General features: G+C 43.3%; 1 protein-coding gene across 1 annotated transcript; it reads left to right on the forward strand.

Annotated features, from left to right (window-relative positions):
- The first annotated feature begins 19,220 nt into the window (after window positions 1-19,220).
- Window positions 19,221-55,103, forward strand: LOC119721731. Its single transcript, XM_038191698.1, has 3 exons — window positions 19,221-19,316; window positions 48,709-48,862; window positions 54,790-55,103. Exons 1-3 carry the CDS (start codon window positions 19,221-19,223, stop codon window positions 55,086-55,088), a joined length of 549 nt encoding a protein of 182 aa, XP_038047626.1. The 3' UTR covers window positions 55,089-55,103.
- Window positions 55,104-72,089: the final 16,986 nt, after the last annotated feature.

Genomic DNA, 72,089 nt, shown 5'->3' on the forward strand with positions numbered 1-72,089 from the left:
TATATTTTCATTATTCCGTTGGAATGTGAATGATTACAAGCATAAAAAAATGTTCTTCCATTCTTTTATTTATTAGTTATGGTTTATTAATTATCTTAATTAAGCGACAGTTTGCTTCAAATGATAGTTGCCATTACGTATACATACGGTACATGTATGTGTGTGTACAAATGCATGTATTCCAATCACACTCTGCTCATAAGGCATGAAGGTGTACAATCAGTTTCCAGTATTCTAATCTTGGTCCAGTGTAATATGGCTTGGTCATATTAGTTACCCGTGTTTGATGATCAGTGTGGAACGTAAACTGTTATGTTCTTTTTCATAAGAGTTTATTTTCTGATTTACATTAGGCCTATATTCATTCATAATTCTGTGTCCTTAAAACTGAAGAGAATGCACTGTACGATTACAATCTTTCCACATAAATAGCTTTGTATCATCATAAATCTCAGCAACTTACAGATTAGTTGGCTATTCTCCAGCCTTTGGCTCCAGTCCAAAAAGTTGTTGAGTTTGTATACCTCTGAACTAAATTTTCAAACTAGCTCTATTTTATCGTTTTCATCATTGAGACTTGCAATTTTCAAGTTTGGTCCGAAGTACACTTGAGCTTTCATGGAATGGAAAGCGTTCTTATAAATCTTTTGCTTTGTGAATTGTGAATCAATCACACACAAGGTACAGGACACAATTAGGCAAAATCAATCAATGAGCACATCTGGGTGCAAATAATTATGCAAATGAAAAACAATTGTCATTACAGGTATTTGCCTCCTCCATATACATGTACACTGTATATAGATGTAGATTTACGTATAGACCTACCGTGCCACCATGAAACAATGACACCCAAAGAATATAAATGGTAACTGGAACAACCAATAGATTTTCAGAAGAAAAAGCATAATGGAATACCAGAAACTGACCATTCACTTTCATGCCTTGTCAGTTAAAAGTGATACATGTAATACATACTTACACAGACATCAGCTTTAAATCATAATTGAAATCAAACTAACTTTATTAAGATAATTAATAAACCACGTATAATTAATAAATAAATCAAAGGAAGAGCGTTAATTATGCTTGCTAGTATCCATGTGCTGAAGTAGTGATGCAAAAAAAGAACAAAGTTCCTTTTTCTATAACTTTAATATAACAGAAAGCAAACTTTCTAAAAAGTGCTGAGTCGTCATTTTTGGAAATGGAATAAACTCCCCCTATTTTGTTGGGCAAAGGTTTTTTGATAGAACCTTTTCTAAAATGTGAGGTCTTATAATTGTCACTGTGTCAGACATCCTTTTATGCTATTCAGACTTTTGTCGAAATTTACAATAACTGCATTCCGTATTATACACCTTGTGACCTTTGACCTTGGCCTGACCTTGACCCAGGCCGCCAAAATTGGGCACCCCCCTCTAAAATGACTTCTTGGGACCTATACAGTAAGTGTACCAAATTTGGCGCTTTAATCCGGTGGGGCACGATGTTTTCCTTAAGCCACTGGACTATATATACAATCACATGCTGGGGGTTGTATGCAAGCTAGGCAAGGCAGCGTAAACGAGCAGCACAGAGCCTGATCTTGCACAGGAAATTTCTCTTTTTGCATTGCCAAAACACCTTCACGTGGCGATTTGTTTTATCCACTTCACCAGGCATTAAGAACATTCTGCCGAGTTGTAAGACAAGGACGATTAAAAATATAGTGAATTGCCTATAGTGAATTGCGCCCCCACTTGCCAAGTTAATGTGGTGTAATTCAACGATGACCATTTGCGAGTTGGGAACAATAGTTATCATACATGTACATGTAAATATCCTCACCATTTCTGGTATTCTTTTTGGCTGTTTTGGCAACTGGCCGAAAACAGCCTTTGTTTTCGTTAAAGTTTTTGGCTTTTTCGCAATTTGCGAAAAAGCCTTTATTTGTTCTGATTTTTTGTGGCTTTTTTGCAATTTAATAATAACCGTATTTATAAATTGCCTTTTCCAATGGATGCAAAGCGCTAGGGGAGGGTGCAACCAAATTACCAAAACCAAAATGTGATTGTCCAAAAAAGAGCATAAAAATACATGTCTAACAACAGAATCAAATACAAATTAGAAGGTACGATTGAACAGATGTGTTTTTAAGAGTCCCTTAAACTGCTCTACAGATGAAGCGCTCCGGACAGTAATGGGGAGAGAGTTCCAGCTAAGGGGACCAGCGATGGAGAATGCACGGTCTCCAAACTTTCTGGAGGATCGAGGTACCACAAGATTGGATTGTGATCGAAGACCTTCACGTTTGGGTTTGCTGAAATCGATTGTGTCCGAAATGTATGGTGGGGAAGTGTTGGATACAGTTTTGTACATGTTCAGCGCCATCTTAAAAGTGATCCGCTGGTTGACTGGAAGCCAATGGAGATCCAGGAGCAGAGGTGTGGCAGGGAAATACTTCGGCTTCATATGGATCAGTCGAGCAGCCTTGTTTTGGAGTTTTTGTAGACGGTTGAGATCGTGTTGCTTTAGTCCGCTGAGAAGAGAGTTGCAGTAGTCACGGCGTGAGAGTACCAGTGCAGGTGTCGTAGTCCAGGTATTTGCGGATCATTGTGATGTTGCGTATGTGATAGTTAATGGACCTGCACAGACCAGTGACATGTTGACTCATTGACATGGAGTTGTCAAAGGTTACTCCCAAGTTCCGAACAGATGAGATAGGATTGATGGTTGTGTTGCCTATCGTGAGGGTTAGTAGCTGAAGACGTTTGGAATGATATGGCGACGATGCTATGAAAAACTCTGTTTTGTTTTCATTCAGCATGAGTTTGTTTGCAAGCATCCAGGTTTGAACATCCTGAATGCAGTTGGATAGCCTAAACAAGCAGCACTCAGCATCACACGGAGTAGATTTGAATGTCATCAGCATTCATGTGGTAACTTACTCCATGCCGATGAAGGATGTCCCCAATAGGAGTAACGTACATGATGAAAGCACATGGACCGATAACAGATCCTTGAGGGACACCAAACTCAAGGTGATGGACATCGGAGTTGGCACCTGCAGCATGAACCCAATGTGTTCTTCCTGTGAAGTAGGACGAGAACCACTGAAGGGCTGTTCCAGTGATTCCAAATCGATCACGAAAGCGTTGCAGCATGATATCGTGGTCAAGAGTATCAAAAGCAGCAGAGAGGTCGAGCATTACTAAGAAAACAGCTCTGCTGTTGTCCATTGTACGGAGGATGTCATTGTGTACCCTGAGCAGAGCCGTCTCGGTGCTGTGACCAACTCTGTATGCTGACTGCAACGGATCCAGTAGCTTGTGATCGTCCAGGTACTGAGTGAGTTGGGAGCAGACTACTGTTTCAATGACTTTGGACAGGTAGCGGATGTTAGAAACTGGGCGATAATTCTTAAGATCCTCTTTATCCAGTGAAGGCTTTTTCAAGATTGGTGTTACTATTGCATCCCCCAGACTCTGGAAAGACACCTGATTGTAAGGATGCATTAACAAACTCAGTCAACTTGGGAAGAAAGGTCATAATGTGACGCTTGAGTAACGATGTGGGAATAGGATCCAGTTGGCACGATTTATTGGTAGATCGCTGAACTATCTTCAAGAGTTTTTCAGAAGTGACAGGATGAAAATCAGACAACTGGCAATCTGGAGACGGCGAGGTAACAGGCAGTTGCTCGTCGACATGGTGATCGGCAATAAACAAACGAATGTTCTTTACCTTCTCCGTAAAACCTTGACTAAATTGGTTGGCCAGCGCAGTTGGTGAGATTGAAACAGTAGGTACTTGTGGGATGCTGCCAATCAATTCATTGATGGTACGGAAGACGATTTTAGGATTTGTGTTAGTCAAGCATTCCTTGTAGAAACTGCATCTAACAGAAGCAAGAGTTTCAGAGACGGTGCACTTGGCCGCATCAAAGGCAAATTTGTCAGCGTTAGAGCTTGACTTACGCCATTTGCGTTCAGCTCGGCGACGCTCACGTCTTGCCTCATGTTATACCAAGCGTCTGTGGCGCTTGGTCTTAGAGCAGGATGACGTAGGTGCGTGTACGTCGAGAACTGTGATGATGGCATTATCAATATCGTTAAAGAATTTGTCAACAGTTCCATCATGATACACATGCTGAAGGTGATCGGACAGATCATTTGCAAATGTTGTGTGATCTATCTTGCCATAGTTGCGGGATGAAGATGAAGTGATAACCACTTTCGGTTTAGTGAGATTAACTTTACAAGAAACCACAGCGTGATCAAACATTTCGTTCATGTCGACCTTGTGATTGATCAATAATCCATCTTCATTGATTCTGGTCACCAGCCAGTCTAGAGTGTGTCCTTGTGCATGCGTAGGCTCAGTAACATGTTGTTTCAGTCCTGAAGCAGAGAGAATGGCAGACATCTGGGCGACATCCGGTTTCTCAGGACAGTCTGCATGGAGGTTGAAATCACCGAGCAGCAAAAGTTTCCCGGGCAAAACATTCAGGCAATCAACAAAGTTTTCGAAGTCAGCCAGGAATGTCGACGTTCTTAGTTGATTTTTACAGAGGGTGGTGGCCTGTATATAATGGGGAAGTGCAAACTGTGATTTACGTTGGACACGATTGCATACTCGAATGCGCTGGTTTCGAAATGAATATCAGAAATCAGTTTTAGGTTCAATTGAGTTTTGTATAGTATTCCAATGCCCCCATGCTTGTCGTCTGGTCGTGGGACATTGATAAATGTATAGCCAGGTAGAGTTATCTCATTCATCACCACATGATCATCTATGCTAAGCCAAGTCTCAGTAAGGACCATAATATCGATGGCATGGCTCAGCATGTAGTCGCATAGTCTTGTTGCAGATTGAGTGAGCGTTCCAATGGGCAACATGATGGTAAGTACACAGTGGATCCGCGATTGTGGTTAGTCTATCATTGTTGGGGACTAAATGAGACTCACGGTGGATATGACATCCACCTCGCCGACTTCTGCAGTGAAATACGCCCAAGGTCTTGAGATTATTGGTTACATCCAATGGAAGCCGTGTTGTTTTGTGCTTTAGTGCAAGTAGCTCGCTCTTTGTGTACTGTTTAGGGTTGAACTGGTTTTTCATTGTGAGTTGATCAGCAAAAACACTTCCATTCAGGATGCTTGAAGTAAAGACATTGTCATTGTAATCAGTTATTGTCACGCAATTGGTAGGACAGCCAGTGCAGTGGCTATAGCAAAGCCACATTAGCACAGCACTTACAGTTCGAAGACCAACATGAGTTGCAAACATCTTGGAAATACTCCTTGAAGACTCAAGTGCAGCAATTCAGAGTTTGGCCAGTATATTGACACCATAGTAGGTGGTGGATGATCTCAAGAAGGATGCCCAACCAAACTTGGAAATGGCACGAAAAAGGAAAATAAGGCAAACATTTTATAGCAAAATTCACGGAGTGGCAGCAGCTAGAACAGCGCACTCTATAATTTGCAAAAAAAACCTTCGTTTTTGTGCTGATTTTTTTTTATTTTTGGCTTTTTCGCAATTTGCGAAAAAGCCTTTCTTTTTGTTCTTTTTTTGGGAGGGCTTTTTCGCAAATTCCTTTCTTTTTGTTCTGATATTGCGAAAAAGCCTTTGTTTTTGTGCTGTTACAAATGATGGACTTTACCTTTAACAAATGACCCGCACATTAACACACTTTTCAGAAATTCCTTAAAAAACCTCATTGTGACGATATGAGAACGTCACATAAATGTACATCACTTTATACCACGCTTCAACGCAATGAATCAAACTTACAGTTCTCTAGAAATGGGATATTGAAATATGCACACTTTAACCCTAACTCCCTAGGCCTTTTTGCTAGGATGTAGCCTCAGTCCTGCAAAATCCTCCAATTGGTCTCATGGAAAAATAACATGTAGCCTCAATCCTGCAAATTCCTCCGTTATTTCTTGAATATGGTCCATGGAGGGGTGACCACTGCCTGAATCCTGCAAAATCCTCCGGCTATGACTGTCAATAGGCTGAGGCTGAGGCAGTGACATCCTGGAGCAGTGTGGAGGATGTCAAGTATAATCAAGGACTAAATTTATGCACGACTGAGCATAAACAACACAAGGTCCGGCCTATGGCCTTGAAACAGTGCGTACTCCGAAATCAGCAACGCACTTTTGCCATGTAACCTCAATCCTGCAAATTCCTCCAGTCTACTTCACTCTACTTACCTGTAGAGCAATACTACTTATGCATATTCCCCCTACCGGCAGGTATTTTCCGCTAAGAGTTATATACAATAGCGCCCTCTGGCGCCCTACCCATAATACCCCGCGGCATGCGTGCCTCGTGAGCGTCCTCTTTTCTCTTAGTGGCAGGTCGGGTAGGACGTGCGTTAAATAGCTCGCTGTTTGCCTCGTCATTTACTACCCTTTTTTGCGTTTAAGAGAAGTATTTAATAAAAAGAGTTGGTTATCATCAGTTTGTAGAGTTTCATCATCTTCTTGGTTTTATTTATTTCATAAATATGAACCGTTTGGGGAGGGCCGATCTGTCACAAACCGGGGAGAATTCCTCTCCCACGGGACGGACCGAGTTCTCGGGGGACTCTGCCGTTAACGCTACGACGTTACCGCGGCAGCAGTCTCTCGTTCGGCACCCTCAGCCACAGTCGGCTGGGGGAGTTGACAGTTCCGCCGATCAGTTAAGGGGACCTCGGTCACCTTCTCCGGTCAACTCAGGCGGAACACCCAGACTAAAGGCACACTCCGGCAAGGTTCCTCCAAAACATATCTCCTGTGCCGGAGCAAAGCCTAAGAAGGGCCGTCAGGGCAAGCGTGGCTCGGCAACGAGCGCCGCTGTGGCACCTGGCCCTCCCCCGATCACGGGGCAGCTCGAGGGGACTAGCCGTCACACTTCGGTGGGCTCTAGTCACCCATGTCCTCCCGACACAGTGCCGAACACCACTGGTTGTCGGGATGGGCTATTACACGGGCTACCGGTCCGTCCAGCGCTCACTCAGCCCACGGGGCCTGAGGCGCTGTCAGCCGGGTGCATTATAAGTGACGCGGAGCCGGTCGCCCGGGGGGATCCCGGACCGACGGCCCCCGGATGAGGGACTACTCATCATCGGATTTTTTCCGTTGTTTGGGGGTCCCGGTGTCCCAGGTGTCTTCCGATTTTTCCTCGGACACACCTCGGGGCCGTTCTTCTAAGAAAAAGAACAAGAAGAAGAAGGCTGCACGTCGATCGCGCCATTCTTCTTCGGGTTCTGACGACTCCTCTGACCGGTCCCGCCGGGGCAAACGCTCCCGGGGGGAGGACACAGTTTCTAGAGCAGATTTCCTACAGGCTTTTTAGTCGATTTCAGATACGCTATCGGCTATGTCTGCAGGCCGTCGGGCGGGCCCTATTGGGTCAATTCCCTCCTCGGGAAACGGGCAATTCACCCGCTCCCTCCGGGGGAGACACGGTCGGGCTTCATGTCGACCTTCTTCCTGGTACCCAAGAAGGAGACCGGCATGTGGCGCTTTCGCAAGACGTTTTCGCATGGATACGCTCAACATCAACGTCATCTGGTGCCGACCACTCCTTGGCTGGTACCGCACCTCCGTTGGTGGCTCGACAGTGCCGACCTCACGGAGGGGCGCGCGTTTCACAATCCCAAGCCGTCAGTGACCATCACGACAGACGCGTCACTTTTTGGCTGGGGGGCCACCCTCCACCCGCGCCAAGTAGCGGGTCGGTGGGGGCCCGAAGATTGCTCAAAGCACATAAACGTGCTGGAGATGTTGGCAGTCATCAATGCTCTCCAACGTTTTCAAGCATCAGTGACAAACCAGGTAGTCAACATTCGATGCGACAATGCCACAGTAGTGGCCTACATCAATCGACAAGGAGGCACGCAATCCGCCCAACTATGCGCGCTCACGTGGAATCTCTTCCATTGGTGTATGAGCCACAGAGTAACACTCTTGGCAAGTCATCTCCCAGGAGAGGAGAATGTCAGGGGGTGAGTCGTTCCGTCGGAATGGACGCTGTGTCCGCAGGTTGTCCAGTCACTTTTTCTTCTGATCGATCGGCCTCATGTCGACCTGTTTGCCTCTCGAAACAACCACCAGTTACCGGTATACTGCGCAAGATACAACGACCCTTGCATGTGGCAGACAGATGCACTGGCGATACGGTGGGACAGGCTACTTGCGTACGCTTTTCCCCCGTTCTCCCTCATACCTCGAATACTGACCAAAGTGGAACAGGAGGACTGCAAGATCCTCCTCATAGCTCCGTTTTGGCCACGCCAACCGTGGTTCCCGAGACTCACCAAGCTCTTGGTTCACCGCCCGGTGATTCTTCCGCAGAGGGCGTACATACTGTTCCAGCCCAGCTCGGGTTTTCTTCACCAGGCCCCGGAGGATCTCCACCTGACGTGCTGGGTATTATCACGCAATCCCTCCGCATGGCAGGCCTTTCTGAACGAGCTGCGGCCATTGCAGCCTGCAGCCGACGGGAATCTACCAGGAAAATTTATAACAGTAGATTACACCATTTTTACAAATGGTGTAGAGCCAGGTCTCTGCGTCCCTCCGATACTTCTATAGGAGAGGTTGCAGACTTCCTGGTAGGCCTCTTTGAAAGTGATTTTGCTACAGCCACAGTTAAAAATTATCGTTCGGCTATAGCGGCTATTCATGGAGGATTCTCTGACGGTTCCTCGGTGTCAGATAATCAGAGTCTTAGCCAACTTGTCAAGGGGATGTTTGTGTCGCGCCCCCCGACACATAGGCTATTACCATCGTGGGATCTCTTTGCCGTTTTATCAACCTTATCGAGACCCCCATTTGAACCAATGGGCAGCTCAACCTTGTTGCAGCTGTCGGTTAAAATGTCATTTCTATTAGCAGTGGCTACGTCTAGACGACATAGCGAGCTGCATTCGCTTACGGTGGAGACAGGTCATATCCGGTGGGAACCAGGGGGTGTACGCCTGGTTCCTAAAACAAGTTTTCTGACTAAAAATCAGTCGGAATCATTTTCACCTCCTGACATTTTTGTGCTGGACATCAAATCCTTTTCGTCTGTCTCTCGTTACAAACTTGATAGAACTAAAATGCTCCGAAGCGGCCATTCACAGCTGTTTATAACAACGACTCCACCATACCGACCAGCCTCGCGTGATACGATTTCCCGCTGGTTGGTTACGGCCATCAAATCAGCAGTAGACTCACCAACAACAGATTCCGTTGGGTCAGTCCATGCACATGAGGTCAGGGCGACTTCTACTTCCTGGGCCTTTTTTAAGGGTGTTTCTGTTAAAGATATCACACAGGCAGCGTGTTGGAAGACCCCCAACACCTTCACGGAGTGAAGGATGTCCTCCAGACGGAAGGCAGAGCCGGGAGAATGGTGCTGAAGGCGGCGAGCCGAGCATCATCGTGTCCACAGGATCCTCTCCTACCCGGGACTTCCCTAGAATAGGTGAGTCTCCTCATCCTGACTAATTACATTCATACATTACATTGTATTGGGTCAGTTAACATGTGAAGGTAATTAATATCCGTAACATGTAGATTTCTTGGTTTTTCCCCTGTCCGCCTTTGGACGGAACAGTTGGAGCCATCTGGGGTTACATTTCCATGTTTCGTGCCCCTGTGCAATAGCATCTCGCATGACCCACCTCCTTGACGGTGCTAGTCTATGCATAAGTAGTATTGCTCTACAGGTAAGTAGAGTGAAGTAGACCCCCCCCCCCCCCCCCACAGAAGTGTGGTTGGGGTCTACGAACGAATACTTACCTGTAGAGCATCCCTCCCCCCTACCCCACTCTTCTCGATGCCTTGGGTACTTTGTTGTATTCCGACTTAGCGCTCGAGAAAAGAGGACGCTCACGAGGCACGCATGCCGCGGGGTATTATGGGTAGGGCGCCAGAGGGCGCTATTGTATTTAACTCTTAGCGGAAAATACCTGCCGGTAGGGGGAATATGCATAAGTAGTATTGCTCTACAGGTAAGTATTCGTTCGTAGACCCAACCACACTTCTGTGGGGGGGGGGGGGGAATTTGCAAAAAGGATTTTGGAGGATTCAGGGCGGTTAGGGTTAATGAGATGACTTCACATGATGTATGATGACGTCACTCGTAGGCGCAGGAAATCACAGTGGTTTATTTACACAAGTTGGGTTTCATTGGAATTTCACTTTAGTACTGAACAAGGAGCGGCAAAAATAAAACATGTACAGGGTTAGAACAAAAAAAATGTCTCTGGATAGATCCTTGTCTCCAACAAAATCAGGGAGGGTTAATATTTTTTTCTCTTCGGCCAAAATATGGTCTAGACATTGCCTTTCTTTGTTACCACATTAAAAAACACTAGCAACATAATGTTTATTATGAATACCCTGGCAACAATGGGCCCCTGACAATGAAAGAAATAAAAGGAATAACAACACACAGTATTTATTAAATTTAATGACATTTATTGAAGTGCAAATATAAATCAAATTAGGTTTTGCCCTTCACCGACATATAAACACTGTGTTACCCCCCGAGAAAAAGTTGGAAAAATCACTCGGGTGGGACTCGAACCCACGACCTCCTGCTTTCTAGTGCAGACGTCTTACAACTGGACCATCGAGCTAACGCGATCAGATGGCTGGTTCGAATCTCATGTACATAGCAGCGGGTACCACATGACCTATTCATAATATGGAATTTTTTCGTCGGGGTGATTTAAGTCAAATTAGGTTTTGCCCTTCACCGACGTATAAACACTGTATACTCAGAAATATAGTTCAATAAATGTAGCTCCATTGAATTACTATACCCTCTTCTGTAATGTTCCTTTTATTTCTTGCATTATCCAGATCGAGGCCTATTGTCACCATGATGTTTGTACTTGCATACTGTTTTTTAAGCTGTTTCGGTATAGCAGCATTCAAACTCTGAATTGACGTCATCATGACGTCGTCATCTGATTTTTTATGAATTTTTCAAATTTTAATATTTTTTCAAATTTTGCAAAAATTATATAAAATACAGTTCGATCGACTTCAAACCTGGCACATACTTAAACAACCATCTAAAGATGTATGCCAGATCATGACGTTATCATGATGTCATCACGTGTCACATGACGTCATTCTAAAAGTGCATACTTTAAGGCCCTATATCTACAGAACCGGAGGTCTAATTGGGTTCAAACTTGGTATGCAAGTATTCCGGGACGTGTTATAGACAAAAATTGCAGTGATGTCACGATGACGTCATCATTTGATTTTGTATAAATTATGCAATTTTTGGACCTTTTACTCAAATCTCATCAATGGAACATGGAAATTTCAATGGAACATGTTTGTCAGGTGAAAGATAGATGCAGAAAATTTCATAAAATGTGTGACGTCATCATGACATCATCAAAAACGTGATTTTGTGATTCACATATGGGTATGTCCGATCGTTAAAAAACTTGGTGGGTATGTAGGTATATAATAAAAGCATTCAAAATCTGAAGTGACGTCATCATGACGTCATCGTCTGATTTTTTATGAATTTTTCAAATTTTAATATTTTCTTCACATTTTGCAAAAATTATATAAAATACGCTCCGATCGACGTCAGAGAACCAGATGTCCGATTGGGTTCAATGTCGGTATGCAGATATTCCAGGAAGTGTTATAGACAAAAATTGCAGTGACGTCACGATGACGTCATCATGTGATTTTATATGAATTATTCAATTTTTGGACCTTTTACTCATATCTCATCAATGGAACGTGGTTAATTCAAAATTCTTTTTTTGCAAAAGGTTTGCTAGGTCGTAGATAGATACAGACAATTTCAAAAAATGTGTGCCGTCATCATGACGTCATAAAAAATGTTGTTTTTTTTACATAGGATGAACACTTTTTCTATAGAATACGCATGTACATGTACATTTTTATTCGACCTGGATGAAACTCCTTTACGGCAGTCATTAATAAAACGGTTGAAACAGCTCAGTGTTTGTCCACAAACACATTTCTAGTTTCTCTTTTTTTCTCTATACTCGCTATAGTCAAGTTTCTGTTTTCAAGTTTGTGTTTTTATGTGCAAAACCGAGAAGTAGAGTTTCATGCTGGCATGATTGAATAAATAAATTGAAATTGAAATTGAAATGCTGCAGTGTGGTGAATGTTGGTGAATGTTGATAAGACGATCAGATGCAGTTTCAAGAGTCACGAGTATTACTTTGCAGTAACTAATATATTGATCAGCCCTGTAAAAAGACTAGGGCCAGATCATTGAATTCACCCCTGACCTGCATTCTGATGGTAAGCTAGTGCAGTAGTACAGTATATGTATGCTTGAAATAGCCTATGCCGGCCAAATCACGACTGCCCTGGCCAAATCACAATTTGCATGCCCTCAAATTCTTCGTTTCTAGAGGTTATTGTGGACGATGGATTTGAGGGTTTGTAAAAAAGAAGGGTGGAAGCTGTGCATGGGACTGTGAGCTTGTATGTCTGTGAACTTTGGATGAAATTTGGCATTATAATATCGCTCTATTTTTGCACGGAGCGAAGGCATCGCTTTTTGTAATGCCTGGCTTTGGAATACAGTTCATTGACTGCTTGTGGGGATATATTCACTAGCTTTGGAAGCCCCCCCCCCCCATAGAAACTATTGATTTAACCCTGTACAATTGAACAGACAATCAAAAAATTATGACGAAACAGATTATGAAAGATAAAAAAATTCAGGTTTGCCCATACATTATTTATATACGTTATTTTTCAATGTGTGCAGCCGTGCAAGCTACGTTGGCCTTACGCTTAAACCTGTAAATTCCGGATCGAGTTCGAAGTCCAGGTGGGCGGTGACGGTTGGTTTTCTTTTTGAATATTTGTTTTTTCGCAGTGGGATCCTCTTTCCAATCACAAAATACCTTTTTTGTTGCTTGACTGGTTTCACCATGGTATTTTCTTTCTTTGTTTAACTCATGAAATATAACAAATGAATCGAATCACATGATGACGTCATCACAATGAGATTTGGCAATGAACGTTAACATGTAACATGTGGTCTTGGTTAGGTTCACGTTTGGGCTTGATCGGAACCAAAAAAATGTATAATTTGCAAAAAGTAAGAAAACTTGTAAATTTAATTAAAAAAAAAAAAATCAGCTCATGACGTCATTATGACGTAATTTCAGATTTTGCATGACAATATCAACATCTTACCGTTTGCCAAGTTTCCTGACGATCTAACCTTGGCTTGTATGTGTTGTGAAAAATGGCATCTTTGATGACGTCACCATGACGTCACACATTTATTATTTTTTTGTGCAAGTAGGTATGACCCCACCAACATAATACAAAGCGGAAAAGCATTGTTTTTGTTCTGATTTTTTTCTTTCTTTTTCTTTTTGTTCCACCCCAAAGCCCATAGACATTGTACATGTTTTAAACCGCGGCATTTTGAACCTTAAACAAACTCTTATTCTAATGCAACCTAACCTATGTAAAGACCCCATAGTGAGTATGTGTCCCGAAGAGTGACGTCATGAGTACGTCATCATGGGTCACGTGACGTCATCTTCAATATGCAAACTTTAACACCCTATATCTAGAGAAATGTAAGTCCGAATGAGTTGAAACTCAGTATGTAGGTAGACCGGGATGTGTTATAGATGAACATTGAAATGATGTCATCATGACCCAAATTTGTTGCAGACCAAGACAACATTAACATATTTTCATTTTCTAGAACAAACTTTCATTCGGGTGGCATTATAATCAGATTTGTATTGCAATTTGTATAGTTTTCCAAGCCACATAGACTTTGTATACGAAGCAGTGTTTTGGAACGTATGCATGTACATGATATGATGTACATGTATACATGTACATGTACATGTTGTGCGTAGAATAATTGCGCGGGTCATTTGTCAACGTAAAGCAGTATTCTCCGCATTTTCCTGTGCCCTGTACATATGCCATATGTACGTTTCGAATGTATGTGTGTATGTTGTGTGGGTGAAAGTGATCGAGTGCTAGTGTTTTCACAAGGCCGATGAAGTTGAATTATAATTTTGCAGTTTTCAATGCACGTGAAGTGCCCAGTTTGCCGGTATGTTAAGTACATACGTATGTGACTGACGCGTGAAAGTTTTTAATGCGCGCATAATGATCTGCCTTGCTTCATGTGTAAATGTCGCAAACAATTGGGTCGGGTCTCGGGTATGGTGATATAGTCTGTGTTCAAGGCTGACGACGTTGAATTCTAACTCAATTGAGAGCATACAGCCAATTCGCATGCATACAATTTGGTTGCGTCATGATTGAATTTCACACTGTGACAGCTAGTCTTATTTCAAGCCTTGTAATTACAATTGTCAAAGCTGTTGCAAAAAGTGTTTTTGTTTAACAAAATAATAATTGCAATTGTGTTATTGAAACTTCACACAATCATATTTAATCGATTGAGTATGTGCTCAGATGATTAGTCTCATTTCAAGGCTAACTATTTTGCATTGTATTCAATTCGGTTTATCTACGAAGTGAATTTCTTTAGGTAATTGGGAACATTACATATTGAAACTTCAATACTAAATTAAAAATTCAGCAAAATTTGACATAAAATGCATTTTCAACTTTGTGAGTAAAATTGGTTTTAAATTTTAGAAAATATTTACATAATTTACATTTACAGTAATATAAAAAAAATATTATACAGAAAAGCCATACCGGTATGTTCTGTTCTTGAACAGACATACCTCTAGTTCCAAAATGCATTTGTGGATCTAAAGTAGTCTTCCCTGAATCCTGATGACACCCGGTTTTGTATTTTGGAAAAGTGTTTCAAGGCGCAAAATGCGATTTTCTTCTGCGAGTCACGTGTCAGCATAGTCAAAATTCACCTCACCCCCATTTCGGGACCAGGCGTATAGACGTGCATTAAGGAGTATTGCGCAATCGCGTATTTTTCGCCCCCCAAACGTCAATTTGCGGTGGCAAAATCATGCAGACTGACTACGACTTGGCTATTTGTTCCGAATGGGGCACAACAAACAACGTACAAGGAAACTGTGCTCAAGTAGGAATGATGAAAAGTGCCCTGAACTTCACACTGGCTTGAACAGAACAAAAACAAAGACTTTTCTGCAAATATGCAAACATACTTACATCGCCACCCACAGATGGTCCTAGAAGAAATTTGTGATCATGCATTTTTTCCCCCATAGGTTTTGTACCTGTTTTTCTTCAAACCTTATACTTTGGCACTTCCGTATGTCTGATTGACTTTACACTTGGCAGACACTTAGACCAGCAACCAAAGATGGTCCCTGATGATTTTGGTAACGATGACGTCATGTGTCACGTGACGGATATTAAATGTGCATTTTGCAAATCGCTAAATCGCTTCTGAAGTACAAGTCTGATTGCGTGGAAACGTGATTGGTACCCATAGTGAGTTGTGTTATAAATGAAAATTCAAGTAATGTCATCATCAAATGTCATGTGACATCCCTTAAGGGGCATTTTTTTCTATTATAGGCCTATATCTACAAAACTATATGTTACATTTCATGCATTTGGTTGTAACTGCATGTACATGTACGTATATGCTGTTACAGATGACATCTGTAGTGACGTCACTAGTTGTTCATCACGTGCACAGCAAAGTATTTCAAATATCCGAAACAGCTTGTGTTTGTCCACACACATTTCTAGTTAGGTGTTGGGCCTTGAGCCCAACACCTGTTGTTATTGTAAGAATTTACTATTATTAGGTTTTGGGCTTTAGCCCAAAACCTATTGTTTTTGCTAGGGTTTTTAGTTTTTTTTTTCTTCTATACGCATTCCTTCTCCAGAACTGTGTGTCAAAATAAAAACATATATGAACTTCAATTGTCAATACATGAATGCACAACCTACCGCAGATGTGTTTTTTTGCAATTACATAATCATGACGTCATCACGGGTCACGTGACGTCACTTCAAAGTTTAATAAATTTAATCTTTGAAATTTCATATAAAATCAACCGTGAGAGACCGGAACCTGAAATTTGCGGGAATCGACATGGTAATACATGATCTTCATTTTATCTTGTGCGCGCAAAATCACGTGACCCTTCCTTCCGGTCGGAACCGGAAGTGCCTAATAATTTTAAAGTGGAAAAAGATATGAACTTGCTTTTAACGATTGAAGTGTCTGCCTGGATTGACCTTTCAAAAAAAATAATGGGTGACGCCATGAAGTGTTGGAGCGCCCTCTAGCGACAGGTTAAAAAACGTCAAAAACGCATTTTCACTTGATGTCTGTGGCGAAGTTTGTGGTAATCGCTTCAAAATTAATGTACATGATGACCTTAATGCAGACAGCACCTGTGTGCGAAAAAAAATGATTACGTCATCAGACCAGAAGCTACAATAAAAAGACCTTTAAACCTTCAAAAATTGCTAGAAAATATACCGTGATAGATATAATCAAGATTTGGCTGTATATAGCACAGTTAAAATAGCTCTTGAACTTTCTGGTGATGACGTCATAATGACGTCATCCAGTATCGTGTTACAAGCAATCAAAGATTTCTAGAGTTAATCTTTGAAAATCAATATAAAATCAACTGCTACAGATTTGATTTTGTTTTTTATGGCAATCAATACAATATTGCAGGATCCTCAGTTTTGGTATTAAGTGCAAAATCACTTGACCCTTCCTTCCGGTCGAAACCGGAAGTGCCTTATTATTTGAAATTGGCAGAAGATGCGAACTTGCTTTCAATGATGTGAGTGTCTGTCTAGGCTGTACTACAGCAATATATTACAGGTGACGTCATAAAATGTCAGAGCGCCCTCTAGCAGCAGGTTAAAAAACATCAAAAATGCATTATCACTCGTTCTATAAATGGTTCCTAAAAGGAGCGAAGGTCACTCTGCCTGGGAGATTTCAAGCATAATATTTGGTTGCTAAATTTAATCTGTCGGCCAACAAAAGTATTATCATAATGACGTACCTGAAATGTTAACTTGTTTTAAAATATATGTTGAAATGTGAAAATCCGTGAATAAATGGCTGAGAACGATCTTTTACTGTTATGCTTGCATAAAACCGCAATTCGCCAGAAAGTATAGTTCCAGAAAGCAGTGTGGCGAACAGGTGGTATTTCATTTAACCACAAGTCACTATCTAGCTGGGACTGTGGAGCAGGGAGGGGAGTTTGGTTTACTTGCTCCCCAGGGGCTTTCAACAGTGTGAAACTAGCCACTTTCTTAAGAGGGCTGGTTTCGTCATGCAAAGTTTGCGGTAATCCATGGCCCAACACCGTGTTGTTGTTTCTACAACCTCTAGTTTTTTTTATTATTCTTCTAGACACATTCTTCTCTGGAACTGTTTGTCAAACTGAAAACATATATGAACTTCAATTGTCAATACATGAATGCACAACCCACTGAACATGTGCTTTTTTGCAATTACGTCATCATGACGTCATCATGGGTCACGTGACGTCACTTCAAAAGATAATCAATTTAATATTTAAAATTCAATTTAAAATCAACTGTGAGAGACCGGAACTTGAATTTTGCGGGAATCGACATGAAAATGTATGATCTTCATTTTATCTTGTGTGCGTCAAATCACGTGACCCTTCCTTCCGGTCGAAACCGGAAGTGCCTAATAATTTGAAAGTGGAAAAAGATATGAACTTGCTTTCAACGATGTTAGCCTGTGGGTGGGTTGATCTTTCCAAAAATATGATTGGTGATGCCATCAAGTGTTCGAGCGCCCTCTAGCGGCAGGTTAAAAAATGTCAAAAATGCAGTTTCAGTTGATGTCTGTGGCGAAATTTGCGGTAATCGCTTCAAAATTAATATACATGATCACCTTTATGCAGACAAGACCTGTGCGTGAAAAAAAATTGATTACGTAATCAGACCGGAAGTTACAAAGAAAAGACCTCTTTTACTTTGAAAATTGCTAAAAAATCAACCGTTAGAGATATAATCAAGTTTTGGGCTTTAAATGGCACTTTAATAATAGGTCTAAAACTTCCCAAAGTTTTGTTTCAATAAGTAACTTGGAGATGCCCTGCAGGCCCCTTGAAATTTGAAGTTGAAACCCTCATTTAATGCCACGTACATTGTGTGTACAGCAAATGGGATGATTGCGTACAAAGGGAAATTCCCGAAAAACAGTGTGTTATGATTGCGTACAAAAGGGAATTCCCTGTGTTGCTTTTTGAGTGTCTGGTTTTACGACTGTTGTATGTTAACTATTGAGCTTCATGTAACGGCTGTTTGATGAACCAATGTATCTTAAGTATTTACCAGTGTTTTGTACACGTTTATATGACAACTTCTTAACGCAAGCACATTTTTTACTTCTGATGACGTCATATGATGCTAAAAAATTGGGCTGGCAAATTGCCCAATTGGGCGCTTTGTTTTAATTGGGCGCTTTTTTTCTAAAAACAGGCGCATTAGGGTAAAAAGGATATGCGAGCAATATTTTGTATTGTGTCAATGGTGTGCGACCTTTACTTTTAGATATTAAGGGTTTATGTGTACTTGATCAGTTTACAGTACACTATACGCGCGTGCAGATCATCACCTGACTCTTTTTAACTATCCTCTGTATAATTACTACATGCGCTGTTTTTCAACCCTCAACATCAACATCAACAATAACATTAACATCAACAATCAATGTCAACATCAACAACGGCCCAACACCGTGTGGTTGTTCCTACAACCTCTAGTTATTTTTATACTTATTATTATTTCTATTATTTGATTTACGGCTAGAGGTCGCCCTTTGGATGATGACGTCATCATGCCATTGTTTGGCACTCCTCACTTAACACTTCTTTACTTTAATTTGTTTGTCTGTTGAAAAATTGCTTCCATTTTCAAGTTATATTCAAGTGTTCATTGCACTTTCGGTAACACTGGATGTAAAGGTCAAGCGGTTTTGTGCCTGGAAAAAAAGAAATTTTGTCCAAACCACCATCTTCCACCTCACAAAAAAATTAAAAAGATATACATGTTGCTCAAACTATTTTATCAAATTTTACCCTTCAAATGCAATTTGATACCTTGTGACGTCATAATTTTTTTAACATCTTTGGACGGGGTTCAAGTTCATACCAAGTTTAATCATAATCATTTAAATTGTTTGGAAGAAACTTGATTCGGTTTGATTTGGAAAAAAAACAAACCGTTACTCTTTCATTGTGAATCATTATGTTGTAATTAATTAGCAATATGTCTACTGTCCGACAGGTGAATCCATTTGGACTTCAGTTTAGTCTCCAAGCCCAAGCCACAACAGTCAATGAGAGACCATCACTGAATAAACAGGTAGAGTAAATTGACATTGTTAAACATAGTCTAAAAACAAAATTGGTAACAGTGTTTGCTTGTGTAAGTATTGTCCTTCAATTATGTGTTTTCTTCTAAAGTAGGCCTATTATTTTTATGTACCTGTATTTAAAAAAACCCAACAAATTACTTTATAATTCAACAAATTCAAGAATACTTCATGCAATTATCAGATGCACCACTTAAGGCTTGGGTAAATCCACGCCAGAATTGAGTAGAACCGATTCCAAATTGAGGAATTGATTCTCCGATTCCAATTTTTTGAGCGTTGATTCCAGTCTTCGCACGACGATTTTGAAGACAGGCCAACTCCAACACGCCTTCAAAGAACGGGTGATTCTTTAACAAAACGGACCCTTTCCAGTTTTAAAAGTTATGCAGTGTGTCGAAGACAAACTGGCAGCACAACTCTCTGATGAAGCCGTCCTAGCAAAAACCTTTCACAAGAAGCGTGGTTTGATATTACGTAGAGAGTGCGATCGCAATCCACAGATGATAATGACATACACAATATTGTACAATTGTCAGACTGGTGAATCAGTAAAAGATCAGAAAATTTAATTAAAATATTCAAATTATGCCTGTAAATTTTGTAGGTACATGTATATTCATTGGCAATGTCCCAACTTCTGATGCTACATCTGTAAGTCCAAGATCAGCAGAGTCAAGTCGCATCAACATCACCAGTTTCCCGGATCCATGCGCATACACATGCGTACAAGTTTCGTAGTGGGAAATTTATCAGTGATCTGTGAGCAGCTGAAACGTCTTGGAGCGATCTGTGAGCAGATCAAACATCTTGGACAGTTGTGCTTCAGTGGTTGCTTGACATGTTCAACAAATGTATGAGCACCAACAGCATCCCAAAGCTGTGGAGGAAAGCCAGAGTCGTTGACATACTAAAACCTGGTAACGACCCAGCCAGCCGAAAGAGTTTCAGGCCCATCTCTCTATGCCATATGTATGAGCTCCTCATTCCTGAGCAGGCAGGTTTTAGGCTAGGAAAGTCTTGTACTGGTCAACTCTTGAACCTCACGCAGTTCATCAAAGATGGGTACGAGGAAGGGCTGGTCACTGGAGCTGCCTTTGTCGATCTCTCCGCAGCCTATGACACAGTGAACTATAGGATCCTCACCAGGAAACTCTTTAGACCTTTTCCCACTACAACACCCATCCCCGGGGACACCACAGGGTGACTTCTGAATTTTCACCCTCGAGTTCAACCCCGCACAGTTTCAGACTCGTTTCGTGCAAACCATGTTTATCTCGCCCCAGGGATTTGCACGACCGTTTCTCACTCAAGTTTTCAAACTCGGGGCGGCATGTAAGGCAACGTACTTCTGAAAAACTCTGGGCTTTTCATTGCAGAATTGATTAAAAAAACATCAAATATGCGAATAAAACTTGCCTCATTTAATCCACGGAGCTGAATGTATGTTGAGTCCTGGCCCTATTTTTACACGTGCTTCGATCATCGTGCGTGCTACAGTCCGTTAAACATGACGTCATAAAACTGATTATACACCAAAGAACGGAGCATTTGTAAAAGCATCCAATTATTATTTTAGCATCTAGTTAAATTTGACAGGTTCCATTTTAATTTTTTATTTATTGCATTGTATCGTTGAAACTCTGATACATTTCCTCACCGTGCGGAAGCATGAATTCCTAGTTTCGGCGCAGGAAAACAATATCACTACGCGTGCAAAGTTGTTGTATGTACTCTGTTCGGGTTGTACGTGCATACATACGTACGTATTGCATGAATTTTGCGCGATGTACGTTCGTAGTCGATCTCCGCCGATGCAGGCTGGGAATGAGGCTGAATATATTTGACTATTAGTACTTATTATTACTCATCCAATATTATTAAGTACATTAGAAGAGAAAGGAATAAAACCCGTGTGGATTATCATGTCAAATTTCAGGTAAATATTTCAAAGAAGTTATTGGATTTTTTACTACTTGCAGTCCAGTATGATTACGATCGATCGAGCTGTTGTTTGTTGAATGGTACGGTTGGATTTGCTTCGGTCGAAAAGCCACCAAAAAGCGCATATTGTTCCCAAGTTTTTTCAGATGAATTGCTGCAATTACACTTGAGTCTTTTTCAACCCTCTGATGCTCACCCAGGGGCGAATTCACCCCTCCTTGTTTCACACTACAGTTTTCGCCCCGGGGAAAGTGTCTCGCCCCTGGGATGAGATTTTCAACCCTGGTCCCGAGCAGGGGTGAGCTCGCCCCGGGGATGAGCGATCTCGGGGTTGGCTCGGGGGTGACGCGGGGATGAAAATTTCAAGTGAGAAACGTGGTTTATTTTTACCCCCGCGTCGCCCCGGGGCCACCCCGGAGATTTGGTCTAGTGAAAAAGGCCTTTTGAGATGACAAAGGATGTGAGGCTGACAGAACTAATCCAGAACCTGCTATCAAACAGACATTTTTTTGTGGATCTCAATGGCAACCACAGAAGATGGCGTAGACAGAAAAATGGTCTTGCACAAGAAAGCGTCCTTACCCCCCTGCTCTTCAATGTGTATACAGATGACCAACCAGTACATCCCAACACTAGGAGTTTCCTGTACGCTGATGACCTCTGCATTGTTTCACAGAAACAGTTGTTTGAAGAGATTGAAAAATCATGTAGTGATGCCCTTGCCGGTCTAACTCCTTACTATGCTGTCAATCGTCTACGGGCTAATCCTGAAAAAACAAACAAATAAGTGTCTTCCATCTTAAGAGCAGAGATGCCCATCGACAACTGAGGGTCAGATGGTATGGGAAATGGCTGACACACACCCATAAGCGGGTTTACTTAGGTGTCACACTAGATCGTTCCCTCATGGTACAATGGTACACATGGTACAAAAAATAACTTTACTTAAAACTATGAAAACTCTTTCAACCCCAAATTTGGTTTTTGGTTTCTTTGAATGTTTCTCTTCATTCTGCAACGATAACCCTAACCCGAAAATGCCTCTAAACCTGTTTTCCAGAGAGGGTGAAACATTATGTGGACACGGCTTAGTCCACATAACATGCATTATGTGGACATCTTTTGTTCACATGTCCACATAGTGACTGTAAGACAAACTCACGTTTGCTTATGGTCTAATGTGCCTCTTCCCATTTCCTTTGTTTGTACTTCTAACTTTTTTGCAACAGCTCTCATTGGTTTTGTACACGTTTTCTAATCGAGGTCGTCCTCGATTTGGTTCCTGTCCTCCTCGATTTACACCATAAACATGCACACACAAAAACAAAACTACAGTCGAGTCTCGTTATAACAAACTCTTTCGGACCTAGCCAAATTGTTTGTTATATCAGAATTGTGTATGAAGAGGAACATCAGTCCCATTCATTGTGCACATAAATGCACAGTCGGACCAAGGCTTTATGTTTGTTATAACCAAAATTTTGTATTAACAGAGTTTGTACTAACGAGAGTCGACTGTATTGCTGACGCCACGCCTAAAAGCTTACCGAGAAGTGTGAATAATTGCTCGCCTAAATTTCCCTGGAACATAAAATCACACACCTAAAAAATCACACACCTAGAAAATCACACACCTAGAAAATCACACACCTAGAAAATCACACACCTAGAAAAACCACACGCCTAGAAAAATCCAGGTGTGCCTTTTTCCACACGCCTGTGATTTTCAAATCTTCAGGACTGCAGGAAGAGTAAGAAATAGTTGTGTCGTCCGCAAATAGTGTGAAAGAAAGAAGAGGAGAGGAAAAGTGCAAGTAAGAATAGAGCCTTGTGGAACCCCATGGCGAATTTCTTGGCGCGAGGAGTTGACGTTTTTGAAGAAAGTGAATTATTGCCTGTTGGCGAGATGAGAAGAAAGCCATTTGAACGCAACGCCCCGTATGCCATAGAAATTTCCCTGGAACATAAAATCACACACCTAGAAAATCACACACCTAGAAAATCACACACCTAGAAAATCACACACCTAGAAAAACCACACGCCCATGGCGAATTTCTTGGCGCGAGGAGTTGACGTTTTTGAAGAAAGTGAATTATTGCCTGTTGGCGAGATGAGAAGAAAGCCATTTGAACGCAACGCCCCGTATGCCATAGAAATGATTTTGAATGATCAACAAAGACACAAACGGTACTCATTTTGTTAATCATGGCAGTGGTATCTTTATCAGTGAATTGGATAAGTGTCATGTTTGTAGAGTGATTAGCTCAGAAGCCGTAACTGGTGATCGGAAAGACGAAACTGTTTAATGTTGTAGTAAAGTCTCTCAAGGATTTTAGAAAAGCAAGGGAGAATGGATATGGAAATGTCAGCACAACTCTTGAGAAATACATGTACTTCACATATGAACATCAAATTCCATTTGTGGATTGTCTTGGTAATCCTAAGAAGCCTATATGTATTAGGCTGTGGGCCAAAGCCTGTAACTTGCAATTTCGTCTTAACTTTTTAGTGACAACTTTAATTCTCAGTTTGGAACATGTTAAATGATATTTTACACTGTGCATGCCACATCGTTTGTACATAAATTAGAAATAAAGGGGACTGTTTCCCCAATGTACATGTACATGTAACTATACCACATGAGGGCGATTGCAATGCATCACTGTCATTGCATACCAGCCTCGACTACATGGGCAGGTGCGCGTTCTTCCATTAACCCCTGGCCATGGGGAACACGTAAACTGCAACGCTGACCCGGCTATTCAGAGCGTACTGCGCGCGTATTTTGAAGACTGCACGCCCTATATGCGCTTGCGCGGTATCTCCTGCATGAACACCACGTCACGTACGAACTTTTTTTTTTTTTTTCAAGACTGCGCGATGCCTTTTGTTACAGATTCTGAAAGCCACATTTTCGGCCCCCAAAAATATGTATTCTGGATAAAGAAGTGGAGGATATAAAACAGTGTGTTATTATTAGCTTTAAACTGAATGACTTATGATTGTCTTGTCATGTGATTGATTTGTGTTGTAAAGGGACGGCAGAGGTGCTTACATTGAATGTAAATCCTTACTAAATAATGCCGGGTCGAAATCTCATTATGCTTATGTTTGAAAGGATTGATTCTACGAAACAAAACAAAACTAAAACATTTAAGCACTGTGTAGTGCATTAAAAAATAATGATATTTTTCATGGCGACTTCCTATTTATCATGTTTATCTGTGTCAAGCATTTGAACTTAAAACATAGAAGTTTTGGCAAAAATACTATTTTTGACCAAAAATGGGCAAAATAATAAGAGAAAAAATGTTGTCAAAAGGTTATTGTACAATCTGGGCCGATGTGAACAGCCAGATTCAGATTCAGCACTATCAAATTAGTAAAGTGGACCTTATTGCAAGTTGACACCACCAAGTTAAGACGAACCTCAACTTCTAGACCTGATACAAATTTTGGCCAATGGCATATATTTGGTCACGGTCAAGGGTCAAGGTCACAATGGCTAACACAATAGAAATCTTGTCGGCGGGATAACTTGAAAAATACTTTGCATATGAACATCAAATATGGATTGTGGATTGTTCTTGGTAATCCTCAGAAGCCAATTGCATATGGGGCCGAAGGTCAAGGTCACATTGGCTAAAACAATAGGAATCTTGTCTGTGCAGGATCTACTCACAGTCACTTACTCTTTTTAAATCACATACAATGACTTCCCAACAGAAAAGCAAAAAAAAATAACCAGAGAGATCTGTGTCTGTTTGCAACATAACATAGTACTTTTCCGCATTGTGCTTTTTTATCAATAACACCTCCCTGGCTATGCGTACAAGGTTTCAATCAAATTTGACCTGTGGTTCTTTAGATATTATGCACTTTTAAGACTACATCACAAGACCCATGATCACCTGCTGCTAGAGTGCGCTCGAATAAAACATGACGTCACTCGTCATATTTTTGAAAAGCCACCCTTTCCACAAACTAACATCGTTGAAACCAAGTTGACATTTTTGTTACCAATTGCAAAAAAAACAACAAGGCACTTCTGGTTTCAACCTGAAAGAAGGGTCGTCACGCGATTGTGCACGTTTTATTAAAAATTGAGACCCTGGATTATTCTATCAATTCCCGTAAAAAAGCAAATCTGTGTTCCTTTATTATGTTCAGGTCTGATACATGTTGATGATGTTTCCATTATTTCACAAATCCCTTGTTCAAAAATGAAAAGAAACAAAGAAAATACAGATTTCTGACCGAAAAGGCAAACATTTTTTTTCTGCCACAAGAGGGTGCTGCTTGCTTTGTACAAGCAGCAGTGTTCATCAGAAAGATCGACATCGAATGGTTATATATGCGGACTTTGTTTGAATTTAAATCTGATGTAAAAGTTACATTGATGGTGTTTATCATGACTCTCAGTTTGCCTCTACAACACGTGTAAGACTAGGTTCCTATACTGAATATTGACCCAATTGGACCGACAGTTTTCTCAATACGAGACTTGAAAAATGTACTTTCGTGATGACGTCACATGCCCCACGATAACGTCACATTAACAACACTTGTCAATGCACTCTTTTCATTGTAGTCTTGGTTATCACCAAGTTTGAAGTCAAACAGAAGGATGGAAGTGTCATTTTTTGAAAGCAGAATAAAAGTTTTAATTTGAAAAAAAAATCATAAAGAAAGTAACAGTACCTACCTACCCACCAAGTTTCAAATGAATCGGACTTCCCCTTATGTGTGTTTTGAAAAATCACATTTTTGATGACGTCATCTTGACGTCACACATTTTTAAAAATTGTGTGCATATACCTATTGCCTAACAAACCTAAAGCAAAATAAATTTTGCATACATACCAAGTTTCAACCCAATCGGACTTTCAGTTATGTAGGTGTAGGGTCTTAAAGTTTGCACATTTATGATGACGTTAGGTGACTCATGATGACATCATCATGACGTCACTCTTCTGGACACAAACTCACGGGGTCTTCACATAGGTTGGGTTTCATTATAATACGAGTTTGTTTATGGTACAAAATGCCGCGGTTGAAATAAACATGTGCAAAGTCTATGGGATTAAACATGACGTCACATGTCCCGCAATGACGTGATTGTAGCAACACTTGTCATTGCTCATGTTTTCATTGTGGTCCTGATGTGCACCAAGTTTGACATCAATCCCATGACAAAAAGTGCACAATTTTGTAAGCGTAATGAAATTTTAAATATTTAAACAATCATAAAAAATCAACGGATGACGTCATGGTGACGACATTTCAGATTTTGCATTCTTGTGACATTATCTACCTATCCACCAAGTTTCATGATGATCGAACCTTTCCTCATATGTGTTTTGAAAAATCGCATTTTTGATGATGTCATCGTGACGTCACACATTTTTAAAAAATGTGTGCATGTACCTATTACCTAACAAACCACATACAAAAGGAATTTTAAATTTTGTATGTTGCATTCGTGAGATATGGCTTAAAGGTTCAATGATTTAAAAATTCATATAAAATCGCACTATTACGTCATCATAACGTCACCTCAATTTTTACCTTTAAACACATCCCGGTCTACATACATGTGCTACCGAGTTTCAACCCAATCAGACTTACAGTTCTGTAGATGACATGACGTGACCCATGATGACATAATCATGACGTCACTCTTCAAGACACAACTTCACTATAGGATCTTTACCTGAGATAAGTTTCATTGGAATAGGACTTTGTTTTAGGTCAAAAGTGCCTCGTACCAAAAACTTGTACAGAGTATATGGGATTTGGGGTGGACCCAAAAAGGTCATAAAGAAGAAAAAACTAGAGGTTCTATGTCTGTTGCCAACAGAACATAAGGCTTTTTCGCATTAAGCTTATGTATAAGTAATATTTTTTCATTGTACCAAGTTTGAAATCATTCGGATGAAAGGAAGTGTGCAATTTTGGAAGCAGAATAAAATAAAAAAATTTAAAAAAATCATAAAAAAAATAACTTAGGCCAAACAAAAAAAATGGTGTGTTTACGGTAACCCGACCGACCTGGAATTTTTTCGGCCAAATTGCCGACCTCAAACTTTTTATTGCCATTTTGAAGGTTGATAATTGACAAATTTCAAACATTTCAAGTACTTTTAATTATTTGCCACGAACAAAAACCATTTTCCACACTTGAATCTGACCATGATTGCGACGATCACAAAACTTGAATTCTCAAACTACGAAGTACGATTATTTTTGCACAAACACATCGGGGTGAACCAGTACACCTGGCTGGCCGACGGACGGCATGGTTCTCCCCACGTACAAACGTGCGTACTGCGTATCGGCCCGATACACTGGAATTGCGGCCGGCCCGATCTGCCGACAAAAAAATGCACAATTTGATCGTTACATACGCCATTATTTCATCTTGACATGCAAAATCTTGACCAAAATCCGATGCATGTGTGATCAAAATGCACACGATGACGTGTTCTGTCGACTGCAGCACCCAGCTAACATACAGCATGGTACACTGGTTCCCCTCGCCAGCTAACGGAATCAATGCTATGATGAAGGACCGGAACCAGTGACTACTGCCTCTCAGCTCCGGTCCATACTTCGTATCATACAGCATGATGATGTAGTGGGCCGAAGTTGGATCGTAAAAATATTACCAAACAAACATCGCTGGAGAAAGAGAATTGCTGCGAATTAATTCACAGAACGTGATCTGTACTTTCTGTGTATGTGTTTTCCATTAAAATGACAAGATTGCAAAGCTCGAACTTGTGGCGAAACATCGTAGCGTGTTTCTGCAGTAGTGCAAGATTTTCGGCCACGTGGGCCGTGAGCACGGCGCAATGTTCGGCCAGCCAGGCGGAATGTTGGCGGTGCGAGCGGCCGTGATGTATGTTAAGTATAAAGTGGAATCACCGACCTCAAATATATTTGTAATTAGGTGAGGCATGTTTTAATCACTTTTGATAGCCAGTCTTGATCATTTTCGAGGCGCAAATGAAAATAATCTTGGCACAAAATAAACATGATTCCTTGCTCTATGATTAGTACGAATGATGCTCCATTAATCAGCACCCCAAAACAATTGGGGAAATAATTTTCCGACCAGCTGACGCTATTTTGAAAGGCATGTAATCAGAAGCAAAAGTTGTTTTTTTCTCCACCTTAATTTCTTAATTTGAAACTTACATGTAAATGTAATTCATACTTTTCTAGTTAGGAAGCAGTGAAACACAGGTTGTGAAATGTTAATTTTTTTTTAAGTTAACAATTTTGATTTTTTTTCTTTAATTACAAAAATATTAGTGACCTACAAGATCTCCTCTGAATTTCAAGGACAAATCTTAAGATAAAGACCCCTAAATTTGCTCTAAAATGCACCAGAGAGCTTCTAAAGTTCAAACATTTTCGGGTTGTTGAATCACAGCAAATCTTCCCCCACATGTTTGAAAAAATCCTGGGGAGAACCCTGGACGACGATACAAATTAATTTGGATTGAAATGTATCGATTGAATATCTTCAATGCTTGAATAGTGGTTTTATACAATTTTTTTGCGAAAGAACATGCATGGGCATGCAGAACTGAAATAAAAAAAAAAATTTACAAAATAAAATTATTTCCCTACCTACCTACCTACCTGGATTTTTTTCAGGCCGTTACAGTAAACACACCATTTTTTTTGTTTGGCCTTATGATGTCATCGTGATGTCACTTCGGACTTTGCATACTAGTACCATTATCTACCTACCCACCAAGTTTCCTGACGATCGGACCTTTCGTTATATGTGTTTTGAAAAATTGCATTTTTGATGACGTCATAATGACATCATGATGACGTCGTACACTTTATCTAACAAACCAAATACAAAAAGAATTTTGAATTTTGCATGTTGCGTTCTTGAGATATGGCTAAAAGGTCCAAAAATTCAAATATTCATATAAAATCTCATGATGACGTCATCATGACGTCACCTCATTTTTACCGATAACACATCCCGGTTTACCCACATACCAAGTTTCAACTCAAATCGGACTTACAGTTCTGTAGATATAAGACTTCAAAATATGCACGTTTGTGATGACGTAACGTGACCCCTGATGACGTAATCATGACGTCACACATGATGTGTGACAAAGTTCAGTGCCAAAAGTGGCGTGTACTAAAATCGTGTACAAAGTCTATAGGATTTTGTGGAACAAAAAGGAGAAACCCCCTCCCAAATTTTTTTTTTAAATCAGAACAAAAACAAAGGCTTTTTCACAAATTGCAAAAAAAGCCAAAAATCAGAACAAAAACAAATTTTTTTTGCAATTTTGCGAAAAAGCAAAAAACAAGATTTACATATGTTTGTGTCCAAACATATGGCTGTTTCGGTAATTAAGAAAGTGACGCCAGTTATATATTGCCTAAATTTTGACAGATTTAGGTTTGGGCATGGCTTTATATATGACCATTATTTACTCGGTAAAGTCTCTGCATAATTGTCTTTCTGTAGTTTTCTCTAAAATTGTGTGCTTGCTCACTTCAATTTTAAAATCAGGTCAATAATAATAATAATAATAACACTATTTATAGCGCGCATTTTCGCAAGTAACAATGCGCGACTAAGGACAACTCCAGAAGACAAGTTACAGATTATGTGGAGAAAACATCAGTTTTCAGTCTGCCCTTAAAGTTGTCAAGAGAACTGATGTTGCGGATGTTGTGTGACAAGGAATTCCAGCATCGGGGACCAGACACTGAGAAGGCCCTGTCCCCTGCTTTTTTGAATGTGCGTGGAACTCTGAGGTTGTTACTGGAGCGGAGGCCACTACGGCTGGGTGCATTAAGGTTGAGTGATCCCATTATGTACTGCGGCATTGTGTTAGGAAGTGCTTTGTGCATGAAAACTGCTGTTTTGAAGTTGATGCGTTGTCTAACTGGTAACCAATGTAATTGTTGAAGGAGTGGAGAGGCATGTGTGTATTTGGGTTGAGATAATGCAGGGATTTTCCTTAGCGGTCGCCCGCTCGCCAAATGCGAGTGAAAACAGCGGCGGGCGAGTCAAAACCCTCCTCTCAGTAGTCCGACGGGCGAGTCAGAAAACTGTTAAAAAAAAAAAAAAATAACGAAGTTTTCCCTACAGTATTTTTCAATCAATCAAAATGAAAAGTTAAGGGTGATACAACACATGAATACTTTTGCCACGCCGACCGAAATAAAAACATCGGTAGTTCGAATTCGTATCACTCCATGTATATTCGCAGTGCACTGTGCATTAAATCCCAACGACGAACATGAGGTGAATCAACGTGTATTTGCCATTACACATTGTGCACACATGCAGCGCACGTGATTTACTTCGTCTGCAGTCAGTCCACACGGTACGGACGTACGTACGTACGTTAACATCGTATTCGTATCATACAACGTGGTGAGGAGAAAACTTTCATGACAGTTTCACTGCCAAAACTTGTGCCCGAACGGATTCTTGGGATGATTTCTTGAACACTATCAAACGAATGTACCGAAAAGATGAGGACAATATGAGATTCGAGGGGCCTATTTTGAATGTAAAGACTAGTGAATGTAAAGTGGACCGTGCTCCGGAAAACGTTATGGATTGACGTGACCAGCGTAAGTTCGTGGGTCGCCCGCCCGCAGCGCTTCTTGGCTAGGCACGCTGATTGCACCATTCTTCGCTAGAAATGCATGGCGCGCGCGAGAGATGTTTTTTTGAAAATACTGGCCTTCTCACTCATTTTCAAACAAGTTAAAACAGTTCAGTTACTAACTTGGTAAACTCCCATTAATACCACGACTGTGTGCAATGTTTTCTTGTTCCTCAAGATAACGCTTTTTTAGTTCGTGTTTTATCAAAACATGTCGGAAATAGAACACCTAAAGCCTTAAGTTCGGAACGAAGCACACTGCATAAATTTTGATTATAACTTCTCCCCCTATTTGATTCCTGTTAATTAAAGCCTTGCTCTATGTTAAAGCATGGACGATTAAAGAAACATTGACATCACTTAAAAAGGAACTACATGCAATATTATGTACATGATTAAGATAATTGCCGATTGTATTCATATTGCATAGTTTATTATCAAAAATGTTATCAAAAATGCTTATGGTGATTTGATTGAAAGTTACTATTATAAAACATGTGGGCTAGTGAAAAAGGTTGCGGGCCAGTGAAAACTCTGGTTTACTGGCCCGGCCGGCCAGTAAAGGAAAAAGTTAAGGAAACCCCTGGATAATGTGATACGAGCAGCATTGTTTTGAAGCCGTTGGAGTCAATCAACCTCATACTGATGAATACCATTGAGAAGAGAGTTGCAATAATCGAGTCGGGATAGTACAAGTGCTCGGACAGCGGCGTGGCATGTGTTTGTGTCTATGTACATGTATTTACGAATCTTGGATATGTTCCTGTTGTGGTAGTTGATAGATTTGCATATGTTTGCTATGTGTGTGCTCATTGTCATGGAACTGTCGAAAACACACCCAAGTTTCGGACTGTCTGAGATAGTTTGATTGCTGTGTTACCTATCTGCAGAGTTATGTTGGTTAAGTGTTTCTGGTGATGATGAGAAGATGTGGCAATGAAAAATTCAGTTTTATCCTCATTTAACTTGAGTTTGTTTGTTATCATCCAATTCTGCACATCGGTGATGCAATTTGACAATCTGAAAAGGGCACAAGCTGCGTCGTTCGGTTTGGACGGATTGAAATCGAGATAAATCTGGATGTCGTCTGCATATATGTGGTATTTCACATCATGTCGGTGAAGGACATCACCAAGAGGACTCAGGTACATGGTGAAAGCGAGTGGGCCAAGGACTGACCCTTGAGGGACGCCAAAATGGATATGGCTCTCATCTGAGTCGACCCCTGCAATGGTGACATAACTCCTTCTATTTTTGAAATACCGGTAGGAGGCACACCACTTGAGAGCAGTATGTGTTATGCCAAACCTGTTTTGGAGGCGACGCAGCATAATGCCATGATCAAGAGTGTCAAATGCAGCAGACAAATCAAGCATTACTAAGAACATAGCATTATTATTATCAAGAGTTTTCAAAATGTCATTTTGAACACAAAGCAATGCAGTCTCTGTGCTGTGGCCAGCTTTGTAGGCAGACTGAAGGGGATCGGCAAGGGCATGAGTGTTGATATGTTGCTTGAGTTGCAGGCAGATGACCTTTTCGATGAGCTTAGCTACTGGCCGGTAGTTCCGAAGTTCATCTTTATCAAGAGAAGGCTTCTTTAAGATCGGCATGATCATACTGACACGAAGTGCCTCAGGAAAATTCCCGGATGAGAGGGATGCGTTCACGATTTCAGTCAGTGTTGGAAGTAGGATTTTGATGTGCTGTTTGAGAAGCCAGGTTGGGATGGGATCTAACTGGCAGGACTTTGTGGCAGTCTGACTTATGAGTTCACCAAGATCTTTCTCAGAGATGCGGTGTATGTCGAGGTGCAGCCGTCAACTCGTTAATAACCAGGAAAGCCTGTTTTGGATTAGCGTTGACCAGTGAGTTTCTGAAGAACTGCGATTTAGCTTCAGTCAAAATGTCATTTAAGGCTTGCTTTGTGGCATCGTATGCAGCACGGTCAGCAATGGATTTGGTCTTTCTCCACTTGCGCTCCGCTCTCTGACGTGCGCGTTTTCCCTCAAGCACAGAGCTGTTATACCATTTGGGCTTAGGGCATTTGGACTTATTTGTGGCTTTCCGTGGTGCATGCTTGTCCAGAACGTGCATGAGAGATGCGTTGAAGCCATGGACAAGTTTGTCGATGTCGTTGCCATCAAAGTGCACATCTCGAAGCTGGATGGACAAATCATAGGCCAAGGATTCGTGGTCAACATCGTGAAATTTGCGTTGTGATGACGTCACTATTGACGGTGCTGGAGTTTCGAGACGGAGCCAGCAAGAGATGACACCATGATCTGAGATGCCATTCATGTCGACAGTGTGGGTGACAAGTAGGCCGTCCTCATCACTTCTAGTGATGATCCAGTCTAAGGTGTGCCCATGGGTGTGTGTTGGTTCAGAAACATGCTGTAGCAGTCCTGAAGCAGCGAGCTCAGAGTTAATATGGGATGTATCAGGTTTCTCAGGACAGTCGAAGTGGATATTGAAGTCGCCTAGAATGATTAATTTCCCTGTCAGACTGTTGACAGCATCAAGGAAATCATCGAATTCAGTCAAAAATGTAGATGTTTTCAGTCCGTTCTTCGCAGATGGAGGTGGTCTGTAAATAATCGCGTAGTGAATGCGCCGTTTGACATCTGCAATGACTGAATATTCAAAGGTGCTTACATTGAGTGGTACTGGAACAAGTCGAATGGTAAGTTGGGTTTTGAATAATATTGCAATTCCACCATGTCTGTCAGCATGCAGGGCGTGGAACATTGAAAAATGTATAGCCAGGTGGGGTAATTTCATTGATGACAACTTGGTCATCATGACAGAGCCAGGTTTCTGTCAGGAGCAGTATATCAATGTTATTGGATACAACATAGTCATATATTAGCAAAGTTTTGTTGCAAACGGAGTGAGTGTTCCAATGAGCTACATGCAAATTGCCATTGTCAACGAGTGTAACAGGTGCCATTGTACTCGTGCTGTTGTTTTGGGAGAGTCTCTGTTTTGCATGTATATGCCGTCCACCTCTTCGACTTCTACATCGAAAAAGTCCTAGGTCTTTAAGGGTTCGATATATATCTGTAGGAATCACAGAAGTGGGATAGTTCAGTCTTTGACGTATTATGATCATCTCTGATTTGGTATACTGCCGGGGCATGTGCAGGACGTCACTTGGTGGAAGCATAGCGCAGTCGCCCATAGCAGGATCAATCAAGGTTATGTCACCCTTTGTTGTATCCATTGTAGTGGCTATTTGGTTATCAATGCGATGGGCGTCCTTGATACCAAGGTTGTCGGTAATCCAAGGATATACAAGACTTACAGTTAGAAGAATTATGCCCAACATCATATCATCAAGATCAGAGTTTTGGCGATCCCCGGAGTCAATCAACTGATGTCAATCGAAGGTCTCTCATGAGACTTATCATAATACTGAGGATCTGTTGAAGCAGGAAACTCTAAAGCAGCAAAATACTGTGTTTTCTGGAGCAATCCTTACAGTGGCAGCAGCATAGACAGCGCCCTTATCCAACGAACACATTAGTTCTAAGAACACAATTAAGTCTTTAGAGTCATTAGGTGGACGGGCTAAATACCCCTGGTTCATTTACCAGGAGCCCGTATTGTTATTGAGGGAGCCAAAGTGGGAGACGGTCCACGCATGAACGCACACGGTACGGCCATGCATGGTGATAGTTTGCAGAGGGGTTTGTACGTGGACAGTGATCCTGTGTTGGATGCTTTAACTGTTCTAATTATTCCTGGCAGATCACTTCGGTGACCAGTTTGGTGAGTTTTTTTTTATTACAAAACAAACTGCTATTATTTCTTTTGGCATTTTCATTAACATTTTTGTAGAATTCAATATTAAATTACTCATTCTACATCACTCTACTTACCTGTAGAGCGAATACTACATATGCATTGTTCCCTATGCCGGCAGGCAATTCGCTAAGAGTTTTACATACAATAGCGCCCTCACGTGTCCTACCCACGACGCCCTGTGACATGCGCACTACGTTAGCGTCCTCTTTTTCTCTTAGCCGCAGGCGAGGTATAACGTGGAATTTCAATCGACCTGAATTTCACTATTTTATTGGTACCTCTTTTGCTTGGAGAAAGCTATTTCGAAGAAATAAAGAGAAAGTATTTATTGTAGAGTTGTTCTAGTGAAGGATTTGAGTGAAAGTGAAGTAAGAAATGAGTAAATCTAGGAAGTTGGGGAGGACTGGGTGTGTCGATAATGGAGGGACGTACATCCCACCAGACAAGCCTGAGTTCTCGGGGGACTGCACCGGTGATGGTACGTCACCGCGGCAGCAGTCCCCTAGTCGGCCCCTTCAGCCACTGCCAGCTGTCGGAGCTGACGGACCCGTTGACCAAGCGGGGGGCCGTACAACCCCACCGTCTTCGGTCAATATTCACGGGTCCGCCCAACTGAAGGGGAAACGCACCGGCAAGACAAGGAAATTGTCTGACGCCGGGGCAGTACCCAAAAAAGGGACGTACGGCAAAAGGTGGCCCCGCTACGGGGCGCACCGTGCCTGTCCCTGGCCCGTCTACGGGGCACACGCAGCCGGAGGCAGTACTCCTCCATGGCTCAGTGCACCCAGGCCCACCCAGCCCCGTGATTACCACGATGCCTGGGGATGGGCTGTTATATGGCCGGTTGATCGACCGTACAGCACCCGCCTATGTTACCGGCGTGGGGGCGCTGTCGGCCGCCCGGGCTATTGATAGCGTAGAGCCGAATCCCTGGGATTCCCCCAGAGATTTAACGCTACGATCGGAGGGCCGTGCCTCTACATCGGATTTTATTCGTTGTTCGGGCATCCCCGTGTCCCCGCAATCCTTGGCAACTACTCGTTCTTCAAAGAAGAAAAAATCAAAAAAGAGCCGCCGTTCCCGCCGTTCTTCGACGAGTTCTAGAGAGTCATCCGGCCGATCACACCGTGGGAAACGCCACAAGGGTGGCGACCCGATCTCACGCGATGATTTTTTGGAGGCCTTTCACTCCCTCGCGGCCTCATTGTCAGGCCGACAGGGAGATTACGGTCACAGTTGGCCGACTCCGGGCCAAAGGGACATACCGCACACGGTTAGCCGTGCGCCGGAGTCCCCTCCAGAATTACAGCCCCCACACGCCAGTCATCACGGCCGTGGTGGGGTGACTACAGACCAGCGGACAATGCCGTGCACGGAGGGCCGTGCACCGGCGTCCCCGCCCGGTATTAGTTTACACCCATCGGTGTCACTAGACTCTGAGCGGGGCTCGATACCGGGACACCGTGACGGCGCTGCTTCGCCCCCGGGGCCTGGTTCCCATTCCCCGGTGACAACTCGCCCCCCGGACTCTGACAATTCGGCGGACGAGAGCGAACTGACCCGCACTATGCAACGCCTATCGGTGGCTGAGACCGAACTCCGCTTGGTCCAACGGGATATGATCAGAGTTCTGAATCTTCCTGCAAGTACCGAACCTCCTCCTCCTGAGCGTCAGTCGTTCAAGAAGAGATCGGGACCGACGGCAGAACCGGTCCGGGCTTTTCCCACAATGCCCTTGGACCGCGTGTGCGTTGACCACATCGACGGTATAATGCACGCAAAGACATGGAGTGCCTACGCTAAACGCGTAGACTCATATTATCATTTCCCCCCAGGGGATTTTGAGAAATATTTCTCAACTCCAGTCCTGCCGGACTCGGCCATTGACAAACTCGCTGCTGACCGAGGGACAGCTTCATCCAAGGTTCCTTTTACAGACAAGACCCGTGGAAAGCTGGAGGATGTCACCCGCAGAATGGACTCGGCGGCACGCATGGGTATGCGTGCGACGTCCTTTCTTCTTCTCCTGTCAGAGTACCTGGCACTGGGATATGAAGAAGATTCGGTGATACCAGCCGACATGATGGTGGCTGCTCTCCATTGCCTCGATCGCGGCCTGTGCTCCACTCTCGACCAGTTTGCTAGAGTGTCGACCTTAGCAACATCGTCACGCCGCACCAATGTGCTAGATGCGCTTTTCCTCCCTTCACCGGGAGCACGAAAGCGTCTCGACGATCTCCCGCTCTCAGGCCCGGACTTATTTTCTGGTAAGTTCCAGGAGGCCATGGAGGCCGAGGCAAAGCGCCTCAAGGCCACGGAGAAAATAAATCTCAAGAAACCGGCCGAGCCGAAAACCGCGGAAAAGACAAAGAAACAGCCATCTTTTGTCATTCCCCGGCGCCGCCCCCCGGTCAGAGCGGCCCGTGGTGGATTTCGTGGGCGCGCCGATAAGGCGGTCGGCCCGCGCTATTCACAACCACATACCGGACAACAGCGTCCCCAGTCGGGACGCGGTTTCCGTGCGCCCACTCCCCGGTACACCGGGGCGTGGCGCAAGTGACTTATGCGTCTCCGGGCGGCCTCCCACCGCTGGACCCGTGGGAGGCCGCCTTCAGGAGTTCGTGGGGTCCTGGGTGCAGGTGACTTCCGACTGGTGGGTCCTCGAAACAATCAGCAGCGGTTACGCGCTCGAGTTTACGAGGACCCCCCCGTCGGACATGCTTATTCGGACAACGCCCGTACCGCCCGACACAGCAAAACGCCGCTCCCTCGAGGAGGAGATCGACGCCCTCCTTCTAAAGAGAGCAGTTTGTGTTGTCCCCCAAGGGGGGACCCGGGCAGGTTTCATGTCAACCTTCTTCTTGGCCCCCAAGAAGGAGACCGGCGTGTGGCGTCCAATACTGAACTTAAAACCCCTCAACAAGTTCATACGTCCGAAACGTTTCCACATGGAAACGTTACGGACCATTCTTGCATCGATCATAACACCAGCGTGGGCGGCCAGTATAGACTTGAAAGACGCGTACTTTCACGTACCGATCAGGCCGGAACATCGCAAATTCCTACGTTTCCAATACAAAAATACACTGTACGAATTAGTGGTGCTCCCGTTCGGGCTATCCACTTCTCCGCGGGTGTTCACCCGGATCGTGAAGACGATCGGGGCGGCACTGCGGCGTCGAGGGGTCATGATATTCATGTATCTTGACGATTGGCTAGTAGTGGGCCCTTCTCGAGGGGAGACGGAAGCGACGCTCCAACTAACGTGGCAACTTGCTTCCGACCTGGGATTTCTCATCAACACCAAGAAATCCCATCCAGTCCCCTCTCAGGTTCCCACCTTTCTAGGTGCATCCCTCGATCTTCGCAGGGGACTGTCCCGTCCATCGGAGGACCGCCTGCTGAACCTTCGGCAGTGCGTGTCCCTCTTCCTCCCGACGGTAGTGGCTCCGGCCCGAGCCTGGCTCAGGCTGTTGGGCCTTATGGCCAGTCTGGTGGACTTAGTGGATTTTTGCAGGCTGAGGATGAGGCCAATTCAACTTCACCTGCTGTCTTTCTACAGACCCCGCTGGCACCCGATCGACCATCCGGTGCCCACTACGTCTTGGCTAGTCCCCCACCTTCGTTGGTGGCTAGTCGAGGCCAATATAACGCAGGGCCGCGTTTTCTGCCCCGCCCGTCGGTACTTATCACAACCGACGCGTCAGGGTACGGCTGGGGGGCTACCCTCCACCCGCGACAGGTCGCGGGCGTATGGGGCCCCGCACATCAGTCATCCCACATCAACGTCCTGGAAATGCTGGCAGTCACCAACGCACTAAAACATTTCCAGTCGGACGTCAGAGGGCAAGCAGTCCTGGTACGATGCGACAACGCCACAGTGGTGGCATACATCAATCACCAGGGTGGCACTCGGTCAGGCCATCTGTGTGCACTAACGTGGGATCTCACCCTCTGGTGCATACATCACGGGATAGCCCTGTCGGCAGTCCACATCCTGGGGGAAGAGAACGTCACAGCCGACGCTCTCTCCAGAGGCTGGATCGCCCCGACAGAGTGGTCACTGCTCCCACAGGTGGCTCAGTCAGACTAATCGACCGGCCGCATGTGGACCTATTCGCGTCGCGAATGAACAATCAGCTACCGCTCTACTGCGCGAGGGGCCCAGATCCCAACGCGTGGCAGACCGATGCACTGTCGGTGCGGTGGGACGGCCTACTGGCCTATGCTTTCCCACCCATCTCCCTCGTTTCTCGAGTGCTGACCAAGATCGAGCAGGAGGATTGCCGAATTCTCCTCATAGCCCCGTTCTGGCCCCGCCAGCCGTGGTTTCCCCGGCTCGTCCGACTCTTGGTTCACCGCCCGGTAATTCTACCGAGGAGGGCCGATCTCCTTTATCAGCCCAGCTCGGGAATCAATCACCAGGCTCCGGGGGATCTTCACCTGACGTGCTGGGTATTGTCACGCGATCCCTCTGCTCAGCAGGCCTTTCGCGACGAGCTGCAACAACCAGAAAGGTGTACGATAGCCGACTACGCCATTTCTTTAAATGGTGTAGACGGCAATCCATTCATCCCCCAATACTTCTGTAGGGGAAGTGGGGGATTTCCTCCTATACCTTTTTAACAGTGGGCTCACGACGGCCACGGTAAAAAATTATCGATCGGCCGTTGCCGCAATCCATCAGGGATTTTCGGACGGTTCCTCCGTTTCCGGCAACCCTGCAATTAGCCAACTGATCAAGGGGATGTTTAATACTCGTCCCCCAGTACGCACATTAATCCCATCTTGGGACCTCTTCGGTGTATTATCTACACTGGCGAAGGCTCCCTTTGAACCAATGAATTGCTCAACTTTGTTACAGCTCTCCATCAAAGTAGCTTTTCTATTGGCTGTTGCTACGTCCCGACGACGTAGCGAACTACACTCGTTATCGATACAGACAGGACACATCCGGTGGGAACCGGGGGGTGTCCGCCTGATCCCTATGGCCGGTTTTCTCGCAAAGAACCAGTCAGAGACCTTTATGCCCCCAGACATCTTTGTCCCAGACATCAAGTCTTTTTCGAACGAGACAAACGACAAACTTTGGTGCCCAGTTCGAGCACTTAAGTGGTATGTCAACCGTACGAAGTCACTTCGTACGGGACACGAAAAATCGTTCATCACGACGACCCCGCCCCATGGGCCGGCGTCCCGCGATACAATCACTCGCTGGATCGTGACAGCCATCCGGTCCGTACCGGGCGGCTGGCCAGCGACCCAGGGACCCATTCGAGCGCATGAGGTCAGGGGAGTGTCCACCTCGTGGGCCTTTTTTAAGGGTGTCCCCCTAGGTGACATCGTCAAGGCAGCCTGCTGGAAGAACCCTAACACGTTCTCCGAATGCTACCTGAAGGATGTCCTCCAGGCAGATGGCAAGGCTGGAAGAGAAGTGCTGCTAGCGTCCAGTCGAGCCTCACGGAAGCACTAACGGGCGAGCATATAAATATACATATATATATTTGTATGGGCATTAAGTTTACTTAGGTGTACCTATCATGTGTTCATTCCCATAATGGTTACACCCCCCTGACTTTTTGCGCACGAGCTCTTTGGGTTCCCCTGACGAGGTGAAACCTAGAGCGTCTGGGGTGTAGGTTTTTGGTTTGGTGTTGTTGCCTTTGGACACGCCTCATGTCCTACACCCCTGTAGACATACGGTAATTTGCGTATACCCACCGCCTTACTCGGTGCGAGTCTATGCATATGTAGTATTCGCTCTACAGGTAAGTAGAGTGATGTAGACCCCCCCCCCCCCCCCCCCACAGTAGTGTGGTTGGGGTCTACGAGCGAATACTTACCGGTACCTGTAGAGCACCCCTCCCTCCTTCCCCACTATACTCGATTCCTTGAGTGCTTACGCAAGTAACGCTTGAGAAAAAGAGGACGCTAACGTAGTGCGCATGTCACAGGGCGTCGTGGGTAGGACACGTGAGGGCGCTATTGTATGTAAAACTCTTAGCGAATTGCCTGCCGGCATAGGGAACAATGCATATGTAGTATTCGCTCTACAGGTAAGTATTCGCTCGTAGACCCCAACCACACTACTGTGGGGGGGGGGGGAGTTCTCAATATTTAATGTTAACATATTTTATACTCGGGCATAATATCAAACTTCCAGTTCACCAGTAATTCATTTTGAAGTAAATTTTTTCTTGTTTCTAGCGCAGGTTAAAATAAAATGTTTTCCAGATAAACATATTCTTTCTGTGTGCTTATTCATGTGTCTCTTATAAAGATATGTGATGCGATCAAGCTACATGAGTCGTTTGTCAGGAATTTTCATTTGGAGATTCAGGCCAAAACAGGGCCACTTCATCACATCTCTTGGTGTTCCGACTTCCATAATTTTTTAACTAAAGATGGTATCAGCATGCGGTTTTCACAGCAGTAATGCTGTGATTGTGCTCTTTTCAAATCGGTAATAAAACGTTTTTTTGACCGGGGTGGACAAACGACTCGTTTAGCTTGATCGCATCACATATTCTTTACAAGGGCAATGAATTTAAATTATACAAAGTAAATCTCTTTGCAAAAGGAAAATAGTTGGATACTTAAAACACATCTCCCCTCGGCCGTTTCCGCACAAACCTTGATAATTGGAGCCTTTCATTGGTTTCATCCTTTCACATTTTTTCTTTAGTTTTTATTCCCTCCCATTTCATACGTTCCCTTTAGCTAATACCCTCTGTGGAACAAAATTCATGTGCAGCTGCATACATTACAAAAACAACTAAGTTTAATATTCTGAGCAAGTGAAGAACTGTTTTTGCATCGAGGTTTCACTGCGCAATACCACGTGTTATATCCTGAAGTATTTATTTTTTTAACAATTACATCTTACAAAAGGAGTAGTTTTGCTTACAGTTTTATGAATATTGCCGTTTTCGATGTCATGCGAAAAACCCGGCACAATGGCACACCTGAAAAATTTGCAATTACAAGCCAACGGATATTAATGCCCTTTATCACACGTCCAACCAATTAAGGCAAGTCCGCTTTTGTACTGGAGCTCAGAACAGTCATTTATCCTTGTGTGTAAGGATCCGTGTTTGAACGTAGTCCAACACGTGTTATGGAGGGAAATTAACCTAGAGTCATGATAAAAACCAATAATTCAATTTTTGATGAGATTTAATTTGATTCAAAAATTCATCTTTTTCAACGATTTTTCAAGCATGACTTTAACCGTTTTTTGTTTCCGTTTTGAACAAATTTACTCATATTAAGAACTCTTCTGATTCAAAAATGACATTTCTTTGATACACAAGGGCTTGTTCAATTGTCATTAAACTTGTGTTTCGTGGCAATAAGCGAACTGTGACATGCCCTGCGGCACCCTTAAATATGTCAGGCTGAATGTGCCTAGACTTAAAACATTCATCAAACTGCAGTTACAATGTACCGTGTGTACAGTGAAATTGGAATTCCCAACACCGTACGGGCTTTCTCCTGCATTCATTATGCACACCTTAGGAGGGTGGTACGTAACTTTAATGGGCGCAAGTTCCGTGCTCAGTTGATGTAATCATTATGAATGTGATGTTGTTTTTTTTTTGTTGTTTTTTCTTCAATTCTCTGGATCCTATTATTCATGGCGAATATTTTCCATGCATGGCGGAGCCTCGTAGTGTTGCAAGATATAAGATTTGGATGAGAAATATCATACAAATATTATACTAACGACTCTAAAGATTTAATTGCAGTGTTGTTGACTCGAATCGCTGACTCGGACTCGAGACAGACTGTAGTCGCTATTTGTTTTTACTTGAGACTTGACTTGACTTGGGGAAAAATGACTTGAGACTTGACTAATGACTTGACTTAAAATATGACTTGTGACTTGACTTGACTCAAATAAATTTGACTTGCTGACATTAACACGTTTCTTAAAGTTACAAAAAAAAGAAACCTCTGGGCGTTCGTGCGCACTAGCATAATCGGTTGAAAAGAATGCAGATATACACAGCGAATTAGCAACCAGCCTGCCACATGTCTGACTGAAAAATCAAGGCAATTTGAGTGGACAGAGGAGTGCCAAGAGTCGTTTCAGGAACTTAAGGGACGACTTACTAGGGCACCGATTTTGATGTATCCTGATCCTAAGTTGGAATTCATCTTGGATACTGACGCCAGCGCTTTAGGGATCGGAGGAGTTCTGTCTCAGGTAAAGGACGGCCAAGAGAGAGTTGTGTCTTACGCCAGCAGAGTTCTGAAGAAAGCAGAACAAAACTATTGCATTATGCCCAGGGAACTGCTTGCTGTTGTTAATTTTCTGAGGCAGTTCAGACAGTACATATATGACAATCAGGACATGGAGCCTTGAGGTGGCTTCTAAACTTCAAGGACCCGACGGGACAAACAGCGCGTTGGCTGCAGATCATGGGAGAGTTTGATTTCGAGAAGTCACACCAGAATGCTGATAGCCTGTCAAGCAGACCCTGCTCACAGTGCGGAAGAGACGAAATCAGCAGTGACGCAGACGAAGGAAATCTATGGAAAGAAGTGTTGTGATGGACACGTCAGATCAAGACGCGGAATTTCGAGCAGACTTAAGCGTGGTGGGGGTGCAACCCCAAATCTCAAAGGAAGGTTGGAGAAGGGCTCAGCTCGAGGACAAACAGATGAACTGGCTTATTCAAGCTAAGGAAGAGTCAGGCACACGCCCGGACTGGGAGATAGTTTCTCCAAAATCCACGGCTGTGAAGAATTACTGGCTGCAATGGGAACAATTGACAGTCCGACAAGGGATCTTGTAGCGTCGGTGGGAGTCCCACGATGGACGGGAGGTGCATTGGCAGACTTTAGTGCCACAAGAGTATCGGGAGGAGATACTGCGGGAGATGCATGAAGGAAGGACAAGCGGTCACCTGGGCACAAAAAGGACCATGGCTAACGTACGCCTTAAGTTCCATTGGTCGGGTCTGAGTGCTGATGTCAGGTCCTTCATTAGGCAGTGCAACTTGTGTGCAAAGAGAAAGTCGCCGAGCAAGAAGCGAAAGTCATCTCTACAGCAACATTTAGTCGGGGTACCTGTCAAGTGAGTGGCTATGGATATTTGTGGGCCCTTCCCTGTAACAAACAGTGGAAACCGATACATCCTTGTGATCGGTGATTACTTCAGTAAATGGTTTGAAGCGTATCCCATCACTGATGAAAAGGCGGTCACTGTTGCGGTGCGATTTGTCGAGGAGTTCGTGTGCAGGTTTGGAGTTCCCAAAATGTTGCACACCGACCAGGGAAGGAACTTTGAGGCGAACTTACTTGCCGAAGTTTGTAAGATCCTTCAATCGGACACTAGTGAACATTTTAGCAATGCCTTTTGCAACAGCGGCGTACCGTAGTACTCCACAGGAATCAATGGGGGAAACGCCCAACATGGTCATGCTTGGCAGGGAAGATTCCCTTCCAATCGATCTGACAATTGAGGAACCATCTGCAGAGGAGGAGACGCAAGACTTGGACTATGCCCAAGAGATGCAGATGAGGATGCAGGGATCTCATGACAGAGCCCGTAAGTGCCTTGCGAAGAGTGCCAGGAGGCAGAAGCGCCACTACGACAGGAACGTCTGCAAGGAACAGTTCGTCAAGGGCAAGTTCTGCTGGTTGTTTAACCCAGCCAAAGAGAAAGGGGTATCTCCAAAGTTGATGTGCAGGTGGGAAGGTCCATACCTGATACTGGGCAAACTATCCGACGCGACTTATAGGATTCAACAGAAGAGTGGGGGAAAGATGAAGGTTGTCCCCAGCGACCGCCTCAAGCCCTATGAGGGAAAACCATTGAAGCCTTGGGCCAAAAGTAGTCAGGAGGAAGAAAATCAAGTTTCTCCAGAAACTCAGCTACAAGAGATAAGTGAAGTGAGCCAAGGTAGTGACCAGGAAAAACAGGCCTCACCTGAAGTAGAGTCACTTGAGGAAGCCAATCTCCCTGAAACAGAGGAGTTAGCAGGAGCAGATGAGCTGATGGGAAGTAAGGAGTCAATTCAAGAGAACTTGACACCGGAGGCACAGGCGGGACATGTGCAACCCTCAGTACCGGCTAGAACTGAAACAGCACCTGCGCCGGCAGGGCAAAGCCGAACGCGGGCGAGAAAGAACCCACTGCGCCAGCGGCGGCCACCTCAGCGATATCGTTAATCAAAGATTCAGATGATCAGAATTACAGAAGTGACGTAAGCACAGGACGTAAGCAATCCTTGGAACACAGATCTGGTGGAAAGCCGAAGGGAATGATGTCCATGGTTCAAGATCTGAAGTCCGAGAGTGGAAGTCAGGACGAGGAGGATGTGCGTGTTGTGCTTCATGGTGAGCCGAGTAATACCGCAGCCGTATCCCCTTCCCAGCAGATTAGCCTTGGGCGAGTCCTTGAAGGAAGTTCCCTGAAGTGTAAGGAGAAGAAGCACCACATCACTTATCCTGCGACTGGTGTTGCGCAGGACACCTCATCTCCCAAGCCAGCCTCAGCCAGAGTGTTCAAAATCCATGGAGATGAATGTGGGTCACAGCGTGCAGTACCTGTCAGCACCCCCGACTTGGAGATAATGATGGCTGGAAAGGTCCGGCGTGTCAAGGAGGTGCACACCACATCAAGGTTCCAGAACGGTGTGAAAGTTTCCGAAGAAATCACTGAGAGAACCACGAGGTCAACTTCACTGCCGGTTTTGTTCTTCAGTAGCTATGTATCTGCAAAGTCATCTTAAGTTTCATCTTGATCAAGAACCTTAAGAACTACAACTTAAGTTTTGTTTTCATGACCTTAAGGGCGTGATTTATTTAAAGTTGTTGCTTGACTAACTGTTGTTTAAAGTTACTTAAAGTTTAAAGTTACTGAAACCCTTTTTTGTATTTTAAGACTCTTAAGTCAGAGTTGTGTTTATTTTCATGAGAACCTTTTGCATGTAAAACAGTTTTACATTGTGTATGTAAAGTGTACAGAGGTACGGTGAGAGATCTTTATTTAAATCATTTGGTTAGAGTCAAATAGTGAACTGAAATTGCCAGCGAAGTAGATGTTTACTGAAGTATGCCTGCAACTGTTTATCTCATGTTCATTACCTTAAGTGACTAGAGTTGTGTCAAAGTTTCACCTTACCTTAAGTTTATTACCTTAAGTGACCAGACCTTACCCTAACTTACCTTAAGTTTCACCTTCACCTTTAGTTTATTGCCTTAAGTGAACATTATTTTGACAATTATTGTTTCATGCTAGGAGCAAGCACATCCTTTGCTTTTAGTTATTTCAGTTTGAAACCATACCAACTTTTAAGTAATAAACAAAACACATTAAATTCATTTCTTTTTTACAATAGGTTTGGCAAATCGTGAGAAAGGTGTCATGACGTCATTAATACAAAATATAAAACAAAAACTGCAAAAAAGCCCTATGTTCTGTTGCAAACAGACAAAGTATCTCTAGTTTTTCTTTCTTTTTGTTCCATGCAAATCCCATTGATTTTGTACACGATTTTAGTACACGCCACTTTTGGCATTTAGGCTATCTTTGTCGTACATCATTCAAATTCCGAAGCGTGACGTCATGATTACGTCATCATGGGTCACGTGACATCATCTCAAACGTGTATATTTTGATGTCCTATATCTACAGAAATACAATGTATATGTCCGATTGGGTTGAAACTCAGTATGTAGATAGACTGGGATGTGTTACAGGTAAAAATTGAGGTGACGTCATTCTGACGTCATCGTGCGATTTTATATGAATAATGGAATTTCTGACCTTTAAGCCATATCTCAAGAACGCAACATGCTCAATTCAAAATTCTTTTTGCATTTGGTTCGTAGATAATAGGTTTATACACAAAATTTTGAAAAATGTGTGACGTCATCATGACGTCATCGAAAATGCGATTTTTGAAAACACATATAAGGGAAAGGTAGATGTCATGAAATTTGGTGGATAGGTAGATAGTGTCACGAGTGTGCAAAATCTGAAATGACGTCACAATGACATCATCTGGGGTTTTTTTACGATTTTTTTAATATTTCAAATTTTATTCCGCTTTCAAAATTTTACACTTTCATCGAATTGATTTCAAATTTAGTACATTGTGCAACCAATACCACAATGACAAATGTTACTAAACATAATGCGAAAAAGCCCTATGTTCTGTTGCAAATAGACATAGTATCTTTACCCGGTAGTTTGTATTATGGTTGTTAGGGAATAGATATACATGTATGCACACAATTTTGAAACGTGTGATATGATGTCATAATGCGATTTTTCAAAACACAAGTAAGGGAAGGTCCGATCGTCACGAAACTTAGTGGATAGGTAGATAATAGCACTAGTATGCAAAATCTGAAATGACGTCATGATGACATCATCAGTTGATTTTTAATGATTTTTTTTGTTTTATTTTTATTTTTTCTTATTACAATGCAACTTTGTTTTTGATCTGATCGAAGTTGGTGCAGACCAAGACCACATTAACATATTTTAATTTTTTAAAACAAAGTTGCATTCGGGTGACTTTATAATCACATTTTTATTTCTAGTTGTATAGTTTTCCAAGCCAGTATACGAACCAGTGTTTCTCCGTTTTTCCCTGTGCCCCGTACATAGGCCATTAATATGTAAATTTTCATTGTATATATGTGTGGGTGAAAATGATCTGTCTGCTAGTGTTTTTACAAGGCTAATGAAGATGAATTATAATTTTGCAGTTCTCAATGCATGTGAAGTGCCAAGTGAAGTGTCCATTCAAATTACAAAACAAAAGTCACCTATGACTGTAGATTTATCCTCAATGCATGCAAATTGAGAAAAGAATCAAGTCGAACAAGATAAAAAGAGATATTTTTCGTGCAACTCCGAATGTGTACACACAAAAAATTACCCAGTTCATTAACGTACACACGTGCCGCGCTTGCGCTATGGCCGTATCATAAATTATGTGGGGACAAAATCACATCCGAGGATCAGCAAACACAGGGCGCCTCGATTATTAATGCCGAGTAGAACATCCAACAGCCTTTGGCCTACGGACTGTACTGTGTATGCAGAATGTAATACTGACCCGGCGGCTGCTTTACATATCTTACTCAGCATAAATAACCGAGGTGCCCTGTGATTTGCTGTTCTGATCCTCAGATGTGATGTTGTCCCCGTACATTATACGTGAGTACGTTCAATGCAACGCATAACCAGTTTGTTCATTCGTGCGTATCTGCTTTAGTTTCACGGAACCCACTGTGGCAGATTCTCCAAGGTTTGATATGGTAAAAATTAAAATTAATTGAAATAACACATCAAAGTGGGCGGCCTCGACCGATTCGTCGTCGGAAGGCTCCGAGGCCAAAGCCGAGGCCTTGCACTCCGAGGCCAAGGCCGAGGCCATGCACTCCGAGGCCAAGGCCGAGGCCATGAAAATCGGCCTTGAGGCTGAGGCCGGCCTCAAGACCTCTCACACTGACGGAGATTGTGAAATATTGTCCAAATACATGATATACAAATGGACGTGGAACATGCAACATCAGAGATGAACAAAACTTAGCGTACAAAAAATCCATAGGGTTGTCTAAGGGGCGTGGCTAACTTGCAAACGGCGATAGGTCAATTTGGTCGGGTCACGGGTATGGTGAGATAAGTTATCTAATGGCTAGTCTGTGTTCAAGGCTGATGAAGTTGAATTCTAACTGCAGTTATAAATGTAGGTTCAACACAGTGTAACACTGCATCGGAATTACTTGGCTACAGCTGGAAATTACCACACGTCTATAGAAGTGGATGCAGCCATTTCGTATAGAAACGTGTGTGTTGTATCCAGCCGTAGCAAAGTAAAGTGGATGCGGCCTATCGGTGGCTACTTCTATTGTTAATTCATGATTAGCTTTAAGTTTCATTGCTAAGATTGTGCAGAATTTTAATAACTTTTTGTTAATGGTTTTCCTGTTCAGAGTTCTGATTTCCGATTTGGGCGGGACCAGCAAAGCAACACCTACCGCTCGCTGTCAGAGAACACTGGTGTCCCACTCCCTGGAAGACGTTACAGCCAACCACTTACTAAGGATGGAGAGGGACATGAAAGGCAATCATCTGCAACTTACTCAGGTTCGATATCTTTAAAAAGAATAAGGTATAGTTGGGAACAAAACCAAGACACACACACATGGGCTGTGTGGAGGCCAAATTTACCAATTACTTATACCTAGTAAGTGCACAGAAATATCACCTCATGATGAATCAGAAAAAAAATCCCCAAATAATGAAAAATAGCACAAGGTTCAAAATATAATGGCTGTCCAAACAAACTGCTTACATGTATGGGTTGTATCATCCCCTGCTGGTCCAATGCACCGAATTTGGCATGTTGACTTTTTTGGCCTTAGAAATCATATTGAGAAGGGATGACACTGATTTTTTTGCAAGGGTACCTAATTTACATAAATTTAAAACTGTCATGATCATATATTATTTCTCCTGCTGTGCGAACAGTCACAGACGGTAGAAAAACAATCAATCTCCCATTCCATGCCTTTTACACAGGCTAGTCACCAACAGTCAGATCATATATGTATTTTAAGCAAGCACTGTAACTAGTCAAATTCAGTTAACAGACAAAAGTAGGCAAGTGGTAGGTACATGTACAACTAGCTTATCAATCACATACAGTCAAGCATAGCTGTATAAAGTTACATAAACAGTCACAGCAAATCAATCCTTAACTGTTAAAAACAGTCACTTTATTGATTTTAACTGAAAGGACAACTTTAAATAGAATGTATGTTTGCATAGGAGGGTTAATGCACACATTTTAGTACATGTATATTAGTACACAACGGCACCTTTATTGACATCTTCAGAATGGCTCAGATCACTGGACGCAAGAGTACCAGCTATGGACCTTATTTTGTTGTACTTCAGTCACGCATTCGACACCATATCTCACAACCTCCTCATCAGGAAACTTCACCAGTGTTATAATATCAGCAATGCTGCTCTAGACTGGATAGATTCTTTTGTGACAAAACGCGAGCAATGAGTTGTGTACAAGGGAGTCAATTCAGCTTGGTTGCCAGTTTCTTCAGGAGTACCGCAACTATTTGTGCTGTATGTTGTTAATGACTTACAGCTTCATCTGTCATCTAGCCTGGTGCAGTATGCCGACGACACATTCTATTCAGAAATGTTTTCACCGACCATTATGATGCAGTAATTCAAAAAGCCCTGCAGGGGGGTGTTTCATAAAACTTTACAATTAATCTTATCCTGCCAAAATCAATCTCATCTCCAAAACGGACCCTTAAATTTGCAATTAAACTTATCTCCATTTCATAACAAAAGTTAAGATCGATATCAAACAGTCCTTTTTGACTGTACTGAACAATTTGATCTGTCAAACTCGTTTGAGGCCTTAGCAGGTAGTAATGGTGGTGACTTCAGTATGGAGATTTCTGATACTGTGGACTACGGTCATGGTGTGGGCCATCGACCTAGCCCCAACCCTCGTTCTGTTAATGTCAGACAGAAGAAAACATGTAAACCCAAGACAAAATCCTTCAAGATTATCAATGTAAATTGCCCAAGTGTGAGATCAAAACTTGACAGGTTCCACGTACTTCTTGAAACTGAAGATCCAGATATAGTTACTGGTACCGAATCATGGTTAAATAGCACCATTACTAATGGAGAAATTTTCCCATCGTCTTACCAGATATTCAGAAAGGATAGTCTACAGCAGGGAGTCAAGCATCTCAGCAATGATGAATAAACTCAAATGGGACACTCTTCAAGATCGACAAGATCAACTTCACCCTAACATCCGCTGTGCTCCTGACATTAAGACCCCTCTTACACCAATACGTGAAGCCATTTCGTGGCCACTTCGAGTTGTCCGTGGATGCAAAAGTTTAAAAATCAGTTTTTTGGGGGCCCTCAGGTCCATCCGTTGTGTATGTTTTTGCTATAAAAAGCCTGATCTTCGCCGACATCTCTCATTTTGCATCTTGCTGCTGAGGAGAGAACATATCTACAATCATCTTCATCTACAACTCTGGGATGGCTGTAGAAGAGGAAGACATGATGCTGCTAGCCGTGGCTATGGGTCTCGAGGTGGTGAATGCTGAGATGGACGTGGCAGTGGCAGAGGCCCAGCGACAAGTGGAGGAAGAAGAACGACGGGAAGAGGGGCCCATCAGACTGTGGTTGCGAGATTAGGTTACCCGCAGATAGGACTCTGCCTGGTACAAAAAGCTTATGGTGGAGCTCGAAGCAGAAGACCCCCGGACCTTCACCAACGTGATGAGGATGGAACCGGCAATGTTCCATGAAGTCGTCCAGAGACTAGAACTTCAGATAAGGAAGAAGGACACCAACTACCCACTTGCCCTACCTGCAGGCCTCAAGGTGGCTATCACCATCAAGTACCTTGCCGCTGGGGACAGGTACAAGACACTCATGCATGGCTTTACAGGCCTCGAAAGAGTACTAGCCCAGCGTACAAATTCTAGCGAAAAATGCTCTGGGCTACCTAAACTTGGTTCCTTGGTTGCTAGTGAAAAAATTCAGTATTAAACCTACCTGTTAAAATTTTGATCAAACTATATAATGCTTTCGGTGATAATAAATACACGATCGCAAAAACTGAGTCGTTGTGGATGTTTTTATTTGTGTTTTCGAAACGTGATACTCGCGCGATAGGGCGATATAAGCGACTGGACCGCGAATGCCACGAACAGCATAGCACACGGTACGGCGCGGTACCGCACGTTCACACTATTCTCGTGCACATCGTTTATCAAGTTTTCTAACCTTGACTGGCCACAGCTAGCTGTACTGGGCGTTGCAGGAGTCCTTGTAAGCGTTTGATACGAAGTCTACACAAAGCCGCCTGCAAACAGCGCCCTCTTTGATTGAAAAAAAAAATTCTCATTCACCGTGCACATTCGGAGGTCCAAAAGCAAGCAAAATGTGGCGATTTTTGCCAAACGTAAGTAACCCAAATGAGGGGAAAGACAGAGCACAGAGAGCGTATGATCAATCGTATGACAAAAATAACTTTTAACTGACATACATGCCTCTTTATTTATTTATACCATCAGCCTTTTATTTTCCGAAATGTCAAATTCTTCACTGGTAAGCTGATAACAAATGTTTGGGTTTCCTTATTTTTTATATACGGGCTAGTAAAACTCTAAACGGGCTAGTAAAATATCCAGTTAACTAGCCCAGTGGGCTAGCCAGGAAAAAAAGTTAGCGCAAGGCCTGCTTTAGGGTACCAGACAACACCATTTCCCTTGCCATCCAAGAAGTATGCCAGGCCATCATGGACGAGCACAACCATGTTATCCACTGCCCAACCACCGAGGCTGAGTGGATGGAAAAAGCCCAACAGTTTGCTGACCGTTGGAATTTTCAACACACGTTGGGAGCTATTGATGGGAAGCATGTGGCCATTATCAAGCTGCCAAAGTCTGGTTCTTACTACTTCAACTATAAGAAGTTTTTCTCCATCATCCTATTTGCCATGGTTGACGCTGCCTACAAGTTCTTGTGGGTTGATGTAGGATGTAACGGTGCCTGCAGTGATGCCCAAGTCTTCAACGGCGGTCAGCTCAGGCGGAAGATAGACGGCACCTTGCATTTTCCTCCTGACAGACAACTACCCGTTGATGAAGAAGGGGTTTCAGTGCCATACTTCCTCGTTAATGATGACGCATTTGCTCTTTGGAAACACCTGATGAAACCTTAATCCAAGAGGAACCTTGACCGTCAGACCTGTATATTCAACTACAGATGTTCCAGGGGATGTAGGGTCGTTGAGAACGCCTTTGGCATCTTAGCCAACCATTACAGATGTCTCTTGACCACCATGCCTCAGCGACCAGAGAATGTTCAGAGGATCATCATGGCCTGTTTATGTCTGCATAATCTTATGGGTACACGTTACCCTGGGGAACAGAACCGAGTCATCGATTGGGAAGATGCAGAGCATAACGTACTTCCTTGGAGAGAGTGGGGGGGGGGGGGGGCAGATGCCTGATTTGGGGTGTCCAGAGGCTGGCAACTTTGGTACCAGGCAGGCCAAGCAGCTGAGAGACAGACTGGGAGCATACTACAACTCACCAGCTGGGGCAGTACCTAACCTTAAAGTGACATTTAAGCACAAATATATAACAAAAGCTCTCAGGGTTGGTTTTTAAGGAAAATAGGTCTTTTTATTATAAATTCCAGTGTGATGACGTCATCATATTTTTTTTCGCGCACAGGTGTTGTCTGCATTGAGATCATCATACACAACAATTTTGAAGTGATTACCGCAAACTTCGCCACAGACATCAACTGAAAATTCATTTTACACTTTTTTCAACCTGTCGCTAGAGGGCACTCTAACAAGTTATGACGTTACTGGTAATTTATTTATAAAGTACAACCTAGCCACACACTATATCGTTGCAAGCAATTTCACATCTCTTTCCAATTTTAGATTAAAAGAAACTTTAACTTACTTCCGGTTTGGACCGGAAGGAAGGGTCACGTGATTGTGCTCACATGAAATAAAATGAAGATCGTAGATTATTCTATCAATTCCCACAAACATCAAGTTTGGGTCTCTCATGGCTGATTTTATACTGAATTTCAAATATTAAATCTATTTATCTTTAACGCGACGTCACGTGACCCATGATGACGTCATGATGACGTCACTCTTCGGGACACAACCATGCTATAAGGACTATGCCTATGCTGACTTTGAATGATGTACGACAAAGATTAATGCCAAAAGTGGCGTTGAGAAAAAAATGTGTACAAAGTCTATGGGATTTAGGCGACAAAAAGAAGAAAGACTAGAGATCTATGTCTGTTTGCAACAGAACATAGGGCTTTTCCGCATTATGTTTTTTTTTATCAATAACACGTCCCAGACTATGCATGTGGAATGATTCCAAGAATACGGTACAATAATTTTTAGATTTAGCATGTAGCATCTGTGAGAGATTTATCTTCCAAAAAAAAATAAATCCATATTAAATCAGACGTATCGGACTACTTCCTCCTGGGGGGTGCTGCGCACATGAGGCTTCTTTAACAGGATTTGAAGACATCCCATGCCTAGTACATGTACGTGTACACACATTATTTTACATGTAGCATTAGTTTTATGGGTATGTTACTGATATTGTTACTGATATTGATGTTTTTAGTAATACAATGTGATTTGAACTTTGTAAGGGGCAGCCACTCCCCCTTACGTATCCGAGGGGTTGGATGTGCTGTATTTCTATATCGCTGCCATGGCTGTCCCCCACAGATGTGGACTGGGCCATGCATGCCCATTCATTAATGGTTGGCTTGGGAGCCAAGTGGTAATTAACGTACATGTACGGGACCTGGGAGTCAATTATGTGTTTGAAATGTTTCTTTTGGGCCTGTTAGCCCCATGACTTGATGCCAGCCTGCCCAAATCAATCCGGAATGAAGACAGTTTGAAATAAATAACTTGAAACGGAGACAAAAAATTATTTCTTGAGTTTCATCCGTTAGTGAGTCTGAGTATAATACACATTTTCCCCCCACTTTCCATAAACGTTTCATTCGCATTAGTCACTTTCTTTTTACATATCACCAGGTGTGATAATATTACCCAAAATGCAAAAGAAAGTCTTAAGTGTGTTCTGTACATCACAAACATGTACGTACAGTCATTTTTTACATAAAGCCCGAGGACAACCTATTGTGTTTTCCTTTGTCCCTGTAATGTAACAGTCTCCCGTAGATTAAGCACATAATCGTACGAGCAAGGACCGTTTTCAACAAAAGATGAACGCTTGAGGACAACAAAGAATCTGTTGTTCTCCCTTTGTCTGTCCGTCCTCCGGGTGTATGTACATGTAGTGTACACTCATCTAGTTTTTTTTTCTTATTTAGCTAAGTTTTCAGGGAAATTGGTCACTTTTGGATTTTAGTGTCATTTGGATGTTTTTGGGCTACAGATAGGCAATTAGAGGATAAATGAAATTCTTCTCCTTTATGCCCAGGTGCAATGGAGCATCGGAGTGCACCCAGACACCGTCAGGTTCATCATCCAGCCACAGCATATGCAGCCCAACTGACTGACCTCACCCAGCCAGAGGTCATGTCCCATCACTCTAACATATCTGAAGCACAGGAAGAAGATTCCTTTAACCCTTATGTGCAGCAGACTCCTCGGCTGGTACACAGTGCAGGGGCTGTACATACTAGACATCACAAGGGAATCATGCATATCCCAGGTAATTATTTCCGTGACCTGTGTATACTCTACGGTAGGTATGTGCTAAGTATGGACTCAGTGTAGAACTACCCACTATTAAAAAAGAGATAGTTAAGTGGGACCTGTACCACTGAGGAGGTATCCATTTTTAGAGTGGGAATATCTTTCTCTAGAATTATGTGCATTCCTCTCTTTTTGGAAAATGGTGAGACTATAATAAAATTAGAATTACAACATCAAGTAATTGTTTTCTGAATAAGAAAAAAAATAATGGAAAACTAGACTTGCTTATGTTTGTGGACAAACACAGGGCTGTTTCGGCAACATTTTTGTGAGTATAAAGTATAAGTTCCATCCAAGAAGGATGTGTAGTTCTGTTTATAATAAATGGTGGCATATAAAATGTGATTACATTCTCGTAGGGCTTTGAATTATGACGTCACATGTCAAGTAATGACGTCATCATGACGTCACATCAATTTTCATCTATAACACATTCCGGTCTAGGTACATACCAACTTTCAACCCATTCGGACCTGTAGTTCAAATTACAATGCACTTCCGGTTTCAACCAGAAAGAAGGTCTGGATTAAATCTGGATTAAATCTCTCGCGGTTGGTTTTTCAGCAATTTTTGAAGGTTTAAACGTATGTTCATTGTAACTTCCGGCCTGGTGACGTCACCAATCTTTCTCCCCCCCCCCCCCAACTTGTTGTTGGCATGAAGCAGGTTGTAAACATCAGTTCTAAAAATTATTTCAGCAAACTTAGCCACACTCATCAACTGATTATTCATTTTAAACAGTTTTCAACCTGCCGCTAGAGGGCGCTCTAACAGTTAATGACGTCACCATTAACTTTTTTGTAAAGAACAATTTAGCCAGAGCATACATCTTTGAAAGCAAGTTTACATCTTTTACCAATTTTAAATTACAAGGCACTTCAGGTTTCAACCGGGAGGAAGGGTCACGTGATTTTGCACGTAATATCAGAAATGAAGACTCTGGATTATTCTATCAATTCCCGCAAACGTCAAGTTCAGATCTCTCCCGCTTGATTTTATATTGATTTTTAAAGATTGAATTTATTTATCTTTAACGTGACGTCACATGACCCATGATGACATAATCATGATGTCATTTTCAAACATCCCCGTCTAGGTACATACCAACTTTCAACCCAATCGGACCTGTAGTTCTGGAGATATAGGCCTTCTAAATATGACCTATATTGTGACGTCAGGTGACTCGTGATGACGTCATGATGATGTCAATGTTCCGCACACATCTTCAGGTGCTGGTCTAAGTGTGTGCCAAGTATAAAGTCAATCGGACTGATTTTAGTGCTCAAAGTGCCTTCCACGATGAAAATGTGTACAAATGCTATGGGCCACGGCTAAAAGAGAAGAAAGAAAAACTAGATTTATGTTTGTGGACAAACACAGGGCTGTTTCGGTAACTTTTTTTGACAAATATGTGGCATATATTCAAGTATAAGTTCCATCCAGGAAGGATGTGACATGTAAAGTATAAGTTCCATCCAGGAAGGAGTGTAGTTCTGTTTATAATAAATGGTGGCATATAATATGTGATTACATTCTCATAGGGTTTTGAATTATGACATCACATGTCACGTGATTACATTATGATGACGATACATCACTTTTCATCTATAAGGCCCCATCTCGATAATGAATGGGCGTCGGTACCCCGATCTTTCTGAAGGATCCTGCAGACTTTTTTAACAAAAGAGCCCTTGACAACCCGTCCTGGCACGGGCCAGAATGCTTCATTTAAATAACAAAAGGTGTGAATATGCCCGATCTTCTGCAGACCTGCCGGGCCAGGCTCAGTGCCAGAGAGATCATTTAAATATGAATGGCCGGTCAGTCTGCAGAATACCGACCTGCAAAACCGCAACTACTTAGCCATGTTGTGAGCCTGGCCTCGTGAGCACATGAAGGAATGTGATGTGACTAGTATTATATTTGTGCGGTAATGTACATTTATTCGAGTTCAAGGGGGCCTAGTATAAGCCTTTTCAGCAAGTAATTTTTTCCGGTATTATCCGAAAGAAAACATGGTGGTTTAACGCCAGTTTTCGTACAATACGTACGTGTTCGATCCGACGGTTTCGATTGTAATAATAGAGAGGCATAAGTACAAGTAACCATGGAGAAATAACTCCATGGTACAACAGAGGCGAAACGAGCAAATTGTGGCTCACAACGGTCGCGAGAGTTGGAACCAGACTGATAGTCTACTACTGCATGTATTTTTGTACGCGGATGGCATTTTGTGTGGAGCGGGATCGGCCGTTGTCAGACTTGTTTGACACGTGGTATTTTGTGCATGTATTATCCCTGTTGCTGTGTTGTGCAGTGTGGAGCGGGATCTGAACTATACTTTGACCGTGTCAAACGCGTAGCGAGCAATGGGTTGTGTGGCATTGTGTCTGGCCGCATTGCGGTGTTTTCCCCGCGCGTCCGGACAGAATAAAGGTCCAGGGAATAAAATCGCAACTTTGTTGTTATGATTGGTAAAAACCTGACTTAAAAATCAACTTATTGTTAATTAAATGAGGATTCCTTGGACATCAAACATTCTGCTATGTATTGAAAATTTGCTTGGCCTAATATATATAATATGCATGTGTATTAACATTTCCTTGTCGATTTCTGAGTAGGTACTCAAGAAGCCACCATTTACTTGACGAGACGGGGAGACCATCACAAATTACCCCACGTCATGGCAATGATATGAAATGTTGCTCAAAAATATTTAGACTTCATCAAGAGACCCTTCGGTATTCATTGTAATATAATTATTTGTAATTAATGTGGAGTAATAAAGCATTCGAAGAATTAATGCCCCACACCTCAAAAATAGTAATTATCCTACCGAAGTTCCATAATTACGCATTGTCTTTTTCATAAATTTAATTTGACTGTGCGAGGTATTAGAGAGTTCATTTCCGCAATCTAGAATGTAAGAAAAATGATGAGTGTAATCATGTTCCTTGCCCTATCGTGTAATGAATATGTAAGAAATATTGAAAACTAAACAACGTAGTATCTTTAGAAAATACAGCATAAAGTTAGTCTCTATGCTTTTAAAAATATATATTGTGTTCTTTATGAAATAATATGGTGTCATTCACTTCTGAATGTGACATCAAAATCAACGAATAATAAAGTTTGTTTTACTGCGGTCGAGCAATTTTTTTTAATGGGAGCTAAAAATAATCAAAGAATAAAAACGAATTTTCAGAGGGTAGAAAATGACTATGCACAAGAAAACCACTTGGTCGTGTAGGCCTATTTCAGAGTTTTAGGAGTACACCAATATCTTGTGCAGACAAAAGAGCATGAGTAGATGAACTTAAATCACCCAATATCATTATGGAAGACTTTCGGTAGAAACTGACTCATGAATATTTACGAGGACCTTCACTGCACGTCACTGGTTTCCTTGACAATTATGTTGCTATGATGGAAGTGTTTGAGAAATCCGCATGAATTTCAACCGTGATGAGTTTTGGGCGGTCCTAGCTGTGCCGCTTTTATGACCTATCAGCCATATCGACTGAAATAGTTTTGCTCGGATGTTGGCATCGGGTCTTCTCATTGGTGGTAGAATTTCGTAGCCATGACGATATACATGTTTGTCTTGTTTCCCACGCTCTGTTTGGCAATGAGCCAACCCTTTCCCACAAAGGCCAGGATAGATTGGAGTTGTCAACGGCTGTTTACCGTGCAGGCGTATGAGTGGGGCTGGGGAGGTTATTATTAGGCAGCTGTGCCTACGTACCGGTGCGGGCATGGCCCGGCCGGGATTAAATTTTTAACCAGTGCGATGTTCATTTCTCAAAATATTTACCCCAAACTTAGTTCATTACATTTTGCATTTGATGAGGTTGTTCACATGCCTAATTTTTGAAATCGTTTTATTGTTATACAATCATAAATATTGATATTTTATATTTAATAAAAAACCATGCGTTTTTATATAAATTAGTCAGAGTGACCATGCATGGTGACGTGACTATAATATTATGCCCCATTATTTTATCATTCTATCTAACTGCATTCTCCTACTCAAAATCAGTCCGTATTTAATCCAAAAAGTTTACTATCCAGTTATAAAACACTCAATGATTTCAAACGATTCTTTTAATACTGATAATCCTGCAAAGCGATGGAGCATGTGGTCTAGATCCTAGATGGAGTCAACGTCGGATCCTCACTAGTCGAATACCAAACTGTCATGACCATCGGGATTCAAATTAAATGTGCAACTTGGAGAAGGAAATTCCATTTGTCCAAGGTGTTGAAGCTGTACCACTACTTGCAGTAGTACGATGCAGCAAAATGTCCCCTTTTGTCACTAACTTGGTGAAATTTGCACGAAGTCTGTGCTTCAGGTCCTTCTGCGTCTTGCATGTGCGGTCGGCAAACTAAAATGCATACCGTTTTGCATGTGTCGTCGACGCGTCGTGTTACCAGGATCACAGCCACTTGAATTAGTACGCAATTGTATTTGGGAGCTGACTGTTTGCGTTGCGTGCTGGGGGAAATCCCCGCCAGCAAAACGGCTGTTTCATGTACTCTTTTCTTAAAACATTTTACTACTTGGCCTTTTATGTACGTCAAAAAAATAAGAATTGAATTGCATACTTTTAGACCCTCACAATTCTTTCCAAGCGTTAAGCAGTGATTTACAACCCGGAATGTTGCCCATCTCAATTTGTGTTCATTCAAATTTTCAAATGGTAATTCTTATAGAAGCATAAAACTTCTCAAATCTTCAGAATTTCACGGCAAACTTACGTGACACATCGTTTTTTATGTCATTGCGATGAAGTGGAGAACTTCCAAAACATTAATTTGCATTGAAAATACGGCAATCTGGGAGCAAAATGCAGTGAAATATTTTGTTAGAATGACAAAAAAGAGGGGTTATCCTGGCAGTTATCTTACGCAGTGATTATGTTCCATGTACAGTCGGCTTTTGTTAAGATCTTTGTAAGAAAACTCGGTTCAAAGCCTAAAGGTTTCGGTGAAATTAACGTTCATATTAGGCCAGTTCATATTCTCGCCATGAAATAAATTATTATGTCTACTTCACTCTACTTACCTGTAGAGCAACACTACTTATGCATATTCCCCCTACCGGCAGGTATTTTCGCTAAGAGTTATATACAATAGCGCCCTCCAGCGCCCTACCCATAACACCCCGCGGCATGCGTGCCTCGTGAGCGTCCTCTTTTCTCTTAGCGGCAGGTCGGGTAGGACGTGCGTGAAATAGCTCGCTGTTTGCCTCGTCATTTACTACCCTTTTTTGCGTTGAAGAGAAAGTATTTAATAAAAGAGAAGAGTAAGAAGAAGAAGGCTGCACGCCGATTACATCGTTCTTCTTCGGGGTCTGACGACTCCTCTGACCGGTCCCGCCGGGGCAAACGCTCCCGGGGGGAGGACGCGGTTTCTAGGGCAGATTTCCTGCTGGCTTTCCAGTCAATTTCCGATACGCTATCGGCTATGTCGGCAGGCCGCCGGGCGGGCCCTATTGGGGGCCCCCCTGCAGCGGTGGATTACGGCCCACAGCCATCGGTCGTTGGGCCCGCATCACAGTCTTCAGTCACCGGTCACGCTTGGGTGGCCCGGGAACAGAGGGACATACCGCACACAATTAGTCGTGCTCCGGCGTCCCCGCCTGCGGTGAGGGCTTCACAGTCGTCGTGCGTTGGTCACGGTTGGGTGGCCCAAGCACAGCGGGACATACCGCCCGTGGTTGACCGTACACCGGAGGCCTGGCCTGCAGCGAGCGTCTCGCATGCATCGGCCGTGGGCCACGGTTGGGTGGATCAGAGGCCGCGGGACCTACCGCGTACGCTGGGATCCCCACCTGTATTGAGTATTCATCCATCTATGCAGTTTGACTCGGAGGAAGTTGTCCAGCCACTACCGCGTGGCTCGGTACAACTCGCCCCTCCTGACGGCGCTCTTTCACCGGAGTCAACTCGGCCCTCACAATCGGCTGAGTCATCCGATGACGACGAGGAACCAGACCGTTTACAGCGGCTGTCTATCTCTGAAACGGAGCTCCGTTTAGTACAGAGGGATATGATAAGAGTACTTCATTTACCCTCCGCTGATGAGCCCCCTCCGCCTGACGGGCTCCGCATCTAGCAGCGATAAGATATTCCCCGTACTTCCCTTAGATCAGGTATGCGTGGAACGTATCGACAGCATCATGTCAACTGATAAATGGCGGCCGTTTCTCAGTCGAGAACGGGATTATTTTCGTTTCCCGGCTGAAGATCAGGTGAAGTTCTTCACTCCGCCTACCATCCCCGACGCCGCAAAAGATAAACTTGCGGCCGATGAGAGTGGTTCGTCTTCCAAGCGGCCCTTTGTGGACAAAACACGGGGTAAACTTGAAGATGTTTTGAAGAAGATGGATACAGCTTCACGCTTCGGTTTGAAATCAGCGTCTTTCCTGCTTCTTCTCACGGAATATTTGGCCGTGGGCTATGAAGAAGATTCGCCGATTCCAGCAGATATGCTGACTGCGGCCCTTCATTGTCTCGACCATGGTCTACGCTCAGTGCTTGATCAATTCGCACGCGTGTCGACCCTATCAACGTCCACCCGCCGGGGTAACGTGCTCGATGCACTTTTTCCTCCCGTCGCAGGGTGCTCGCAAAAGACTTGAAAATCTCCCCTTGACGGGCCCGGATCTGTTTGCTGATAAATTCGAAGAGCAGATGCGAGATGAGGCCAAACGTCTGAAGGCTACAGAGAAAATCAACTTCAAGAAGCCTCCAGCACCGGCGCCCAAACAGCAGCGGGGTAAGGGCAAAACATTTGTCATTCCCCGCCGCAAGCCTCTGAAATCTGGTCGCGGTGGTTTTCGTGGCCGCACGGACAATACTTCCGGTGCGCGCGCCACGCAGGCCCGCACGTTCTCTGGACAACAACGGCCCCAATCCGGTCGTGGTTTCCGGGCACCGGCCCCCCGCTATCCCGGGGGCTGGCGCAAGTGACTTAGTAGACTGGTGGCGGCCTCCCGCCGTCGGACCCGTGGGAGGCCGTCTGCGAGACTTTGCGGGGTCCTGGGGTTTAATTACGTCCGACCGGTGGGTACTCGACACGATCGGGTGCGGCTACGCACTCGAGTTCTCGAGCACCCCCCCGTCAGACATGATCGTTCGACCGACGGTAGTTCCGTCCGATCCTACCAAACGTCTCTCCCTCGAAGGGGAGATCAGTTCCCTCCTCGGGAAACGGGCAATTCGCCCGCTCCCTCCGGGGGAGACACGGTCGGGTTTTATGTCGACCTTCTTCCTGGTACCCAAGAAGGAGGCCGGCATGTGGCGCCCGATTTTAAATCTAAAACCCCTCAACAAATTTATTCGGCCAAGACGTTTTCGCATGGATACGCTCAACATCATACTCCAATCGATTCGTACTCCTGCGTGGGGAGCCAGTCTAGATCTGAAAGATGCGTATCTACACATTCCTGTCAGACCAGACCACTGGAAGTTTCTTCGTTTTCAGTACGAGAACGTCCAGTACGAGTTCATTGTTCTTCCGTTTGGTCTAGCCACCTCACCCCGGGTCTTCACGCGTGTGGTGAAGACAATCGGGGCCGCATTAAGAAAACAAGGTGTGATGATCTTCATGTATCTGGACGATTGGATCATTATTGCTCAATCTCAGACGGCCGCATCGGCGGCACTCAATCTGACTTGGCGTCTAGCGGCGGATCTCGGGTTTATTATCAACGCCGAGAAATCCCATCCACATCCATCCCAATTCCCAATCTTTCTGGGAGCGTCACTCGATCTCCAGAAGGGATTGGTTCGGCCTACGGAGGAACGAATTGTAAATCTCCAACAGTGTGTGTCTCTGTTTCTCCCGACGACCATGGCCCCAGCGCAAGCCTGGCTAAGGTTGCTCGGTCTTATGGCCAGTATGGTAGATGTGGTGAACTTTTGCAGACTAAGGATGCGTCCCATCCAATTACATCTGCTGTCCTTCTATCGGCCCAGTCGTCATCACATACGTCATCTGGTGCCGACCACACCTTGGCTAATACCGCACCTCCCTTGGTGGCTCGACAATGCCAATCTCACGGAGGGGCGCGCTTTTCACAATCCGAGGCCGTCAGTGACCATCACGACAGACGCGTCACTTTTTGGCTGGGGGGCCACCCTCCACCCGCGCCAAGTAGCGGGTCGGTGGGGGCCCGAAGAGTGCTCGAAGCACATAAATGTGCTGGAGATGTTGGCAGTCATCAATGCTCTCCAACGTTTTCAAGCATCAGTGACAAACCAAGTAGTCAACATTCGTTGCGACAATGCCACAGTAGTGGCCTACATCAATCGACAGGGAGGCACGCGATCCGCCCAACTATGCGCGCTCACGTGGAATCTCTTCCACTGGTGTATGGACCACGGAGTAACACTCGTGGCAACTCATCTCCCAGGCGAGGAGAACGTCACAGCCGACGCTCTCTCCAGGGGGTGGGTCGTTCCGACGGAATGGACACTGCGTCCGCAGGTTGTCCAATCACTTTTTCTGTTGATCGATCGGCCTCATGTCGACCTGTTTGCCTCTCGAAACAACCACCAGTTACCGGTATACTGCGCAAGACACAACGACCCTTGCGCATGGCAGACAGACGCGCTGGCAATACGGTGGGACAGACTACTTGCGTACGCCTTTCCCCCGTTCTCCCTCATACCGCGAGTACTGACCAAAGTGGAACAGGAGGAGTGCAAGATCCTCCTCATAGCTCCCTTTTGGCCACGCCAGCCTTGGTTCCCGAGACTCATCAAGCTCTTGGTTCACCGCCCGGTGATTCTTCCGAAGAGGGCAGACATACTGTTCCAGCCCAGCTCGGGTTTTCTTCACCCGGCCCCGGAGGATCTCCACCTGACGTGCTGGGTATTATCAAGCAATCCTTCCGCACGGCGGGCTTTCTGAACGAGCTGCGGCCATTGCAGCCTGCAGCCGGCGGGAGTCTACCAGGAAAATTTATAACAGTAGATTACACCATTTTTACAAATGGTGTAAAGCCAGGTCTCTGCATCCCCCCGATACTTCTATAGGAGAGATTGCAGACTTCCTAGTAGGCCTCTTTGACAGTGATCTTGCTACAGCCACAGTTAAGAATTACCGTTCGGCTATAGCGGCTATTCATGGAGGTTTCTCTGACGGTTCCTCGGTGCCAGATAATCAGAATCTTAGCCAACTTATCAAGGGGATGTTTGTGTCACGCCCCCCGACACGTAGACTATTACCATCGTGGGATCTCTTTGCTGTCTTATCAACCTTATCGAGACCCCCGTTTGAACCAATGGGCAGCTCAACCTTGTTGCAGCTGTCGGTTAAAGTGTCATTTCTATTAGCAGTGGCTACGTCTAGACGACGTAGCGAGCTGCATTCGCTTACAGTGGAGACAGGTCACATCCGGTGGGAACCAGGGGGTGTTCGCCTGGTTCCTAAAACAGGTTTTCTGACCAAAAATCAGTCAGAATCATTTTCACCTCCTGACATTTTTGTGCCGGACATCAAATCCTTTTCGTCTGTCTCTGGTGACAGACTTTGGTGTCCGGTCAGGGCCCTGAAGTGGTACGTTGATAGAACTAAAACGCTCCGAAGCGGCCATTCACAGCTGTTTATAACAACGACTCCACCATACCGGCCGGCCTCGCGTGATACAATTTCCCGCTGGTTGGTTACGGCCATCAAATCAACAACAACTCACCAACAACAGATTCCGTTGGGTCAGTCCATGCACATGAGGTCAGGGCAACTTCTCCTTCCTGGGCCTTTTTTAAGGGTGTTTCTATTAAAGATATCACACAGGCAGCGTGTTGGAAAACCCCCAACACCTTTACAGAGTGTTATTTGAAGGATGTCCTCCAGACGGAAGGCAGAGCCGGGAGAGTGGTGCTGAAGGCGGCGAGCCGAGCATCATCAGGTCCACAGGATCCTCTCCTACCCGGGACTTCCCTAGAATAGGTGAGTCTCCTCATCCTGGCTATTTACATTATACATTACATTGTATTGAGTATAAATGTATAGCTAAACACTCTTGTAATAAGGTCATTGGTCTTGGACAAGTTACCTTCTTTGTATACAGTTTACCTTGTGCATGGGCTTGGTTTGAAGTGTTTTAGAACTTGCTTTAAGAAGTGTCTTGTACTAACAGTACTCTTCTTTGCAGGATTCAACTGTATTATATATTATATTTATTATTATATAATACTTTACATTATGAGACGTTCCCCCTAACGAGGGCTGACGTCTTGATTAACATGTGAGGGTAATTAATATCCTTTACATGTACAGTTCTTGGTTTTTTCCCCTGTCCGCCTTTGGACGGAACAGTGGGAGCCATCTGGGGTTACATTCCATGTTTCATACCCCTGTGAGTAAGCAATAGCATCTCGCATGGCCCACCTCCTTGACGGTGCTAGTCTATGCATAAGTAGTGTTGCTCTACAGGTAAGTAGAGTGAAGTAGACTCCCCCCCCCACAGAAGTGTGGTTGGGGTCTACGAACGAATACTTACCTGTAGAGCATCCCTCCCTCCTACCCCACTCTTCTCGATGCCTTGGGTACTTTGTTGTATTCCGACTTAGCGCTCGAGAAAAGAGGACGCTCACGAGGCACGCATGCCGCGGGGTGTTATGGGTAGGGCGCTGGAGGGCGCTATTGTATATAACTCTTAGCGAAAATACCTGCCGGTAGGGGGAATATGCATAAGTAGTGTTGCTCTACAGGTAAGTATTCGTTCGTAGACCCCAACCACACTTCTGTGGGGGGGGGGGGGAATTAATTACAGAAACCTTTCTGGAAACGTTTGCAGATGACGAATTCGCTTCGATCTTCGCTTCGCTTCGCTTCGCTATTATATTCACTTGTATTTAAAAGGCCGGTTCCTGCTCACACAATCATAATGTACAATGTTTTGTTTGATAACAAAACGGAACGTCTTTCTGCGTCCCGACCGTGTGTATTCATGAGGTCTACGGTGACTCATGTTTATTCATTGCATCATTGTTGAGATAACAAAAGCGCACGGCTGGTCTAGCTCATTAAAGTCGCCGTGCTTGAACGCACACACCCGTCCAGTCTATTCCCGCCCTCCTTGACAACTGCAGACTGATCGTCCGGCCTAACACATCACGGTCTAGGTACACACCAACGTTCAACATAATCAGACCTGTAGTTCTGTAGATATTGGCCATCAAATTATGCACTCTTTTAATATGATGTCACATGTCACGTAATGACGTCATCTTGATTTCACTTGAATTTTCATCTTAATCACATCCTGGTCTAGGTACATACCAAGTTTCAACCCAATCAGACTTGTAGTTCTGTAGATATTGGCCTTTAAAAAATGCAATTTTAGGATCAGGACCAATACAGTTCTGTAGATATTGGCCTTCAAAATGTGCACTTTTAATATGCTGTCACGTGATGATGTCATTGTGACGCCACTTCAATTTTCATCTATAACACCTCCCGGTTTAGGTACAAACCACGTTTCAACCCAATCAGACCTGTAATTCTGTAGATATTGGCCTTCAAAATATGAACTTTTAATATGATGTCCCATGTCACGTGATGACGTCATCGCAACGTCATTTCAATGTTATGGAGATATAGGCCTTCAAAATTTGCGCCTACATTGTGACGTCACGTGACTCGTCATGACGTCATGATGACGTCAATGTTTTCCACGCATCTTCAGGTGCTGGTCTAAGTGTGTGCGGAGTATAAAGTCAATCGGACTGATTTTAGTGCTAGAGTGCCTTCCACGATGAAAACGTCTGCAAGTGCTATGGCCACAGCTGAAAAAGAAAAGAAAAAAAAACATTTTACGAAAACAAAGGCTGTTTCGGCTGGTTGCCGAAACAGCCAAAAAGGAACAAAACAAAACTTTAATGAAAAAAAAGGCTGTTCTGGCAGTTTTGCCCAAACAGCCAACTAAACGGCTGAGGTAAAAGCTTTTAACCCCTTGAAGAATAACCATAGCTATTTGTTTTGGTACATTTTGTGCCCCGTACATAACTTTATTTAACAGTGTTTTTTTTTTTGTACAAATAGCACTTCATTCCAATTTACCTGCTTCTACATTTTGGAACATAGCATTATTTATGCTGATGTAGCAAATGGAACAGTCTAACTTGGCTTGCTGACATTAATTGGTCGTATATATGCTCAGCTGACCATTGTTCGAGGTTACCTACCGGTATTTAGTACAGGCATTTTACCATATTTAGGGCTCACCCCGAACAAATTATAACAGAAACAAACTCAATAGTTTTGAATACCCGGGTATCTGAATATATTCTCTTTTAGTCACATATAAAAAGTCACGGGAGATTTTCCTGGGGGAAGTTAAACAAAATCACCAAGTATCACCTAAGCAAAAAGACGTCTTTTTTTTTTTTTTTAGCATTTTAGCTTTCTTCTTGTGGCAACAATATTTGGTTGAATACCTCACTGTTATGACAAGACAGGAATATTGCAGGAATGAGGAGCCGATTCTGTGTTGAACATTTTATTTTAACCTTTTCATCATGTTCACAAAGAAATTATTGGTCCACTTTTGGGACTCTCTTACCTGTTAAACCTTACATTTGCATATTTCTCTAGCCTATAAAGGCTCCCAATTGCTAGTGTTTTATACCACAGTACATAGCGCCCTTAGCGCCCAAGCCCTCAGTACCCGCATCAGTCTGGTACCCTCATCCTCTTTTTCTCGAGCACACCCACGATTGAGACATAGAATTTTCAAGCTCTCAAAGGACTTGCAACTTCCTTCCTTATTGCTAAGTATGGGATATAAGTAGCATTTAATTTTTAATTATACATAACGTGTGTGTCGTTTTTCTCATTTTGTGGAAGAAAATACCACTCGTACAGTTCACCACTGTCTGGAATTGTTCTCACAAATCTTCTTTCTTTCTTTCTGTCTTTTTTTCCGTACAGCACTTCTCCGCGGGTTTTCTCCTAAACGGTTTATGAACTTGTAACTTTCAACATATATTGACCCTCATCCCTAGTGGTGCATATTACTCTGACGTCATTATGACGTCATCGGGTGTCATTGAAAAAATGACAATCTTCTTTCGCATATAACTCTTGAACAAAACGATCAATTATGTTCCAATCTTGTAATCAGACCATTAATTGATAAACTTTTTTGTCATTACATGAACTTGCTTGACCTTTACTTCATGGTCAACCGGAAGGTCAAAGTTAGGTGAATTTAAAATATAGACAGAAGTCTCAAAATCAAAACGAACTGAATTTTTTCTAAACAATTTACAGGATTATGATAAAACCTAGTATGAACTTGAACCTTCGTCCGAAGATGTAAAAAAAAATCTGACGTCATCAGGTTTGGGGCCAAATTTGTAAAAATAGTTTCAGCTATATCTTTAGAACTAAATAGAGTATCGTGTTTGTTTTTGCGTGAGGTTGTAAATGATGCCTCGAACAACAATTCTTGTTCCCGGTCACACAATCGCTTGACTTTCACTTCCGGTGTTACCGGAAGTGCAAGAAAAACTGAATATAACTCGAAAGCGAAAGCTCTTTACTATATGCAAATAAATTATGGAAGTGTTTAGAACAGAATAAAGGACACAAAAACAGCATTATGACGTCATTATTTGAAAGGGCGCCATCTAGCGGTACATCAAATAGGGTTTGTTTTTTTTAATTTAAAAACCATCCATCCAAATTTAATCAAATCGCCCCTTGTTATTTTTTTTTTCAACTACATATAGCTTTGCAAGGTTTCAAAATTATGACGTCATCAGACTGGAAGTACTGTAGGGAGAATTTGAAAATAATCATTTATTTTTATACTATCATTTGATCCCTGTCTTATGACTTTGTTCGTAGCCCAAATAATGATATCCGTTACAATGTTGACCTTTCGATCTTTAATACTGTTATGTCATCAAACCGGAAGTTAGGTGTTATTAACACATACACTTATATTTTCCATATTTTTATACGTTATTTTAACTTCATAATGAACATATGTCCTCTCCGAACTAAATCAATATTCTCTTCCCTTTTTGGACTGATCACGTCATCAAACCAGAAATAACTTGTACGTGTACATAAAATGTATACTAAAATTTGATACATTTTTGTTTAAAGCTATAGTCCATCATTTGCAGCCATCCAAAAAGTACTGGCGTATTATTGTTGAAAAATATTCTTGGTTGAAAGTAGTAAGTGGATTAAACTCCCTGTGAAATTAATCTTTCTGGCAAGCTATCATTTTGAAGTAATCAACGAAAGAAGGCCTTTCCAACGGTGTGTCTTAAGACGCACCATAGGAAAATTTAAATTAGTAGTTCGTTTTGTTATTCGGCACAGCGTGCGCAAGCATTGGCACGACGCACAGGCATGCGCTGTTGCTATAATTCGTCGGATCAGTGCGAGACATCGCGTATAGCTGCAATTCAAAACAATTCAAAACATGATTTAGCAACTTTTGATTTGAAATTGAGATCCTAGAATGCTGTTTTTCTCGGAATATACAGCTGAAGCTAAGCGGAACTTCATCAGGTTAGTTGTTCAGTATCCTTCTTTAGATTTTGAACACTTTTGTCGCTTTAAACGAATAAAATGCACAAATTACAAATGATGGACTATATCTTTAAACAAAATCATTGGTTGTACTGGAAAGGTTACATTTTCGTGATCCTTTGTTCTAACATAAAATTATTCATAACCCATCTGGGCTGTGTCTAATGAAATAGATGTCGGCCTGACCACTCTGCGTTTGTAACTCAAACGCCTTGACCTCTAGTAATTTTGCTGTTTTCCTCACTGGAAAATCACCAATTGTTTCATTGTAGGTTCATCATGGCAGAGTCACGCAAGAAAAAAACACTATAATACACTGTAATACCAATTTCTTACGTATGGCATGTGTCACCCAGGGGTGGTTCTAGAACCAATATTTTAGGGGGGCTAGCAAGGGGGGATCCATACATTTTTGCAGAGAGGTGTACTGACATGTAGACCTTTTTTTTTCTTGGGCCTTGGGCCTCCGAAAATCAATGGGGGGGGGGTGGGAACCGTTCACATGTGAAGTCACCTTCTAACATACTGCCATTTTGTAAGGGATTTTTGTGGGGGGGGGGGGGGGGCTAGACAAAATAGTAGTATCACACCTGGTGTCACCGTGTTAAACCTTGGGCACGCCTAGACCCACACGATTTGTGCCAACGTTGTCGCCCTTGTACGCCTCAAATACCTGCGAGGTTTATCGTACGTAGGGAGATGATGAATGGGACACAGTTTCGGCTTGGCTCATTTCTTGAACACCATCAGTGAACTCGGCAGTGAGTAATTCTCCTGGGTCATCACAACTTAAAGCTACAGTCCATCATTTGCAGCTATTCAAAAAGTAACTGACGTAATTATTGTTGAAAAACATACTTGGTACAAAGGGAGATGGCAAACCACAAGGGGTCTTGTGTAAACAGGGGAGGGACCAGAAAGGGGAAGGATCAAAGGTCACAGGGAGTGGGAACGGACAAAAGAGTGTGAGAGTGAAGGGATGATGTGGGGGGGGGGGGGGAACAGTATTGAGGTGGAAAGGGATGAAAGATGGGGGAAGATGGGTAAACACAAACAAGGAAGACCAGATGGATTATCTGTAACAGAAGACAATGGAGGAAGAAAAGGATTAGTCATTTCCAAGTTGGATGTTGAGACCATGTGGTTGAATAGTTCGAAGACGATTCATCCACACTTTCTCTCTGCTGAGGCGAACTGAGTCCTTGCGATGGCCAAGAGATTCAATGCCCTGCAAAATCATATCAGAAATGGAGTGGTTAGGCAGGTTGAAGTGATGACCAACAGGGTTGTCTAGTTTCTTGGTGTTGACCGTTGACCGGTGGGCATAGAAACGCTTCTTGAGCGTATTCTTAGTCTCACCTACATACTGCACTCCACAGACCCTGCAAGAAATGAGATATATGACATTAGAGGTGTTACAAGTGATGTTACCAATGGTTCTGTGGGTAGTGACAGAAGAGTGGCCAGAAAAGGAGTCAGACTCCTGGATATGAATCTGGCAGACAACACATCTGGAACTGCACTTGAAAGGACCATGCTGGGTGGGAGGGGATGCATCTAAGGAAGGGACTTCAGCTCGAACAATCAAGTCCCGTAGATTTCGAGGACGCCTGTAAGCCAATGTGGGGCCGTTGGGGATGGCGCGGGCAAGGCGATCTGAAGTATGGAGGATATGATGATTATCATTAGTGATTTTGCGAAGGGGAGGGAGATTGGGGTGAAACGTGGTAACCAAGGGAATCATGGGTTTGGCCATGGCATCAGGGGCCTTTTGTTTTTTTATTTGGCGAAGCGCGCACAAGCTTTGGCACAATGCACATGCGCGCGCGGTTGCTATAATTTGTCGGATCAGTACGCGACATCGCGTAGCTGCAATCGGCTTAGTGAGAACGTGTTTCGGACGCTGAATTCAGGCCCAATTGAAAACATGATCCAGCAACTTGTGATTTGAAATCCAGATCCTAGATTGCTGTTTTTATCGGAATATACAGCTGAAGCTGAGCTGAAACTTCATCAGGTTAGTTGTTTAGCATCCTTCTTTAGATTTTGAGCACTTTTGTTGCTTCAAACGAACAAAATGCACACATTACAAATGATGGACTATACCTTTAAACGATCAGCCAAGACAATACTGGGTAAGCCTAAGTCGCTTACCGGAGACATGCTTTCAAGGCACCCAGTCCCCATGCATACTTCAGATGGCAACCAACCAAGCAACCCATGTACCGGGGACATGCTTTTCTGGCGTCTGGTACACCGGGCACAGGAAATAGAGCTATGCCTTCTGGGCCTCTAGCCCCTACTCCTGGCAACACGAGAAGCACGCCGGGTCTGGAGATACTCCTTCTGGCCTCTAGCCCCGGAGAGGGATAAGAGGGCAGCTCCTTCTGGACCCTAGTCCCAACTTCCGGCAAAGTGTGTGGTATTAAAGAAAGCGGGCCAACCCGGGCA

Source organism: Patiria miniata, unplaced genomic scaffold (assembly GCF_015706575.1).
Source record: "Patiria miniata isolate m_02_andy unplaced genomic scaffold, ASM1570657v1 HiC_scaffold_14, whole genome shotgun sequence".
In the NCBI taxonomy this organism is placed as follows: Eukaryota; Metazoa; Echinodermata; class Asteroidea; order Valvatida; family Asterinidae; genus Patiria; species Patiria miniata.

Excerpts from the sequence above, each read along its gene's own strand:
- LOC119721731 (XM_038191698.1), top strand. The coding sequence starts at position 19,221 with ATGTCTACTGTCCGACAGGTGAATCCATTTGGACTTCAGTTTAGTCTC. Across the intron at positions 19,317-48,708 it reads GACCATCACTGAATAAACAG|AGTTCTGATTTCCGATTTGG; the intron begins GTAGAGTAAATT and ends TTTCCTGTTCAG. Across the intron at positions 48,863-54,789 it reads ATCATCTGCAACTTACTCAG|GTGCAATGGAGCATCGGAGT; the intron begins GTTCGATATCTT and ends CTTTATGCCCAG.